This window comes from Cyanistes caeruleus, chromosome 3 (genome assembly GCF_971803275.1).
Source record: "Cyanistes caeruleus chromosome 3, bCyaCae1.hap1.1, whole genome shotgun sequence".
Taxonomy (NCBI): Eukaryota; Metazoa; Chordata; class Aves; order Passeriformes; family Paridae; genus Cyanistes; species Cyanistes caeruleus.
The window spans coordinates 88,886,770-88,958,858 of NC_141703.1; the positions used below are offsets into that span (position 1 = coordinate 88,886,770).

Here is a 72,089-nt window from a genome sequence, read left to right on the forward strand (position 1 = left end):
CATGCTTGGTTTCTGTCAAAAAAATTGAGACCCTGACTCCTGTTGCATGTCTACTCATGCAAAAATCCAAACTGGGGAACTAAATAATTCTGGGTCCTGTGTTTTCCACCACACTGGGCATGGTGGGGAGGTCCTGTAATGCCATAAGAGAAATGTAAGTCTGGAAATATCTGCCTAACATGTCCAAGCTGTCAACTCAGGCTTATAAATAGTAAAAAGTGAAAGAGGCAGAGAGGTGGTACAAGGCATGGCTGCCGTGTGGCCTTAGTTCTTTGGCTTCTCCTTTCTAATATCCGAGCCATATTCACCCTGTGAGTGTCTGAGTGTGCCATGATATCTGATGTGCAGGGATCCTTGGGTGTCCATCTCTTTCAGCTCTAAGCTGGAACTATTCCACATTCACTGGATTGACACCAATGAGATATTCATAAGAAACGCAGTCACAGCCTCATACAAATCCATGTGACCCATGCTCAGGGCATCCCTCAACACTGTTTCAGCAGTGATTTACTTTTCATCTTATACAAGTTGTGAAGAGAAGACAGAACAATAGAAGGGAAATGCAAGGGGAATAATAAATGAAGTGGCTTTTCAGGCTGAATTTAGCTGTGGAACAGAATTGCAGCTGTAAACCTTGGGGAAGTCTATGGGGTCAGTCAGTCCTGGGTGGGCTGTAGGCCTGGGTGGACTCAATGCCCAGTGCTAAGGCTATTTTCCATTTCTAAGCCCAACAGTTCTACAACAGAAGGAGTGACAGCATCCATGAGTTGCCCTTACAAGGCAAGCAGGCAAGCTCAATTTCAATTGAGCTTGAATCCAAACCTAAAAAATTCTCTGTGTTCATCCATCCATAATATCTATGTTTTTTTCTCCCTTCATCTGTTGCCACAATTGTGCCACTGGGGGGTTCCTTAACTCAGTTCTCATCTACTTTTACCCAGAATGCTGGCAGCTGCAATATAATGAGATTATTTATGATTTCTAAATATCATCTTCTAATGTATCTCCCAGGCCAGCAAAGAAACAACCCAGCAAATCTCACTGAACCAGAGCTGCCTGTAGCAATCCCAAAGTGTCCAGCCATCCATTTCCATTTCCTGGTTTCACTGGTTTCTCACTGGACTTTTTCAGATTTCCTTCTGGACTTATTTTAATTTTTATTTTCACAGCAATAATAGAAAGAAAAATGTAATTGGCTGCTGGTGTTCAGTCCTAAAGAGTCATTGCAGATGGAGCTTTTTTCCCAAGAATATTTTGGTAGTGTGCAAAGTAAAATGGGAGCTCTGTCCTCGACATTGTCCTGAGACATGGACAAGGTGTCCTTGACCCAGCAGCTCCTGAGAGAGAGTCTGCAGTGACATGAGTAGAAGCGCTCCCAAAGGTGTCAGGTCTCAGCAGCTGGAATGTCTTCTATTCCTGCATTTCCTTCACTCACTTGGGGCTTTACCTTCTCAGGTATGTACATACTTTAGTGTGAACACATTTCTAATGCAGCAAGTAGAAACTCATCTCCTTCAGTGTGAGAATGAGTTGGCTGCTTTTCAGCAAATTTGTTGGGCATTTATGTCTAAATATAGACTTGCATATTGCAACAAATGCTCAAAATTTTTATTAAATTCTATTTTATGTTGACTAATTTTTAAACACTTTTTTTTTTTTCTCTATATAGTCAGAAAGAAAAATCCCTGTAACCTCCTCTTTGTGACAGTATTTCAAAATTATCTTCAGCTTTCCATGGCCAAAGCAGTAAGAGAATAACCGTGAAATCCCTGTTGCTCACTTGTTGGTCAAGGCATTGTATGCCCATTTTACAGATAATAAACTGAAAAAAGGACTTGCCCTTGGCCATGTGTCCCAACCTCTGCTGCTTTATTGCAAAAGTGCTATCATTGGCAGACGCGATGACAAAGTCCCCCCATCTTTGCCAATTTGGCACTATGTAAAGGTAACGTAGCTGGATTTGTACTTTAATATTTAAGTCAGATGAGGGGAAGAGCGTGCTGTGTGATGGCTGACACCACCCAGCACAGGTGCCAAGTCTGAGCTGCATTTCTCCCATCGCTGCTGCAACACAACCCAAACATGCAGGCTTACTGGGACCAAGCTTGCTATTTTATCACTGACCCATGGCAAGGTGGTGGTGGTGGAAGAATTTCCAGCTGAGGCTGCAGTGCACAGTCAGGAAACCTTCACCAGAGCAGTCCTGCTGCTGGCCAGCAGAAATCTCCTGGACACAACTCCTGGCTCTTTACTAGACTGTGGAGCTGAGAAGTGTACCCTGGAAACCCAGCACTTGTGCTCTGCAGTTTGGGTTTGTTCTCCCTCTGCGTGCAAACAAACACCTCCCCATGCCAGCAGCCACGTGTAGGTGCACAGAGAAAAAGAGGGAGTTGCTCAAACAGTATGGAATGGAGGGCTGGGGAAAAGCATGTTGAAAATGTAAAGGACATTTATGTTAAAGGAAGGTGTGAGAGCTACAGGAAGAGCCAAATTACAAAAAAAAAAGTGAGTACTTCAAGCAGCCAAATTAAACAAGACACAATGGGGGCCAACTTTGCCTCCCAGGCATTTCACAAGCCCACACCCCGGAGTTCAGGGGGTGCTGGGGGGAGAACCACGTGTCCCTCCAGGTCTTATTTAACTTGGCCACATGTAAGGAACTTTAACTCTTTTGTGACTTGCTGATTTCTACAGCACTTGATTATTAGCCTTTTTTTTTTCTTTATTTCTGGGTACTTTTTTATTGGATAAGTTTTAAATCCTTCAGAAAACAAATAAATGTTTTTGGTTTAAAAAAAATGTCATTGGAGGCAAAGCATAAGGTCATTTCAGTCATAGTACCTTGGAAGAAAATAGATACAGTATTTTGGAAAGAATTTGAAATGAAAACACAAAGCCTGATGGGATTTAAATGTAGAAAACCAAAAATTCAGCTTGCCTCCTCTTTTCCCTTCCCCTAGCCATGAGGTCACTATTTCTCATCTCACAGACTATGGCATCTTGCCGGGATCCTGAGGCAGCCACCAGAAAAAATATTCTTGCTCCTGTGAGCACAACACAGGATCAAGCTGGCCAAGTGAAAATACTCAGAATGGCTTATTTGAAGTCCCAAAGAGAAACTTTGTAAAACTGGAAAGAAAAAGACATCCAGAAAAGGCAGGCAACCTCTTTTGTCCCCCAAAAATCTGTTGCCTAAGCATTAGGGATTAGCTGAAAGTGTGTGAAATAGTGGATGTGCACTGAAATTTGGTGTTGCACACAAAAACAGCTTGATTGTAAAGGAACTGGTTGTGTCCATGTGTGCAGGGGGCATACAAAGAATGAGTGTGCATGTCCCTGAGACATGGCAGACCTCAGTCCAAAAAGTTTAACTTTAATCCTGTTTGGAAGCACTTCCCTGTGGCAGGCTGGGCCTCTGAAGGGCAGGGACTGATGCTGCTGACATGCCAGCTCTGCTGCTTCTGGGGTGAATGACTTTTCTCACAGCATGACTCGTTCTGTCTGTGCTCAGACCTGAGGAGGTGCTCCTTCACTCAGCCCTGGCATGGCATGAGCAGGAGCTGAGCTCTGCAACCCATGTAAGCCTCAGCCTCATGAAGAAGTGATCACTCTCTGACACTCTACTGGCCTCATTCAACTACAGGTGTTTACCTTTTTTAAAGGTAATGCCTTTGGGAGTAAACCTGGAGCACGAGGGGAGTTGGGATTGTGAATGTTCTTCTCCCCTTACAGATTTCTCTGCAGCAAGACCCTGCAAACTCAATGGACCTCCTGGCAGTATTGATGGCTCCTACTTGCTCTGCCACAACTCAGAGCTTTAGAATATCTCAGCTTGGAAGAGACCCATAAAGATCATCAGTTCCAAAACCTGCCATCTCTCAGGAATACCTAAAACTAAATGATATTACTGAGAGTATAATCCAGATGCTCTTTCTAGAGGCTTGGTGCTGTGACCACTTCCCTGGGGAGCCTCTTACAGTGACTGACCACCTCTTCCATGAAGAACTTTTTACTTGTGTCCAACCTGCATTTCACCCCATGCAGCGTTATCCCATTCCAATAAGAGTCATGGCTAACATTAAAACTTCTCCATGAAAACATCATGCTGCCGGTCCCTGGTGTTTATTTCAGATTCCAAAAACTGTCCAGCTTTACCTATCATAGTATCTTAGAGTGGTTTGGGTTGGAAGGGACCTTTAAAATTCATCTAGTCCAACCCCCTGTAATAAGCAGGGACATCTTCAGCTAGACCAGGATGCTCAGAAACCTGTCAGACCTGACCTTGAGTATTTTCAGGCATGAGGCATCCACCACTTCTCTCGGCAACCTCTTCTAGTGTTTCATCACCCTCACTGTAAGAAAACCCAAACAACAGATCTGCCATATATCTAGTCCATATCTACCCTCTTTTCATTTAAAACCATTACCCTTTTCATATCACAACTGACCCTACTCAAATGTCTGTCCCCACCTTTCTTGTGGACCCCTAAGCTCTCCCTAGAGCCTTCACTTCTCTACGATCAACAGCTCCAACTCTCTCAACCTTTCCTCACAGGAGAATGGTTCCATGCCCCTGAAAACACAACTCAGCTTCTGGGACAACAGTGGCAAAGTGAATTTAACTCTTACCAAAGTCAGGCACAGAAATTTTCAGTGTAAATTTCTGAGTTATTCTCTTGTTACTTAAATCCAGTGTGGACTTGAGTTGACAATCCTGTACAAAAATGTGTCCTCATGACAATTCTCCAATGCAAGAAAGGAGGAGAACTTAATATAAAGAAAAAATTCTGCCCATTAGAGAGACAGATTTGTTAAATTTTGGATCTGAATTGTCTCCAAGGAAAACTGACAGTGTTAAGGGCATGAAGCCAGTTTGGCAAGATGGGATAGTCCTCTGGAATAGGGGAAATGTGCTCATCAAGAACATTACTAGTATTCTATACCCGTACTATTATGGTCGTCCAATGCCAAAGGCAGCAGCCAGTGTCAAAGCACACGAGGTGCCCAAGGGCATGAGGCAGCAGAGAGGGGCACAGCTCCTGCCTGGGCACCTGCAGAGCTCTGTCTGAACACCACACTCACTTTGCTGCACAGGACAAGACAAGCTCCAGCTGTACCTGAAAAGACTTCCAGCCTACCCTAGAGTTAATCCACATAATTCAGAATAATAAGAATAATTCAGAATAATAATTCAGAATAATGTTGGGGGAAACAACCGAATTTTCCTGTCCAGTCTGAAAGCCTCCACCAACCATTTTCTTCTGACTCCTTGAGTGTTCACTCCTGTGCAATGTGGCTTGAAGCTGTCTCGTATACCCCCTGGACTACACACTGGGACTTCCATCCAGGTCTGCAGTTCTCCAGTTTCTCTGAAAGCCAAATAATTTGGGTTTTATTCTTTTCTCTTCCTCTGTTGCTACTTGTGTCCTGGATCAGATGGAGCTCCTCAGGCTTGTAGTGATGGTTATTCTCCTTACACCACTTGCGGGAATGCAGGGATGAGCGCAGAGTGTCTGGCTCTGACACTGACAGATCTCATACTGCTCCCTGGGAGTTGCTCAAATGCTACAAAGATGAACCATATGGGCAGCCCCAGCACTTGAGGCCATTAATAGGAATTTTTAAGCAACTGTGATTGATGAGGCAGCTCTTGCAAGTCTGAGATCAATGAAAATGCAACTTGATCTTTTGAACCCAACTCCTTAATTTTTTTGTTCCTTTTTCTGCAGAGAATCCCATAAAACCATTTCTGTGCAGACAAAAGCTGTCTGGGACACTTCATGTGGATTTGTCATGCATTTTCCTTTTTCTTCCCCCTCCACCCTGTTTGCAGTTTCATATGCAGTTTGTTTTTGAGTCATTCTCCAAGATTCGTACAGCTCAAGGTCAGATTTTTCTATAATTGTAAATGGGCATTTTCTTGAGGGTGTTTTTTGAGGCTCGTTATTTTTCTTTGTTTTCAATTTAGATAATTTACCCCTCATTATAATCTGAACACCAGGGAGAAAACAGTGGTAAGGAAAAAGAAAACCAAAAGTCATTGAGGAGAGAGGAAAGGCTGAGCAACCATCAGGAGAAAGCAGGGAGCCCAAGCAAAGAACAAGACACCATGTCTAATGAGTCTTGAATTACCCAATATTGATGTTTTTCCCTCAGGATTGGTTGACATAAATTGACAGTAACTAAAACAGCTCCATCTTCCAACATTTGCTATCAGACTATTGACCAACAGAGCAGATTTTCCCAGTAAGTTTGGATTGAGACAATCCTCAGCCAAGATGCCAATAGTCTTCTACCTGGATGCTCATGGAAATGAAAGCCTCTAAGAGGCAGCAGGTCACTTGGAACTAGAAGAGAATAAGCCTTGAAAGGCAGAGGGAAGGAGAAGCTTCTTAAAAATCCAGACAGGGAATTAGGGGGAGCCTGAAGAGTAGGAGCAGAGAGAGAGGGCAACATGGGGAGCTGTATTTAGCTAAGGTCACTGCTTGGAGGCACACAGCAGGGTCCAGAGTGCAGGAGGGAAGAGGCTAAAACCAGTGCAGTGACATGGGTGAGTTTGATGGAGCATAGAGAATCATGATGCAAGAAGAGACTTGTCCAGAATGAGGATGTGAATGGCAAAGAGCTGCAGAGGAGGTGAGGTGTGCACATCATTGAGGAAAATTGTGAGAAAAGTGAGGGAGGAGACTTGGAGGGGTTGGGGCTGCTTCCCTGCTCTTGATCACCATTGTCAAGGAGCAAGGAACTTGACAGAACACGCAATCAACACGGAAAAAGAGTCACTGAGGGCATTGATGGGGTTGGGAGCATCCAGTTCTTCCTCACCTTTCAAAAGTACAAGGAAAATTGAAGATGTTCCCAGAACCCAGCAACACAGCTTGGCCCTAGACAGCTAGTAACAAAAATAACCTGGGAACTTACTAACTATGCGACAAAAATTCCAATACCCTCTATCTCTCTTTTGCTAGGGAAAGAATCAAACCTATCCTCCAAACAACACCTGGGGTTCTTCCTAACATTATCAGGTTTCCAAAACTAATCCCTGCTGTATATCATCCTTGGCAGGCAGAGGGATGGGTGGTTACAGCTGCAGGTTAGGAATGACTGATCCAGCCCCCTCCTCTGGAGCTTACACCCACTACCTGGGAGAAGGATAAGCAAACTGCTAAGGAATGGGAAGTACTTGTGCCCTCTCCAGATCTCAAGCATCCTGATGTGTTCAAGCACTTTTATAGATTCTAGCAGTGGGCACAGATCCATCTGCAGCTGTGTGCAACCCAGAGATTTGTATCTTCAAATGAGCTCTTTGATGGTGTCACAATGTGGGTGACTTCCAGGGTCTTCTAGAGCACCCTTATCTCTGGCTTCCCCTCCATATTTTACAGTGTGGTATCCCCAGAGATGCACTCACACTAGATGAGTTCTTCCATTAAAACCTTAATAGATGCAAAATTCAGTGCTGCCTCAACAGAAACATTACACTCATTTATCTGATGGTAGTGACTCAGACGTGCTTCAAGCTCGGGAGCGTGCCAGTAGCAACGCTACAAACCTGAGTGGTTTGGGCTTCACAGTCTTTTCTTTGTAACTAATCCCTGTGATTAACATTTTCCTTAGAAGCTGTCAGTGGGGCAGCGAGGAACAGCAGCCTGGCAGCATTAGAAACTGGAGCTAGGTCCCCAGAGAGCATATGTAGGCTGACAAGGACAGGGCCAGCTTCTCACACCCACACAGGACTCTGGCCACACAGCTTGGCGTCACATCCAACTCGGAGTGACAGCTTGGAGAAGTGAACGGTGAGCTCAGTTGCCACTTCTTCCTCGGATTCTGCCTGCGATTACTGAGGCTGCCAGAAGGCACAAGAAGGCAGCCAGATGCCCTCCCTGCATGCTGGAAGGGCTGTCCCCTATGAGCACCTAGAGAAGCCCCCGCTTCTCTAGGTCAGCTGCAGCACAGGGCCGAGCTTTACCAGGAGACCCAAAACAGCCGCCCATTGATCTGTCTCACCTGCCCTTGCAGACAGTTCCTCAGCTGGGCACTACCAGGTGAATGTTTCCTTCATTGGAACAGCAACAGTGTCTTACACAGTCTCTGGAACAACTCACATTTACCCTTTCTCCATCAGAAGCATCAGGGAATGTCTAAATGTTTGCTGGGAATTTCCTTTCAGTCTTGCTCCCTCTGAATCCCTGTTTATTTCTTTCATTTCTATCTTTATTCCACTCTTAAAACTTCCTTGAAAATGACACTGACTCTCCTACTTATAGCCACTGCTCTGGAGCTCAGTCAGCCTTGTTGATCCCAGCTGCAAGTGACAACACTTCTCACTCTTTTATATATCAGTTTAACAGCCTGATAACCACTGGGCAGGAGAGGATATTCCTGGCACTCCGAGCATACTGTGCAAAGCTTGTAGTGTGGCACCAGCTCTATTTTGCTGTCTCTGGCTCCTGAGCTGCTGCCTTCTGACTGCTTGAAAATTACTTACGAGGTTCATATGGTCCAAATTAGGTGAATGGCCGAACACTCATGATGCTGTGGGTTACTTAAAGGATTTTAGGCAGAATTTTAATATTTCAATGTATGCCTGCAAACTCCTGAGATTTCTTAGGAAACAAAACACAAGTTTTGCAAACTACAGAAATGTTTTATCAACTGAGGCTCCAAACCCTACGTCCAAACTCATTTAATATCTTTTGTAGCACACTGTGGTCCATACAGATATAAAGCAATGTTTTTACAAAAGCGTTGTTCAGTTCTCAAAGGCATTTCTCCATTTTCATGTGCTAGTTTAAGGCTAGAATTGTTCTTCAGCCAGTGAACATTTTTCACTAGGTGTTCCTTTAAAACACATGCTAAGCATCTAAGACATTGCCATTATCTTGGGTTGCAGAAGATGTTATGTGTACGAAAATATAGATTTTGAGCTCTGCTTAGCAGAGTTATCTCTTTTGCCAGTAGTTCTGTTCCAATCCATCTGAAGAGCTTCTCCCCAGCCACTGTCCCTACTCTTACCCTACCCACATCAGCAGTACTGGTCCTTCCCTCCTGCTCCACCAGCTCTGCTCCTCTTCACCAAAGCAATGCTCAGGCACATTCCAGAGCACATTTGGTGACGTGAGTTGCTGAAGAATGGCAAATGCTGCTCCTGGTGTGCAAACTGCTACTGCACTCAACAACACTTCCTCAGAGCTGCTGCTAAGTGTGTAGCTGAGACTCAAAAAACTTAGGGCAAAAGCCTTGGCTTCTCTAGTCTCCATTACCCTAGATCACTCACCTGTGCATCGTTTTTGGGAGCTGTATTTTTTGTCTTGGAAATCATCCTAGCAACCCAGAGTTTTTGGGGTAAAAAAAAAAATAATTTACTCTTCTCTGGGTCTTCATTCTTTGAGTCCCCAGCACTCCCAAAGGGAATGCCTTTTCAAAATGCCTTTAACACTTGGACTGTCCTTTTCAAATTTTAGCAAAGGCTGGAGGGTTTGCCAGTGGTTTTGCTTTCCCAGCACGAGCCAAACGTGCCTGCCAGATTTCTCAAGAGGGGATGTAAGATTTTCCAATTTCTAAATAGGCCAATGAAGCATTAAAATATCAAAATGTAAAATAAATGTGTTTTATGAAAGGATTCTCTGTTGTCAAGGAAAGAGGACTGGCTAACACCTGAGGGTGCCGGGAACTTCTCTGCTCTGTGACCCGAGGCCTGCGGGAAATGACCTTTACCAGCCTGGAGGCACAGGAATGAGGTGGAGCCAAACTTCCCCTCCACGTGTTGTGGGCAGCTTAATGGAAAAACCTGTAAATATTGCAGAATGTCGCTAAGTGTTACTAGTATCACTGTGCCTTTAGGTAGAGGCATGTGCTGTGCATTTTATCCTCCGTAACTCGCTTTTCGTAACAGTTAACCACTGTCAGAAAAGGAAAGAAAAGTCAGAGGTTTCATGCTTACAGGAAGTATATGGTGTTGATGGATTTGCATAGTATTTAGAGGAGCTAGAGTTACATGGCAGTGACGCAGTTCTACAGCACTTGCTAATTCCCTCTTCTCACTAAATACTTCCTCCTGCCTCCCACCTTTGGCCCTTTGGACCTACCCACCCTGTTATGTCTCTCTCTCTGGGCTGTGTCTGGAGTTACCAAACAGCTGCATCAGGTATGGTCATCCAGATTCTCTGGGTGGGAACCCCAGACATTTGTCTTTTGATATGTCTTTCCATTTTCCTTTCCATATCCACCCTTTGCTATCCATTTTCGCATCTATCTCAGCAACTGCAGCAAACCAGGTCTTAAAATCCCACCTGACTGTCTAGCAAAGCAGAGCACAGTGTTCCCAGGAGAGTTTGTGCAGTGGTGATCTCTACATCAGACATGATTTATATTTGTCATATTTCTATCCAGAGTTCAAGTTTCACACAGATTTTGCCCCATCCTTACACACACGTGGCAGCTTCTTACTCTGCAAAGTGCCTGGCAGAAGCAGTGCAGCTGTTGTACCATCTTCACCTCTGATTCTGGCAAAAGGGCAAAAGCCTCTCATGAACCATCCAACAGTTTTGCAAGGGTGACCCTGGAAAACTCCCTGGAAATGCCCTTTCCTCTTTCCACCTTGAGAGCTGGTTTCAATTGCTCTCCTTTTGTGGCAAATGGGGGTAGAGGTGGTGACATCAAGCCCTTCTTGGCAGCTCCCTTTTCACAAGGAAGCATGCATTCAATTAGAGGATTTTAATTAAAATACTTTTCTGTAGCATCCTGTTTCCAGGCCCTGCTGTAAATTTAACTTGACGTTCTCTCATTTAACAGGTGGGTGAGATTATTGTGAGAGCTGCCAGATGGAAGAAAGCAGAAACAGGGCTGGCTGTTGAGATAGAAGAATGAGGAGAGGAAGAGAGAGAGAGCAAAAGAAAGGAGTGGGACAGAAATCTGCTGCATATCTGTCAATATTTACTATGCAACATGCGATCCTGTTCTGTGATGGTTCTTCACTGCCATATGCGCGTGACTTCTTAAATGCCTTTTGAAGGATAAAAGCAGCAAACGTGGGATCAACACAGTTGCATTTGATTTCCTTTCCTTTTGGATCAGAGAAGTTCAGGAACAACCAATGAATGGCAATTGATGCAATATTCAAAATACCCTCATGGCTATCCCGAAAAAAAGAAAAGAAATCCCACCCTTTGACCTGGCAGCTGAGGAGCAGAGTGAGAGCTTGTGGGGCTGCAGTGGCAGCCCTGGGAGTGGGCAGTTTGCTGGAGGTCCCTTCTGCCGCTGCAGCTGTGTTACCACCAGCTTCCAGATGCAACAGGTTAAAGGATATGGGAGAGGTTGTTTTCAAGAGGTTAAAACTCAGCAGGAGCAAGGATGAGGAATGTGGAAACCTGCCTCAGTTGGGAATCTCAGAGGTAAAAAGGATGGGGATAATGGGTGGCCTGGAAGAAAAATGAAAGGGACCAAAGGAAGAGGAAAAAAAAGGTTAAGACAGTTCTGGAAGGAGGAACCTTAGGGAATGGGAGGGAAGAACCGCTCAGGGATTCTGAGGACAGGGAGAAGACTGAGAAAGCCACAGAGGTAAATGGGGATGAAGCGGAACAAGGACCCTCAAACTCTCATTTTCCTCTTTGAAAGCAACAAAACCTATGGAACCTAAAGACCAAACTTGACGCTAATGTGGATGGGTAAGAGCACTGTTGTCCCTCCATGGTGCTGTGTTGGGCTGTAGTACTCCAACCCACCCACCACACAGCATGTGCTGCCAGGGTTGAGGCCTCCGTGACAATGCAGGGTGGAGGCTGCCTGTGGCAGCCTGTGGTGCCAGCAAAGAGGGTGTTATTTATCCTCAAAAGCCTTGCTCACCGCTGTCAGAAGCCAGAGCACTGCTGCAACTAGTCTTGTGTTTGCATTGGTGGCCTGAAACAGCTGTTTTCAAGGGAGAGTTTTGAAGTAGAAGGCTTAGCAGATAAGGTGCTACTGGGAAAAGTGCCTGGCAAACTCTGTCTTTCCCTTTCCATTTGGTACAGATTGGTTTAGGCTCCAGCTTCAGAGGCCTGGAGCTTTCAAAGCTATTGATTCCTTCTTTAGGTTTGCTGTTCTAACTCCAGAGGCTTGCTGAGTAAATCCGCTGTCTGAATGATTTGGTTGCAGAATGATAAACTCAGAATTGTTCAAGTAAGCACTGAGAGTCCTCATGATTTCCTCACAAAGAATAGAATTTCAGACACAGCTATGGTCATGGCTTTGCCTCCATTTAGCAAACTGAAATATTTCAATATACACCAAAACTGAAACATATGGTTTTAATTCTCCAAATGGGAAAAATCCTGTACAAAACAAGCTCCCAAAAAAGAAAGAGAGAGAGAGAGAGAGAAACCCCCACAGTTTCAGAGGAAGGTTCCTTACCAATGATTGTAGACATTTGTACAAGTTAAAGCTTACATCAGAAAAATATCACACAAAATCAAGTGCTTAGGCCAGAAAACATACTTATATCAGTCCCTTCATAATCACTCTCTAAAAAGGGATGTTAATTTTTTCCAACAGGATTTTCTCTCCATATTATGATACCAGTGGTATTTAATTGCATCAGTATCCTTTAATTCCTTACCAGCCATGTCTCCTATGTGTCTTTGTATAATTTTCCCTGGGATTGATGCCAGGTTAATGTGCCTGTGTTTGCTTGAGCAATCCCATTTATCCCCTTGAACACAGAAACAAGAACAAGCTTTTTTCCCAGTTATCTGGAACTGTCTCAGTCTTCCAGGACCCATGAAATAACAAGAGGAATAACTCAGAACATTCTTCAGCAAGTATTTTTTAAGCTCTTTGGTAAAAAATACCTGGTCTGTGGACCTGAAAATGTTTAATTTTAGTAATTGTTCAGAACCTTCTCAAGTTACTCTTGGGAGTATTTTCACAGATTGACAGGGAAGAAGGGCCCACCAGGCTGTCTGCTGAGACCTCTTGTGAATCACTGACCTGTGGTGCACATGTTATCTACATCATTTCACATTCAGTTCCAAGGCCAAAGCCTGAACAAAGCCAAAGACAGGGCATGGCAGAACCTTCTGACAAGCCCTGTGCCCACACCCCAACAGGAGCAGGGAAGCCTCCCTGAACACAAGTGACAGCCCTGCAAACAAAGTGTGCCCTGTGCTGCAGAGGGTGAAACCACCTCCCTGACTGTGCCAGTGTGAGCTTGGGGGAGCCCCATTTGCACCTCGAGTAAGCCGGGGACTGTGACCCTGGACAAAGGGGCACCGGGATCACCCCCAGGCACCTGCAGCAGAAGTGCTTTGGAGCACAGGCCAGCTCCTACTCAAAGAGCTGCCTTTTATTTTCTGTGGTTTCACAGCCCTCAGGAAAAAGCAGAGCAAGAAGACAAATGTTACTTCTTACCCCAAAAGCTTGAAAGCACACTAGAACATGTCTGGTCAGCAGAACACCAGAGAGAAACACCATTCTGATACCTGCAGGGAACTAGGAAAAATCCAGATGAACTGAATTTGCTTTCAGCTCTTGCTCATTTACAGAGTTACACAGAACTGAGGGTATTTGCAGCTACTGAGGGCAAAGGGAGGTAAGGTTTTTACTGAGAAGTTCAATGCAAGTGACTTTCTCTGAGCCCTTGATTTACAAACAGTGGGCTCTCATTCTGGAAACTAAATGAGCATTTTGGAAGTTTCAAAATTTTCCCATGGCTCTATCCTTTCCTAACCTCCCAAGCAAATGAATCCTCCAAAACTTTCAAATTTTCCCAGATTCACAAGATTTGTGAAGAGTATGATTCAGGAAGTTCAAAAAGCTTTGTTGTTTAATTTAGGTAGCTTCTGTCTCGCACCTTCCTTTGCTACAGACCGCAAACTTTTTACTCCATCCATAATATCATACTTATTTTGTCTGTATAGCAGGAATAAAATGTGCACTGAACACTTCAGACTTTACAGTTTTTCTGTTAAAGAGACCCATATTCAAGCAAGGCTTTGTCGAGGGACTATTAGGTATTAGTTTCTTAATTATCTTTTACTATTCAGTTGCTGTTATTGTCATTGCTATTATTATTATTATTATTATTGTTATTATTGTTATTACTGTTAATACTATTACTGTATTTATTTATTAACATTGTCCTTTAGGTTTCTTATTAACTCTTGTCCAGCACAAGAATTGGTACTGAACTATCTCATCCCGGATGCAGGGCACTGCATGTAAAGAAATTAGCACATATTATTTTTAGACACTCTAAGAAGTTTTGTCATTGGTAACATGAGAAGTCCAGCAAATACTCTCCATGTTCTCCTAGGCCAGATGGCTGTCATTCCCCATCCTTAGTGAAACCAGCTGACCTTTATCCCACACGCATTCAAATTTTGTGACTCTGGAACAGTGACTCTAGAGCACATCACAGCCCCTCTCTGCTGCCATCCCTGCTGGACAAGTTGTGGCTGTGAATTTCAGTGACTCTTCTTGGTTATCATGAGCAGGTAGGATAGAGAAACTTTGGTTCATACACACAGAGGCATCTCAGAGCTTGGACCCCATCAAATGGTTTGGGAAAAGTGCCTCAATGTCTCTGCTCTTGCACTTTGCTGCAGTAGAATGTACAGTGACCTCAGGTCATCCACAGTCACCATGGTCTGACTTGATGCTCACCCATCTCTTTTGAAGACAGAGATCTGTCTGTGGACAAAGCTCAAAGGGAAGATTTCTTGTATCTTTGTAGGTAAAGATGTGAGCTAAAGTTGTGTTTTGAAGTTTTTGTGAATACAAGTTATATTTCTGATGTTGTTGCTGTAGTAACATTACCTACAGGATTAGTTAGTCCAGATGCTGCCGAGTTTTAAACATTTGGACTCTGTTTAGTGCCACAAACCACTGCTCAGACCTCCTCATCTCCCACAGTCTTGTTTTTTTTCTGAGAAAAAAAAAAAGGATAAAGTGATTTAGGAAGAGTTAATACCCCCGAACAGATGCACCAGCAAGAGATGTGACAAAATGTCAACTGGAATGTGCCTGAGGGCTTGGAATTTGGCCATGGAAGCAGCAGATGAGTCCCCAGGATGGCATGTCCCCCAGAGGCCCGGCATGCTTTGGTGACAGCTGTGATTTTTATGACCCGGCTTCGATGACAGTTTGGGAGGGGTCAGCTCTGCTCTTTTCTGACAAGAATTCAGTTTGTCATCAGATTCTAAAATCCCTGTGATTTATGGTATCAGCCACTGCTAGCATTTTGCTGAGATGCAGGTCCTCTCCCCACTCCCTGTAGACTGGGAGGTTAAGGTGCAAACCCTGATGTTCAAATTAAATTAATCCTGAGGAAAAAGGAAGTGGTAGGTCATGAAGTGACAGGAGACACTGAAAAGCCAGCTCCAAAAATCTGGCATTAAGAGCACATCATCTGAAAACAGGCAGCTCTGAGCACCATTCCATTCCATTCCATTCCATTCACCTCCACATTCCACAGCCTGCCAGACACCTTGGTACCACATTGCCTTGTGTTTGCCAGTGACACAGCAGCTTCCCAGAAAGGTGATCTGCTTGGATCAAAAACGATTAGGTGTCAAATGCCTCCAGCCACACAGGGGAAGGGCCATGTCAGCACAGCACTCCTCAGCTTCTCAGCTCCCACTCGCTGTGACCATGGTGTGCATTTCCATGGTCACTTAGCACCCAGCAGGGGACCCACGTGGCAATTGCAGTCAGTCATTAAGGACACAGGTAGTTTCTGTTTTCCTTCTGGGTTTTCTGAACACTACATTTTAAATTTTTTTTTTCTCTTTTTCCCCAGGCCTGGTAAGGACCCAGTAGCACAAACAGCTCTCCTGAAGCCAAGAGGCCAACTCCTACCTCCACCACCATTTCATTCACATCTTAAAGGAAGATGCTAGTGAAAAAGGAGAACAAGGCAGGTCCATTCTGATGACTCTCTCAGCTCCCCCTCAAAGGGAGGCTGCTTCCTCCAAACATCCCTTTCTCACTCTTTGCTTACCTTACAGGTACAGCTGGGCGTCAGCCAGAGGCATTGACTTCTTCCTGCTGGAAAACCCAGTTCCACTGAGGCTTCCTAGCAGCTGGAAGATCCAAAGGGGTGGGATATTCTTTGTGGAAGTGAGCAGAGGAAGCTGAAAGAGACCATTCAAATATCAGAAACAAGAAGGAAGGACTGGCTGTGAAGCAGCCTCCCTGCAAGGGTGAGAAGCCCTGGCCTCAGGCTAATGCAGCTGTGATCACAGAATTATTTTAAAGTCCTAAAATGGGTACAAGGAGACACGGGTACATCCCCACATAAATGAATGATGGTCTGCTCCAGTAATTCTCATGAACTCTGCTATAAATGTGGCTTCATAGCCCTGGGACAGAGGATGGAAACTTCAGGGATTGCTTTTTGTGGAGATGACAGCAAATCATTCTAAAGCACTGGGTACCCTGTAGCCAAAATGCATGTGCTCCTGGGATCAAGAGGCAGGAATTCTCAGCATGGAATCTGACAGTCTTCTAGCAAAATAGATGTATTTTCTACTTGGATGCACCACCATTCTTGCTTGGAATCCTCCTGCTCTTGAGTCCTGCATGTTTTCCTCCCTCTTTCCTCCTTACATTCTGCCACATGGCATTATTAGCAGTCCAATTAGACATTCCTTCCATTTCCAGTTCTTTGCATGTTTTTGAAGGCAGAGTCTTACTAACTTTCCAGTGGTCCATTGGATTATTATGAAAGATGCCATTTTCCACGTAAATTTTGAATGAAGTGAGTAAAAGCTAAAGAAACAAAAATTATGTATTTAACTCTATCAAGCATAACTCAAAGGAATGCCAGGCTCAAAATTCTCATTGAAAGTTATCTGATTGCGGGGTTTTACAGGGTAGATCCAGTCATTTCTACACAACTGACTGAAGGGATTTTACATTAGTATTCCCACAAAATTTGCTTGAGATGTTTGGCAAGTTTCTCTTCACCCAGACAGGGGAGAAAATATAAATATTCCCAAAAGTAAGGGAAGCAATTCAAATCAATCAAGTAATTATTCACCAAAATGAAAGTGCCTGGGAGAATCACAGTGGAGCAATGGCAAGAGGAAATTCAACTCAGATCCTTGCCCACAAAAGATGCAGGGGACACTGAGGGTCCCAAGAGGTCTTCCACAACTCCTGTGGCCTTGCAAAAAAAGATGAACTGTCCCTTGTGTGGAAACATTCCAGTTCCCCTTCTTTCTTATAAAACAGCTACAGTTTTGATCTCTGGAAAAACATTCATCTCAGTAAGAAATGTCAGGCAGAAGTCAATCAGGATGTCTCAATACTTCTAGTGCAGTGGCAAACTGTATTTTGTCATCCATTCAATAGCATGAAAAATACTTTGAAATATCAGACTTTTCTGGTGAATGGGTGCTAAAGATCCCAGCTGTGTTTATTAAGAGAAAGTTTTTTCTCCATTTGCCAACACAGGGCTCTAGTAGTCCTGTTAGAGCACTTTGCACAGCTAGCTCTGTGTGAGAGATGCATATGAATGGCAGTGGAAATCTATTCCAGAGGGACAGTTCTGTTTCCTTTATGGCTATTTTGGTTTATGTTCCAGTTGTCATCCTAACATGCAACTGCCTAATCAGAGAGCAAATGCTCCCTGGAGGATGTTGCATACAGTTTGGGGACAGCACTGAGACAGGATAGGCCAGTGCCACATGACATAGAATAATACATTTTTTATTAATAGTCCTTTTCCCCTGGATTTCAAGCAGCTGAGTTCAGTAGGCACAATTCTCCTGTTTCCTCAGTTAGAAAGACAGCAACGCTGAGGCACAGGCTTTGGGAGTGGTCCAAAAATTGCAGGGAAAATAAATGACCAAGACCAATTAACTGTAATTTCTAACACAATCAGAAAGAGAAAAATACCTTCCGAGGTAGGTTCCGAGGGCCCAAAAGACTCCCAAGCTCTACAGCCATTTGAATAAGGAACCAGAATTTCAGTACCATCTTGGACTCCACAGCACTTCACAGATTTTTTTTTCCTTTGCCTGAGAAATGTTTTCCAGATTTCCTCTCTTTCTGATTCTTGCCAGTGATACAAATACCACAAGAACAGACAATCTCAAAAGTGTTCTGGCAAACAATTCAGGTGCTGGCAAAGACTCCAATGTGCATTGGCTACATTAGGTTTTTATAATGTGTCAGCTAGTCCCTGATAGCTACCATGTGGTGATAACGATCATTCAGTCCAAGCCCTAAACGAGATGGAGCGTGTGTAAAGTGCGAATCCATCTCTGCAACCACGCTCTCATTTCTGCACTTGATATATTTCCTGGGAAAGAAGTCAATCCAGAGTCCTGGGCTGTTACCACTGAGAAAGGACCTGCTCTTCCCAGCCTTATATTTATGGGTTCATCACCACTGTTTGTCGCCACTATGTCTTCACCTTTTCATTTTTCCCAGCTTACTGATGCAGAGGTTGTGGACAGCCTAACACAATTCACATCTCTCTCTAAAGCAGGTAGCGGTCCCAGCAACTGCTTTAGAGAAAATTGATTGTGTCGGAGCGTATGAGCCACTGCCGGGATGATGAACATCCCTGAAGTCAAGGTTTGCACGCAAGTGCCGATATTTTGGCGTTGCACATCAGGCATAATTTAATACTGGGAACCCAGAAGTGTCTGACTGGGCTTCAGAGAGAACCTAACCACTCTGTTCAGCATGTCAAATTAACTACCCAGTAGTGAGCTACCCCAGCTAAATGATCACCAGTTGGCCAGATGCCACACCACAAAGCTCCCCATACAACCGTCTCAAATAATGGAAACTTGTTATTCTGGAGCTGCCCAGTGAATACCCGTTCTGTCAAGGCTGGAGGGAAATATTTGGGGCAGGCAGGCTGAGAAAACAGAGAGGTGTTAGGTGTCAGAATTGATTTAAATGGGCTGCAGCTTTGTACGGGAGCAGTGGAGCTCAGCAGCCAGAGGATGGGAGGTAGTCAGGGTGGGGGGCTCAGGGGCAGAAGAAAATGGGCGAGATACAAGATTCAGATGCTTGAGATGGTCCTTTGGAACCAAAGACATGGTAATGTCTGTTCCCACTTGGCTTCCTAATCTTCACCAGCACTCAGAGGTAGCAATTGCCTGGTGGTGAACCAACAGGGGCCAGCTGACCTGGTGAGTGTGAGAGTGACAAATTCAGCCTCAGCAAATGTTACTGATCCTTACTTGAGTCAGTGTTGAAGTTAACAGTGTTTGGGAGGCCTTTCTGAACAGCTTCTGGGTGCTTTTCTCTGCAAAAAGCTTCTGTGTCCCTAAAACCCCTGCATTGTGCAGCCCAGGAGAACTCCTGAGGCACATCACATCTCCCTTGTTCTAAAGAAATCAGGCTTGGGTAGGGGTTGGTGAACACCAGTTGTCATCTAGACATGCAATCAGGTCATAATCAGAGTGTGCCCGGGAGCTGGAACCCAGAAAGTTGTAAATTGGTAAAGATGGGACCATGACCTGCAATCACAGAATCCTGATAATTGGAAAGTTTCAGTCCAAGCCTCTTATTAAACAGTCATCTGTAAGAACAAATCAGATTGCTCAGGGTTTGCTGCAGCTGTTCTGTGTAACTCCTTCTCTGTTCTTGGGAGAAATCTCTTTCCTGCTCTAGGTTAATGACAAGGAATACCACTCTTCCCCTCTCTTCCAGAAGTCATATGTTTCACTAACCCTACAGGTACAAGTGGCCAAACACTACAAGTGACACCAAGATGCTGCACTAGGAACAACAACAAAAGCTATCCAGGTCCACAAGACACCTAGAGAGATTGGTGTGCACACAAACCCAAGTGTCAACATGCACAATCATGAGCAGAAGTTTACAGGAGTGAAAGGGAACATGAGGAGCTCCTCTGTCCCTCGTGGTGTGTGGTGTGACAAACTGTGCAGTCAGAGAGTACAGATCTTCTCAGAAACAGATGCCTGTCTTGGTTCATGTGGGCATATTCTACATGACTATTTCCTTGCTCATCAGAAGGTACTAGTTCTTCCCATTTATTTTCTGCTCCAATTTTTAACATCCGCAGAATGTCACCTCCCATCTATGATACTTAAACAAATTTGGGACTAGCAGCAGGCACTCTAGGTAACCATTTGTCATAAATGTCTTTCACCCCTCTTCTGAAACTCTTTCAAAATGGTTTCCAAATTTGGCTGTTGCCTACAATAAATTGTTTCTTTTCTACCTTCCAGTGAGCTGTTTTCTTCCTAGTTTTACACTAGTTTTCCTCTCTGTTCCACAGCCTGTTGCTTTAAGTTCTAAGCATTTTCAGGTGGCTTTCTGACTTACTCCATCTCACAGTAAAATATTCTTTACCATATTTTCTTCCTCTTTTTGATATCCAATAGCATTACATACAAGAAATTTTCTAAACCCCATTTTATATCAAGGTAGTGTAAGTCTAGTCATACACTCTGCTACATGAAATACATTGTGCTGTGTATCACTGCTACATGTTTGCATTTACATTATTCTTGTGCTTATAAAGATCAGTTTATCATAATTTATTTTAACTTTCCAAATATGAAGATGCTCTACTCTGTGACAATAACTTTTGTTTTGTCTATTGTACAACAGTCTGATCTGTCACCCCATGAACGGTTGGGCTGTTCTTGTATTTTTTGTTACACCACTCTGATAGCAGTCCTGGTGAGGTTCCTTCCTTTGCAAACACGTCACTCTGCAGGGTCTGTGAGTCTGATTAAGAGTGTCATAACTTACCAGATCTTCTGCTTTGGAGACAGCCATCATTGCAGGCATGATGTGACATCTCTGATTGCTCAAAGAACTTTTCTGAACTTCCGTATAGCACATGTGTGCATCACTACTGGCAACATTTTAACATTTCTGGCAGGCTACTCAGAAAAGGTGCCCACAAATGTTTTGCTATCATCCCTGGCCTCCAGAGAATGTGAATGGTCAACAGACTTGATAAGGCCACAGTATTAAGCAGACATTGCACTGGTGTGTATCATACAATGGGTTTGTATCACACCAGAAGTTTAGAAGTCTAAGAATTTCTATGTATTGCTCCTTCAGCAACTAGAAGTCTACTTTAATAGGCAATTCCAAAGTATTTGGGTAGTTACATATGTTTTTAGCTACTGTTTACATGGCGAGATTGCTTTCCAGTAAAAGCTTTGTTATTTGCTATAAAATCATAGGTGTGGCTGACTATTTGATGAGGTGTTGTGTGCACTGTGTCTGTTTTGGAAAAACAAGAACTCCATTCTAAGGGAAGGCCTGAAGAATTTAGGCAACTATATTAACATCTGCAGCTATACCACAAAAATGCTCTGAAAGGGAAGAAGGTTGTAGGGTTTAATGTGGAAAGACAAAAAAATATTTTGATCATATTTGGTTTTTGAAAGTTCTGGATAAGACTACCATATGACAATTCAACTAAAGCAGAACCAGCAAGAATTCTGCTTGTTTGCAAATGGGTATTTCAGACAGAAGTATCTCAAGGACCCATAAAATTATGCTTGGCTATTGAATGTTAAAATTCTTGCTTTTCTAGTTGCTTCTGGGCGCACACTACAATTTTCATGCCTGACCAAATGGGAATGACACGTGCCCTGCTATCCTTTCTGTAAACAAGCCTGTGAAATGCAATAATGGGAAAAGCTCCTTCCTAGCTTCTACCAGTAGAAAAGGAGTTCATACTAATGCTTTTAAAAGCATTATTTTCCACTATAACTTCACAGAATCACAGAGTATGCTCCTTTGGAAGGGACCCACAAGGATCCTCTAGTCCAGCTCCTGGCCTTGCATCAAACCATCCTCAAGAATCACACCACATGCCTGGGAGTATTGTCCTTTGGCACACCCACTTTTGAATTTCATTTAACTATTCATTTAACTAAGTCTCAGATGGCTTTCTGACCACTACAGATTCATTAAGAACTACATGACAATAAAATCTCCTTAGGCTAATCTTCAAGTTTGAAGCTGACATTCAAATTCAGGGGTGCCCTTTGCTCTTGTTTTCATTTTACCTATTCCATCTCTCCTTTCTGAACTGAACAGATTTAGTTTCTTCACGCATCTGGAAGTCTGTCTTGCTACCAACCATTTTTGTCAGCTGACACAAATCCTTCACCAGGAGTTAACAGGAATTGGTTTTTACCTGGATATTTCCACCCATGTGGTCACAGAGCGGTGTAGTAGTATGCAAATCAAAGCATTCCACCAGATTTGTATTTACCAGCAAATTCTCATATAGTTCATTTGACAGAATTAAACTCAAACATTGGAAAACATTTCAAAAATAGCTTGTGAATTTTCACATGCTCATGGGAGCCATGTGCAAGTGTGGGATACAAATTATTTTGAAATAAATAAAACAAAACACAAAGTGACATAAAATTCAAAGACAGTAAGCTCATGTGCAGACAGGCAGCATAGACTATGTATTTGTGAACTTTTTACTGGCTTTCATTAAGGGCCTGGCTGTATCTCTGCCTGCAAAATCAAATTATCGAAATGGGAGAGAGTAAATCTCTGCCCAGCAATCCCGTGCCTGCAGAACAACAGGTGCAAGTTTCATGGGCAGGTCAAGGTCACTTTCAAAATGTGGCCTTTCATGTAAGGCTATCAGCCAAAGATAATATTTTTCTTCCTAAGAGCTCGTAACAACACAGCCTCCCATCAGAAATGGAATCACCTTGCCTTTGCCAGCACAAGTCCTTTCTGTTTCATGAATCTACCAAACACCTGGTCCAAGAGCCTTCAACAGTTTTGCTCTAGATGAGGAGACAGCTTCACACACAAAAAAACAATTGCTCACTTGTCTTTTCCTGTAGTCTACCTGACTGTTTCTTTTTGGCCTTTTAGTGGCTATCACCAGGATGAGCAAGGTGGCTTACAGATGACACAATGAATTTTCACCTCCCTACTCTACAGCTTTCCAGAGAACATCATATATATATATATATATATATATATATATATATATACATATATATATATGCATACATATATATATATATACATACATATATATACACATATGTATATATTTAGTATAGGTCCAACAAAGATATTTTCCATGCTGATGTTCTATGAGGAACAAATAAACTCTTTCCAGTCTTTCAACCTGACCATTATCCCTTCTCAACTCATACTGGCCTTTCCTTCCTCCAGATTTTCCAGGCTTTTTTCCTAAAAACAGAGCTACATCAAAAAGCCTCTTTTCTCCTAAAGAAGGTAGAAATTGTCTGGCAATGTTATCGCACTGCAGCTGCTCTCTCAAGGAAGGCATTCTCACAGCTTCCTCTCCAACTAACCTGAGCAGAGCCTTTGCCTGCCTGCCAGGAGGCTCTCAGTAGGCAAACTGAACAGCTGATTTCAGAGACATGAGATTTCTATGTGACCTTGTACAACACAGGAATTTTCCCAGCTTAGCAGTTTCCCCAGAGGTGTAATTCCAAAACACTCCCTGAAATAGTCCCACTACAGCTGCTCTGAGAGCACTTCCCAGCCCCCACCATGGATTTTCTTCTTGGGATTCACAGTGGCGCTACCCCAAACTCTGCCATCATATGCACTTTTCTTTTGTTGCTCTATTCATGTTTGGATGTACTCCAATATATGTTCAATATATGTTCAACTGTTTTCAGCCTAACAAGTAACCCATTTTTCTTTGCATCCATCACAAACTTTCATCTTTATTTGCTAGGCCAGAAATCTTGTGCAATTTGCTACCTTAATTAGAAATGCTCTTTATACTTACTTTGAGACTATCAGGGAAAATACTCAACAGTGATATACCAAACTCCAACCTCTGCTGGACCACATTAGAAAAACACACACCTTTACTGATGATTCCCCACTAGTAAATACTAGTAAATATTATAAATAGTAAATAGTAAATAGTGAAGTTTTCAGTCTGTTCACTCATTTATGATTTCTTTAATATGTGGAACAGTGCATTGGCAGGTTACTAGTTTTTAATCAGAATTCAAAATATTTTTAAGTCACATTTGGAAGGAATTGAACTCTACCTTAACAGAATTAGCATTGTCAGCTAGGAACACAATCTTTTCAATGAACTAAGTTAATTTATTTTAGTAGAATCCCTTTTTCCATGCAACCTCACTGACTAACGCTCACTGAATTCCTGTACTTTAACTGGTTTTTGATTGTGTCCCACTGCTATTTTTTCCCAGCATCAATATCACCCTAACTGACCTATAACTTCCCCTGTTATACCATTTATCTCTTTAAAATGTCAGCAGACTAGCTTCTTAATATTTCATTGGAATCCTTCCAATTCTTCAAAACTTGAGAAATTAAATCCGGTATTCAGAAAGCTTCCTGATTCACTTAAAAAAAAAAAAAAAACTTGACTGAAAAGTAGTCAGATAATTTAATTTTAAGATATTTAAACTTTCATCGTTTAAATATGTTTGACTAAGCTACCATCAGACTGTGCCCTATATACCAGTACATTACACCAATGCAATAGATCTTTTTTTGGGCTACTTTCCAAGTTTCATTCTCTAGGAACTTCACAGGCTCTTGGCTTCCTTTCAGAGGAAGATATTGTTTTTAGTTTTTGGATGTCTTCACATTATGGTGCCTGGTATGATTGTTATGACCACTTTGATTCTTCTCATGATGGTCGGTTTTGTGCACAAACCACAGCCCAAACATTCTCCAAGAAAATTCCACATCCTGAGAGGCATGGCTTCAGCAGCACATCAGGGTGTGACCTATGTCTCATCTAACCAAAGGTAATTTTATTTTAATTTCTGTGCTTTAATTTTATTTATGTTTTGCTTACAGTCAGGTGACAGAATGTGGGCTTTTGGCATTAGCAAGCACAAATAGTGAGCAAGTCAATCTGCATTGGATATCTTAGATCCATCAGAACAACTTGGACAACTGAAATCTTTCTTATTTTGCATGAAATCCAGGATGTGTATGTCTATCTTCTGTATGTGCTACTGCATGTGTGTGTGCATCTACATAAACTATATATGACATCAATATATTATGCCTGTATTATCAACATGGCAAACTCAGTTTTCTGATTTTCCTTCACCTTTTCCTTACTTTTTTCCGGTACTAAGACATTCTTCATAAGCCTAGGATACCAATTCTGCACACCTAAAAATAATGATAATTACCTTCCTTTAAGTTAAACCACCTGTTTTAAGCAGGAAGGTGGTGCTCACCAGGCACGGCACTAACTCGTGCTCTCCAGCCCCTCTTGTGCTCTCCAGGCCTCTTCCCTTCTCCCTGCAGTGGTCAGTGCCCTGTAACAGGACTCTGCTGAAGCCATGCAGCACTTCCCCTGCTCCCCAGCTGCGTTATGTACATGCTCTGCTGGCTCAGCTAATCCCTGTCTTTCTCAAGAACGGAGGTCACCTCCTGGGAGAGGACTGGAGGGGGATTCTGAGGAGGAGGAGATGCCAAACAGAGCAGCACACGGAGCCAGTTGGTGCGAGTTCATGAACAAACTGTGGCACATAAAAAAGGATCTCTCTAGAAGTTGTCCTTCTTTTGACATAGCCAAATCTATAAAACACAAGATTACTACTAAAATGCAAAATCTGGACCTATTTCATTCCAGGACCGCTACAGGCTGTTAGCAAGCTGAGAATAAGAATGGAGTTTTCCCTGTGCTCATTTCTAATTCCGGAACTGGTGATCTTCCCTATTTGTTTCAGAATTACGTGGTAAAAAGCGGAAAGAACTGGTGTCCCCTTAGTCTAGAATACACACCTGATTTACTGGGTCTCTGTGCTGTCATGGTCTGTGATCCTCTTCTTTAGTGACAGTGTTTTTGGGATATGTACAGGGTAGTTTTCTAATATATCCCACTGCCATGCTTTGGACATCAATGTCAATGCCAGAAAAGCCTTTTAAGTAAACACAGACACAAACCAGCAAAGGCTTTGAGATGGAAGACAAAGAATTGGGTGAGAGGGTCTGTGTGGCATGCACATCTGAGGTGCTCTGGATACATCACCAGAGAAAGAGCGAATGGAACCGAATTCTTGAATCTCATGTTCTCATGACCTAGAAGAGTCAAAAAGAAGGGGAAGACAGCTGGCATTTTTTGTGAAGGTCAGAAGTAACAAGTGTTAGGACTCTGTCTCTGGGCCAGCAGAAGGCAGCACCCAGAGCTCACACTAATTTTGATACAGCAAACCTCATCACTTCTGCTGGCAAAACAAGTCTCCTATGAGGTCTTCTAAACATAGGCCTCCTGCCTCACAGCAGTCCTCAGGGAGACCTTAAAGAGGCATTAGATCTGACACAATTCTCAGTTACATGTAGGTAACTTATCCAGCTAGGATAGTTCCCTCAAGGACAGAGAGAACAAGGTATTCTCAGACTGGGATGTCAACACTTTGCTCTGGAAAGGGCAGTCAGGTGTTGTGCATAATCCTACACCTGGTGCTGTCTGAAGCCTGGATCTCCATATTTCAGTGACACAACCCTCCTATCCCTTCACAGCCTAATGAAAAATGGCCACGTAAATGGAAAGTCCCTTAATCCTAAACCCAGACAAAAACACTGTTCTGGTTTTCCACTGTGATTCAAGACCTGCAAACACTCTCCATACCTCTTATATCCCAAGTGGTACTTGCAGTGATGACTGCTCTTGCCTTTCCTCTCTTGGAGTGCCAGCCTTGGCAGAAGCCATCCTGAAAATCTTACCTTAACTCTGCTGTATCATTTCTAATAAAAGAAAAGGTCTTAGCTATGGTGTCCTGTCTGAAGGCCATGTAATTGCAATCTGGATTCCTGTAATTTTATTCAAAGTCAACTAGAGTCAAAATCCTTTGTGCTGTGTCCAGGCTTTATGCTGCTCACTCCTGACACTCGGCTCATAACAAACTGTGTGATCCATCATCACCTGAGCACCCGTCCCACAACAATCTCTGCCTTCTTTCAGCATCACTCCAAAATATGTCACATTTCTGTGCCTAAGTATATTCAATCCAGAGCTGTAATGTAAATATTTTCCAAGCTTTATGTCCTGTGTTGTGTGCTCATGTAATTAAAGACATTACCAGAACACAACTAGCAGGCACAGACTCACTAAGCCAATTTTGACCCTGAATTTCCCAATATTTTGCAATTAATGTCTTACCTTTCATGGTTCATAATTATTTTTTAGTGTTAGAAACATCATTTACAATTTATCTGTTTCTGCCCTCTGGTTCCTCTGATCTACCTTTTCTCATGCCCATGCGGAGATGCAGAAGTTTCAAGCTTTATTTGAAACTCAACAGATTCCACTCATACTCCTGACCCAAGTGAAATAATTCTACCTGGGTGGCAGGTCACTGATGCTTTGCTACATCAAAAACTACAGTGCATGCTCCTGAGTAACAGAGAGGGAAAAGTCCCTAAAACCTCGAAGGGAGAACTTATTTGTTAGAGGAGTTGTCAAAATTTATATGTTTTGTTCTACAGAAAGTTCTGATATCAACATTTATTTTGGATGCACATCTGGAAGAAATGTTGAAACAGTAATGTTTTCACTAAAAGCAAATGTGTCCTTTCTCAGAAAAAGTTTAGCTTCAGCCTGGTTTGATATAACAGTGGGTCCCTTGGAACTGCTGTGGTGCCTCATGAGGGTGATACATCATGTTGCTCGGTCGATGAAGTTCCCAGCCAGCGTCCTGTGATGTTTTGTGGCCATCTGACTCTCAGAGTACATTGCAAAAATTTAATGAGAGAGACGATTATGATGCATTATGGGAGTATGATGGCTATAAATTAAAATGTCCACAAGGCACATAGTAACTCTTGTGGACATAAATTAAAGCTGAACTGCCCCTTCATGAAATGTTTTAATTTGGTTTGACAAACCAAAGTATTTCAATTTAGATTGAGCTAATTCAAAACAAAGCATTTTATTTTTCCCAGTGGGGAGTAAAAATCTCCAGCAAAAGTGCCATAGGGAGATTCAGAGCTCTTGAAGACTAAATTTCCATTCAGAAAAATATATTCATGGGAAATATCTGACCCCCTATAATACATACTCCATATCCATGTTTATAAAAATATATAGACAAATATATTGCAACAAGCAAAGATATATAAGGCAGGATGGTTAAATATAGCTTAATATGCTTAATATACACTTGGTGATATTTAAATTACAGTTAGTTGTGTAATATCCAATACAAGTTGGACAGAGGAAGTCACAGAGCATTTATTTCTAATGCCTGTATGGATAATTCTGTAAGTTGCAAGCTCAGCTCACTAGAAGCTCCTTTTTTTTAGTTTCTTGAGAGAGAGCTGAGAAGGAAAGGTGATACATTTCATCTCAGTCTTGATCTCAGGCAGGCCTTCTATTGCCTCATGACAATCCTGTAATACTCAAGCAAGTGGGAAACATCTCATTATATCCAGTTTTCTGCATATCACAGTTTTCTGTCTTCCCATTTTAAAAGAGGGAATCTGCTTCCCTGAGACAGAACTCCAGTGCTGCATTGTGGCAGAAATGTAATGTTTATGTATTGCTGACAGAGGCCTATGTACACCTTCTGTATTACCACTGTTCACAGGGAAATATTCCACTTATTTTGGGCCCTCAGAAAAAATATTTTATACTTTTTCTCAAAAGGATTTTTGTTTCCCAGAAACCAAAGTTCTGTTTAGTCCCTCAAAAAGAATCCTATCCCCAGGAACATGTGCCATCAGAGGTGGAAAGGTGCAAACAGCATCAAATCCAAACACCTCATTGTTTTTAATGAGATTTCACCATGGCAAAAAGTATGAAATTACACTCCTGTTATTCTTATTTCAGAAACATGAGTCATTCTAGACCGTTTCAGACACAAAATAATGGCAAAGCAACATTAGAAATTGCTGGTGAGCATTCTCACAGTGGCACAGTTTGTCACTCACAGCTGCAACGGGGTTTCTGTCAGAAACACAGGGCTAACCTAGCCCATGACTCTGGAGAGCCCACAGCCACATCAGCTCAGCCAGCTGCTCCCTGAAGTAAGCAGGAATCCTGTAGGAGGGGATATTTCTGGGATGTAGCTGAGCCACAGGGATTGCAGCAGCAAAGGCTGTGCAGACTGACGCGGGGAGAGCCACGTCCAGCGCTCGCGTCTGCTCTCTGATCCCACCTGTCTGTGAGGCCACATGCCTGTGTTGTAACAGCTTGTGACTGTGACCTGCTTCTTGACAAAAATCTGCACTCCTCATTTTCCATTCCTCATTTTCCATTCCTCATTTTCCATTCCTCACTGAGCTGTAGAGTCTGACTTGCTTCCCTGCCTCAGCCATTTGCCTGGAGTTATCCATCCTTGTGACCTTTCCAGAGACTCTGCTTTCCAGGATGTGTGCCCACCTCTCCACCCTGGAGAGAGCTTTCTGTTCTGTCCCACTAGATGCATGTTCTGGCGTTTGTACTTATTCAAGCTGAGTTTTGCTCAAAGGGTTCTGTTCAGGTGATCAAGCTTGAATAAGCAATCTGAACGAGTGTCCCCCTGTCCCCATCCTTCTCCACACCTCCAGATTTGTCTCCCCTACACGCTTCACCAGCTGTGAGTTTGTACTTCTCAGAGCCCACTGAGAAACACACTTGTCCCCATTTGCTATGACTGTGTGTCTGGAACTTCCACTCAAAATTATCACCGTACATTATGAGCTGAATGTAAACAGAATAACAGCTGACAAAAGAAGCTGGAAAACTTTGCCTGTGGAAGAGGGATAGCAGAATATGTTGTATAGTAAAACACTGGGCGAAAACACTCCAGGAGATACGGATAAAGCTTCAGTCAAGCTGCTATGTACTGTCCTACTATTGTGTACCTTTCAGAGAGACAGCAGCTTCCAGGGAGAGACAAGGCTGTGCAATGCAGGTTGCCTTTTCTCCATGTCCTGAGCCCTTGCTACATGACAGCCTCACCATCTGTAGCTGTAATTTTGAGCTATAAATAGCATGAAACATTTTTTCCTTCCTCTGTGCCCGCTATGCCACTCACGCCACCGATGTCCTGCAACAGACCCATCCAGTCCTTATCCCATTTACCCTTCTCCTTCCCTATATTTGTGCCAGACTTATTTTGAGCCTATTTATGTGAGCCATTAATCATAGCATGGTTAGTCATATCAAAATAAAAAGAATTTCAGGTCTGTGGATGTGACAAATCATTTCCAGCTACTGAACAACTTGGCAAGAGATTTTTTTTTTCTTTGGTTGAAAATATTCAAGACACGACTGGGAGGGGTTTTTTATCTGTGTGTTTTTATAAAAAGAACATGTAAATGTGTCAGAGGGGATGAGATGGGAAACAGCCAACTCTTGAGCAGTTGCTAAAAGATGACACTTTGTAAACTATGTTGATAACCCTCTGTGGGAGGAATAGCAAAAACGATTAGTCCTGCTATATAATATGAGAAGTCTTATTTTTAGAGTTATGAAATGAGCCTGCAGGAACTTCTTGTCCATAACTTCTTGTGCAGAAGTATGATGCCTTGCCTCCATGAGAAGGTGAGAGGCTTGACAGGGAATAGGGTCACCCACAGTTTCCTGTGAGTTAGCTTTGCCCAGTCCATACAAAATGCTTGCTGACTTCTAGGAAGGACAAAACTCAGGCTTGTAATTGCTGGGATCTAAACGAAAATGAAGAAGTAAATAATTCTGACATCTGGAAAAGAACCCAAACAATGAGTTGTTCCAGATCAGTTTGCTGCTGACCCCTTGAGTAATACAGAGAAAGTCTTTGAACCATTTTGTACTTCACCTCTATTCTGGAAAATGGCAGTAATAGGAGCATTTGGGACACAGATGGCTTTTCCACTTTGTCCATGTTTTTTGCTTTTAACAAATTTTGTAGGTTTTGCACTAAAACCTGTTAAAATTGCCCAAAAAAAGACAGAGATTGTAGATGAAATTGCTGGTAACAACATGCTAGTCATTCACCCCAGCATGTGGGTGGTTCAAAACAAAATCAAAATTCTCAGACATGTGAGCCCAAGTCTTCTCCTGTAAACATTAATACCTTAGCTGCCAAGTTCTTGGCTGTACTAGGTCAGTCCAGCCTCATTCTAGTGTGGAAAAGACTCTTCTTCTTTCAGATAAAGAGTTTTTTCATTAAAAGTAACTCTAGCCCTGCAAAAAATACTAGTTTCCTGATAAGAAGATATTCAATTCAAATAGTCTTTCCAATTCCAGATGACATTTTGCAGCTTTCACTTTGGGCCAGTCTCATCTGGTCGCTGAGCTTTTTGATGATGCTTCAGTTGAAGTGCATGGGAAATATACTGTAAACTCTTTGCTGTCAGTGTCATTTGAGTACTGCACTTATCTCAGACAGCCTAAGTCTTGTGGGATGCCCCTTGTTTCTAATGCACAACACAAGAATAAATCAGTAAAAACAAAACTGAACAGTGAAAGACACATGCTGAGAGCCACATGGGACCACTGTTGTGGATGCCACTTCCACTGGGTGAAAAGTCAGAGACAGCACAGCTGAACAGAGAAACATGGTGAGAAAATCTTTGTATGGCATCAAAGAAAGACACCTAAAAATAGCCCAAATCTTCTTTCTCTACTTGTTTAAATAAATCATCTTTCTAAGGAGAACTGACACTTTGCAACCTCACAGCCATATTTATAGGAGGTGGCAATAAGTTTCAAGAATGGTCTAAGCTGGGAGGGAAGTAATTGATCTGGAGGGCCACAACAGATTGGTGATGACTGATTTAAACTGCAACATGGTTATCTGAAATTAAATAGCAGGGAATTTATAAAAATGTCAGTTGAGAAAGAGAAAAGGCTTTGAGGAGGTGTGAAGGATTCAGAGAGCTTTAGATGCATCAAGTCAAGGCTTGTGATCGCTTCTGACATAAGGCTTCTCCAGCATTGTTTGCAGCCCTGACAGATACCGAGGATGTGTCCAGGCTTCCCTCAGTGATGCTTTAGCTCTGCCTCCCTGCACAAGGGGATGCAGTCTTAAAACACCATGGAAAACCAGCCTGTGACATCCAAGCATTTGAGGATCTGTCCTTTTCCTACCCAGGGTAAGACTTCTGAGCCACCAGTGTTGGTGTGGTCCAGATCATTGTCAGCCACGGGAAGAGTTGGGCAAATGTCCCAGGTGCAGCCAGCCAGTGTCCCAGCTGTATGGACAAGAAAAGCAAGAGATCTGTTGTTACCTTCAGGAGGCTCCATCTCATGTCCACCCTGTACAGATCCATACAGATCTGGGCTGGGATCCTAACTCTGCAGCAAAACCACTTCAGTGAATCTGATGCAAAGCTGTCCTGCATGACACATCTCCATTGGGGGTCCCATTCCTGGAGCTCCAGTAGCTCCAAACACTTTCCATCATAACAGCTCCCATGTTTCCACTACAGCTCGAAAGAAAAATGAAGGAAAGCTCACCTATACCCAGCTGAGCCCACAAGAAGTTTTGAATATAAGTGAAATCTAAATGTGCTGTCACATGAAGCACTGCTCTAAGCCACATACATCTGTCCCCTTTCTGTATTTTAAGGTCCCCCCTAGGCCAGCAGACCGTGTTGTGTTTCAAGAGCTGCCATTCATGGTCAGGCATTCACTGTCCAAGGAAGGTACTGAAGAACCCAACATTCCCAATGACCAAGACAGTTTTCTTGTGTGATGGGAATCATTTATACAAGCCTGTATCTAAGATGGGGAGGATTCTAGAGAAAAAATTTACTTTAGCTGTTAAAAATATTCAGCTTTATTGGAAATTTTTATCAGAGTAATATTTTAAAGCCTCTAAAGTCATTCCTCCTGGAGATTTTCGACAGTGGGAATTTGATTCCATGTACTTTCATGCTTTAAACACTGAAGGGAGAAGAAAATCATCAGCGATCAGGACATATTGAAACAGGCATAAGAAAATATGTGCACCTCTCCTCTTCATTTCCTTATAGTACTGTGCAAATGCTGCCTCCTAGAGACTCTCAGCCTCTCCCAAGTTTCATGGCTGTCTCTGTTTGTGAAATTGAACTGCTGCTGCAGCTGCTACCTCCTCCTTCTTCATTTTCACTTCCAGTTTGGGCTCAGTGGTGGGTTAACAGCAGGGAATAGCAGCGTTCATCATCACAGCCATAAAAACTTTTAAAGAGATGCAAGAATGCCATACCTCAGACACTCCAATTCTCCTCCTGCTAACGAGCCTGCCAAACAGAAGGGCCAGGTTGCCTTGTGAAGAAGAATAGAGGGATGCAGCAGGTCATCTGATATCAGTGGCTAAGGTGACATTTCTGTTTGCACAGCCTCAGAAGATCTTTGCCAGGTACACTGCATTTAGGGGTTTCCTGCAACGTAGTGGTGGGAAGACGACAGGCTAGAGGAGGTGGATCCACCTGCTTCTTTGGACCCTACAGAAGGACAGTGGAGAGACCCACTTATGGAAAATAGAAGCAAACTGCTGAAGACTTCTGCTACTATTAGTTGTGTTTGGAGACACAGCCCAAGCTCATGCACAGCAGATGGGTGTCCAGCTGCCACTTGGACTTGTAAGCACCCACTCTGTTGCGGCAAGCACAGGCCATGATTACTGCTAACCGTACCATGAAGTGGTTGCAAATGGAATTAAAACATGTCATATGCGTAGCCACTACTGTCATTGCTATGGCTTTTGGGGAAGAGAGTGGAGAAAAGGCCAAGTGCAGCACAAGAGAACCCCTGAGAGACACAAAAGCTCAGGCATTTGTAACTCCCAGCTGGGAAGTTGAGTTGTTGAAAGGAGACTGTGGTTTTAAGGAAGCTCACTGGATAAATCTGACAGAGTGATAAAAACAGTTTGTGTTTTTGCTCCATCTCCAGCAGCACCCATGTTATTCCCAGCATGGTCATGACTTGGGTCTCAGCCTCCATCTGCCTGCTTAGGGGAGATCATTTAATTGTGTCAGCTGTCACAGATGTGCAGAGCACTGCTAACCTGCTGCAGCATTTCATGACATTCAACGTTTCATGGCATCAGCCAAACTCAGCAACATTCCTTTACCTGCACTTATCTGACTGACAGCCTCAGCCCTGCCTTCCACATCAAATCCCTTTAAAGACCTATAAAACACCCAGTGACGTTGCCTGAGGCTAACCTCAAAGGCAGCTGGACCAAACTGTTAGAGTATTATTCATCATGTCTAATTTCAGGTGTCTGCAAGGAAGCATTTTATGACTCAGTGGGTTGCTCTGGGTCCTCTCGAAGGTCACAAAGGGAAATAAATACTTTTAGGATCTGATCTGTTTCATTGTTTTAGACATTTACCTAACCATGAGGTAACTAGCACTGTGTAAAGGGAGGCTGCACATCCAGACATCCAATTCAAAGGAAGATGTCCACATGTGGTCAGTTGCATCCCGCCTGCTGTGACTAAAGGGAGAGAGTGCATCATACTTGCTCACATTCAAAATTTATACCATCCAAAGCCTTCTGCCAAAACCAGCAAGCCTCTTCTTTCACATGAAGAGACAGTTCTCAGAGTTTTGTGGTTCTCCTTTACTCCTTGAAACCTGAAGAAATCAGAAACTGTAAGTGCAAGGAAGTCTGGAGTACACCATCAAACTTATCGCACAAGGCCATTTTCAGTACATGAAAGCCCAACTTCCACTCACAGCTTCTGGCTGATGGTTCCAGGCCCTTAATTCACTCACTAGCTAAAAACTTTGTAAAAGTTCCATATAAAAACAATGGATAGAATAAGGGAAAAGGAAAAAAAGGCAGGCTTTGCTCAGAGAAACAGTTTTAATTGTTCTTGCTAAAGCACAGTCAAATGCTTTGCCAAAGCAAGGCAGAATAAGCCTACAGCTAGTGTTTAAAATACCCCAACTGACTAAGCAGTACTTGACCCAGCAGGACTGCAGCTTGAGGTTACTGGCAGCTCATAGCCTAGAAAATATTTAGGTGTAAATATGAAGATAAATAACTTATTTTCGTTACAAAGAGCAAAAGTGATTTTTGTGAATTAGTTGAATTTACCAAAATTCTTTCATTTCATACAGTATGAAGTGATATATGTAACAACAACACATAGTATTTCTAGCACATTTCTGCTGTGAATTTGCCTAGAAGGTTTCCTAGAAGGAAAAGCAAGGAAAATATATCCATATTGAATTTGACAGGCAGGGATTTTTCCATGCTCCATGACTCCAATTATTTCACTTGCATTTGAGCAGAATGAAAAAGCTGCAGAAGGCTTAAAATTGACTAAAAATGCATGTCTTCCAACAGTTTTGTGGAGTGTCTCTAGGCACTAATACATCTGAGCTTCACTTTAGTGTTTCACTGGGGGATTTTGATGGTAACATGTAATTGTTGGTTCATTCTGGCTTGTGGCACGAGATCATTGTGGTCCACCCTGATCTAACTAATAGTGCCTTCTCCACATTCTGATTTTTTGCTGTTGCAGTTCTTACACTACTGGTTGCTAAACACGTGGTATCTGCCGTATTTTAAGCCCTGCAGAGAATCATAGGATATCTTGAGTTGGAAGAAACCCATAAGGATCAACTCCATAAGTGCAACACCATACGGACCATTAATTTATATAACGGGCTTGATTCTGTGCCATCTCTCATCTGGAAGTGATGCAGTCCCTTTGCAGTGGAACAGACCTGTAAATGACAGGAGTGCCTGGGCTGGCTCCCTGGAGAGTGCACACCACTCCCTCACGTGCACACACACATGGTTTGCACTATGGAAAGAGGAGGTGAGCAGCCCACATATGCTGCACACTGGCTGTCGATCATATGGGAAACAGCATTGCACGGGACAGTAATTTAGAGCGGAGTTTAAGCTTTTGGGGATGGTGCTGATGTGACACTGCACTGGGTGGAGATTTGTAATCAGCAGAGCAGCACCAGGCTGCACAAGACGCCCTGAGGAATAACTGTGCCCTGTTCCTGCTCTGCTCCAACCCAGCGATGCAGCACTGGCATGGACCTCTGCTTACTGCAGAGGTGCTGAGCACAGAGTTCCAGGGCTACCACGCCCTCCTTCAGCCTGACAGGGGGGACTTCATGCACCACTGAGTCAGCCACTCACTCTGGCCTTTAGCTTAGGGCCCACAAAATTAAAAGTCTCTCCACTGTGTTGACAGCTGGAATCATTTTGGTTGTGACTAGCCTCTGGCATCTCACTGCTTTTCTGACTATTCTAACTAGAGGACACTAAACCAAACTCAGCTGAGTGCTTCAGACTACAAACAGCTTTGTGAAACCAGAGTGCCCCTGACACACAGCCCTGGGTGACTGCCATCATTCGTTCTCAAAAGCCGGCTTCAAACAGCACCATCCATGTTTGATACTCCCTTTCCAAACATCAGGATTTATTCTTGGGAGCACACAATACCCTGGGTCTGTATTAAAGAGCTCATTGTCTGAGTTCACAGGACTTAATAAATATATCCCAATCTTCAGCTTGCCATTTGAAAGGAAATATTGTCAATTACATAGATAAAACTAGGAAAAAATTGCCTCACACTTCATCTGCCTATGATTAACAAACTACACCCTGTACTGAGCTGGAGAAAGGGCACCATCCAGCCTGGCTGTTTTGGGAGCTCCTGCAAGGGACATGTGTCCTGGAACTTCTGCATAGCACTTGGCAGTGCACACCATTGCTCCGAGTGCTCCTCTGTGTGGGGACAAGTGGCACAGCCACCCCTCCCACACCTGCATGGATCCATGTGGAGCTTCATGCTGAAGCTCTTTCCGCATCTTGTGCCTCCATGGGAAGCCAGTGTGGGAGGTGCTGGTGCTCTGCAGTCCAACACGCCTGCTGTCTGCAGAGAGCTCTACCCAGCATTTATTTCCTGAACTACCTCTGGCATTATTCAGCTAGATCCCTGCCTGGTGGAGACAAGTCTGTGGACATGAGGGAAAGGGCTGAAAATCAATTGCAGTAAAGTTTTCTGGTGAGAGGAGTGCCAGAGGCAAAAAAGGGAAAACACACCAGAGACATAGGGTGCCGGGAGAACATCATGCTTTGCTGAAAGAAAACTAAGCCAGTTTCAGGGTTTCAGCTCTAATTTTTTTAAAATTCTGTAACACCATTGAAAAAGGCACACTGTGAGAACTGCAGCCTGCTACTGTGTCTCTGCAGCACTGTCTGCCTCCAAGATCAAATAGGCAAAAACAGCTTACGAGGGAAGGGAAGGGAAGGGAAGGGAAGGGAAGGGAAGGGAAGGGAAGGGAAGGGAAGGGAAGGGAAGGGAAGGGAAGGGAAGGGAAGGGAAGGGAAGGGAAGGGAAGGGAAGGGAAGGGAAGGGAAGGGAAGGGAAGGGAAGGGAAGGGAAGGGAAGGGAAGGGAAGGGAAGGGAAGGGAAGGGAAGGGAAGGGAAGGGAAGGGAAGGGAAGGGAAGGGAAGGGAAGGGAAGGGAAGGGAAGGGAAGGGAAGGGAAGGGAAGGGAAGGGAAGGGAAGGGAAGGGAAGGGAAGGGAAGGGAAGGGAAGGGAAGGGAAGGGAAGGGAAGGGAAGGGAAGGGAAGGGAAGGGAAGGGAAGGGAAGGGAAGGGAAGGGAAGGGAAGGGAAGGGAAGGGAAGGGAAGGGAAGGGAAGGGAAGGGAAGGGAAGGGAAGGGAAGGGAAGGGAAGGGAAGGGAAGGGAAGGGAAGGGAAGGGAAGGGAAGGGAAGGGAAGGGAAGGGAAGGGAAGGGAAGGGAAGGGAAGGGAAGGGAAGGGAAGGGAAGGGAAGGGAAGGGAAGGGAAGGGAAGGGAAGGGAGGGAGGGAGGGAGGGAGGGAGGGAGGGAGGAAGGGAGGAAGGAAGGAAGGAAGGAAGGAAGGAAGGAAGGAAGGAAGGAAGGAAGGAAGGAAGGAAGGAAGGAAGGAAGGAAGGAAGGAAGGAAGGAAGGAAGGAAGGAAGGAAGGAAGGAAGGAAGGAAGGAAGGAAGGAAGGCTGAACAGAAAAAAGGTGAAAGATTACTAAATTAAAAAATAAGGAGGAAAGCCTGTGAGCATGGTTACAGAAGTATAGGCAACCTTACTCTTTGTGCAGAGTTCTGAATAAATGGGTAAATCTGATTAAAAGCCTTAAAATCTGATTAAAAGGGAGAGAGACTACCCTCTTCAGAAGAAAAAGAAAGAAAAAGAATAAGAAGTTTTCCTTCCTCATTGGCAATGTTATTCTGATTCTACTTTTCCTCGACTATTCCAAAAACTTGCTTTATGGTCATTGTTTCTATTAATTTGTATTCCTTTGCGTAGAAAACCAAGAGAACAACTTCACCATAGAGACAAGGGGACAACTCTTGGCCACCTGGAAATTTTGCCGTCTCTAGTGGAGAAGGTTTAAATAGTGAGAGAAGCTTTACAGCACAACACAGGCTCCAAACAAGACACTCCATCTTGGGGAGATGACATTTGCCAAGTTCTAGGCTTGTTATTGATGTCCTATCAGACACAACCACACCAGATGATCCTGGCAGGAATGGTAACATGCAGCACAGAAGGTGCAAACAGTTATTTTAACTCGCTGCAGGAACACACATGCACTCACACACTACACATTTTGAGGATGTTATCCTGCGGAAGGGACACGTATCAGCTAAAGATAGGCATAAAGCATTTGGAGCTTTCTCAACACATGCCTGCCCCAGTCATTCTTATACACAAACAAGCTACTTCATGAAAACAAAGGTCTGAAGCTCAGATGAGTATTTATTGACCACATGCCTAATTAAAATGTTGGTTTTGCTGCTGAAGCAACAGACTTATGAAAAGAGTAGAAGGAGTAAAATTCCAGAACTTTTGAACTGAAGGATTAGAAAAGCAAAGACTCATGAAATCACAGTAGCTCTGAGTAAATGAGAATTCTAATTCTTGCCACTGAAAAAGTATATATAACATCAACTGTAGTAACAAGTTAAAGCAAACAAAACCTTTCCAAAACCACCCTGACCCCTATAGAGTGCTGGAATACTTGGGTATATATTCTCAAGGAATAGTTTTTATCAGACAGTAGCTGCATTACATTTTCTCAAATAAATAAATAAACCACATGTCTTTCTATTGCTACGTGAAAACAAAGTTACGTAAAAGCCGGTTATTTGCAGCATAACCTTTCTGAAGAAGCCTCAGCTGATGTCAGGTAGCTATTTGTCACTCGAATCTAATACTTTCCACCTTGTGCCAAGTCATTTTCATGGGATCTGCAGGGTGTGATGCGGATCAGAAATACCTTTGCCATCCGTCACTGCTGAGAATCACTGGAGCTGGATCCATCTGCCTGTGTTTACCAGGCAACCAGAGTCGCGTTGCTAATGCGAAGGTCGCCCCATGTGAACCCATCAATCAGCAGGCTGGTGGTTTCAGCCCTCTGACCAATATCAGAAATAAATTCAAGGGAACAGATTTTAACCCCTGTCTGCTTCTAAAGGGCTACATCTCTCCTTCATGGCAGCAATCTTCAAGTCACATCCAAACTGATGTTCTGTGTGGAGCTTTAATGCCATATATATGATACACCTGTGACCTGCCCACTCAAAACTGCAATTTACCTGCTGAATACAGTTCAAGATAGAGAGCAAAGCTAAATGAACTGTGACTGCTGGATTTAAATGCCAAGAAAACTCCTACATTTTATGTTCTAAACTGATCACCAGCTTTGCTAATACAGTTTAAACAATTAAACTCAAAACCTGATGTTTTGAGTTTACATGTAATGGAAAGTAGCTTTCAGTTTTATATAAGGAGTGTTTCCTGTATTTGTTTATTCCTAATTTGATTTTCTGGGGATGTCTATGTCAAGATTACAAATTTAGTCAGCTGCTCAGTCATGCTTTAAGTTGATGTGCTATGTGCCATTCTCCTCTGTAGAGATCCATGCCTTCATTCTCTTTTTTGTGACTGAAGCTAGTCAAACTAATAAATTCAAAAAACTATTTCTATCTCTAAATTGTCTGCAGGCAGATTGGGATTTCCACTTATTTTGTTCTTGTCTGAAATTGTTCAATGGATTATTTGTCCAGGCATACCTCAGACCATAAACTCCTCGTCACTGACCTGCAGTGACTGATCCAACCATCTCATGTTCCCACTACTGGACCTGGGAGAGTTGTGTGACTGTGGGTGGGTTGGAGCCCTTGACAGAGAAGGAAAGGGTTTGAAAAAGGTATGTGCTACTAAGATACACAACTGCAAACCTGAAGACACTTATCTTAGAGCCTGTGGAAAATAAACATAGCTAAAAAAAGACAAGATCTTCATGTACCAATGAAGTGTATTCACCTCTGGGCAATAGTTCATAATAACAGCTTAAATTTCCCAGCTAGCTGATGTGAAAAATATAAACTGAAACTGCAGGAGTTAATTTAGACTGGAGGCAGTCTACCTCCACTAGGTGAGCCCTGGCCTTAATGCTGACTTCATAAAATTTTAACCCTATTAAAATGTCCTGTATCATTCAGTTAAACAGTTGAGACTACCTATATTACAGCTAGAGCTAATAAAAGCTGGTCTTTTAAGAAGTTCAAACCTGTTGTGTTCCCAGTCAATTCATAGGGAGACAGTTAACTACAAAATAATGCACAGCCTTTCCCTATGTGTCCTAGATTATTTCAGTATTTGCTTTCTATTTATTTGTTTTTTGGTAAAACTGTTTTAAAGAATTTTCTCTTAAGATTTATAAAAAAAAAAATGGAGAAATCAATTGAAAGTCACTTTGTTTTGAGAAAAACAACACTGTCTTTAGGTGGTGGCAATTTTGTGAAAACTTGTGAGAAATAAGTGCTGTACAGCATGGTTTTTGTAGTGTCTGTCATTCATGCTCAAGACCATTAACTTACATCACTTCTCTCCTGTATCGTTCCTCTAAAGCATTGCAATGGGAAGTGATTTTGGCTTCTTAGCTGTTTTGTTGCTCCCACAAAATCCAGTGACAAGTCATCAGAATGCCTGTGATGAGATGGAGGTCTCAGCAGCTTTCTGCAGCGGCAGGGATGACAGTGTGAGGTGCTAATACAAGTCAGTGATTAATGGGATATAAGAAACCAGATAGATTAGAATGGATTAGGCATGCATATGCTTCATTTAAATTTAAACCTTCACCAGAAAAAAAAAAAAAAATCCTGTGGTTTTTTGCCTTGCCAGACACACTCTCTGGCTTTCTAGTGTCAGGGAGCTTTATCTACAGGCTGACAAAGTAGAGTCTCTAGAACTGAATTCTTTCTGTCTACTACCTGTTTTGTACTTGTCATGGCAGCAGCAAAAACAGATAAAGGAACCAGCAGCAGGTTCCAGGGTGGATCTATTGCATGTTACACTGGTGTAGGCAAAGGTGAGATTTAAATCAACCAGCCCACATAAGCAGTCACTCCTGATCCAATATTAACCAGCTGAGAATCATCCACGCTGCTGCAGCAGCAGTAGCTCAGTGCCATACTATGAAAATCAATGAAAATTCAAGCTGTATCACAGATGTACTCACTGTGCCTCATTTTTACACAACTGAAATGGGGCTGCAATGCTTTGCAGTTTGTAGGAACCTGTGGTTAGGACTGTAGTAATATGTGGCTCTGTGTTATCATGCATTGGGAGATCAAGTGATCTCCTCCTTATAGACTCTTACAAAATTTTTCTTTTCCTGCAGAACCCCTAAGACAGCCCTTTTTTGAGCTAGAATTTCCTGTTCTCCTCTAGTTCATACACCAACCTAAACAAAGCTAGGTCCATGGAAACACAGCTTAAGCCACCTCTTCGTTCCTGAAACAAAATGCTGAGTATCTTCCTATTATTTCTGTGGACATTTTGATTTGAAATACCCTGGAGTTTTATTTTTTAAAAAGTCTCAAGCATTTTCTTTTTTTTGTGCCAAATCATGTTCTCCCTTTCCCTCTCAGTGCGTGAAAACCAAGTGGTTTTAATGGAATTGCTGAGATAAGGAATATGGAGGATCAGCTCCTCCCATGAGCAAGAGAAGTGTGCTTTGGCCTTTAGATATTTTTCCCTTATCTGCTTCAAGGTCCTGGCAAGCCTCTGCTGAAAGCACACTCTAATCTGGCATTGCTTGATTCCAGGAAAATGCTGAGCGACCTACTCTGAGAAACCTGTCTCAGTCAGAGATAAAAGCACATCAATAAGCACCTTGGCTGGGTATCCTACCATGGCTAATACAAAGGAGTTCATGGATGTGCACTGGGATGACTGCTGGAGATGTGGTTCCAGTGTCACGATGCCCTTTGCAGCCCGGAGGGAAGAGGGAAGTAAAGGGAAGAGAGCGCAATAGGAACATTTAGAAGTGAATTAGTTAAAAAGTTCCTCTCCATGTGAACCTGTCAATCTTCAGTGGAGGATTATGCCCACTGGGTGAGTAAGCCCAGGCGTGCACACACACACACACACACAAACACACACACACAGACTTGCACATAGTATCACTAAGACCTTGTGGTTAATTATAGCTCTGAATCTGACAGAGAAAAATTAGAGGGGAGAGGGACAGCTGCGGGATCCTGGGGTGTAGGGTCTGATTTCCAAAGTAATCTGCAGCCCACCAAGGATCTTCACTTTGGAAAAATAAAGTTCAGCCATTTCTAGTCCCTGCCTGCTGCTTTTCCATTGCCTCATGCGTGCTGTGAGCCTCTGAGCTCCTAGCAGAGTCCCCATGGCAGCAGCCTGGCCCATGCTAAGCAAGGATGGTTTGTGCCAGTGAAAAATGTATATAAGCTGGGTCTCCTCAGACCTCCTTCTCTTTTTACCCTGCTTTTTTTTTCCCCCTAGCTGGTTGCAGGAGATGAGTCTGTGAGACTATGCTAGTTTCTTTCTTTCCTAGGTCTCTCCTAAACCTGGAACTAAAATAAGGTGGTAAGTTTTAACCTTTTCTGATCACATGTCATTTGACTCCTCTGGTGCCCAGAGCCAGAAACAATCCAGCTGATCCCACATTTTAAGGATAAGGATAATTCAAGGTCTGTGTATCACAGCTGTTTTCCTTTGGAAAATGGGAGACTTCAGGGGGTCTTGCTGCTTGTCTTGAACCTGCTCACATGTAATGAACTCACATTAAAAAAAAAAAAGCAAAACCAACACAAAACAAACAAACAAAAAAAAACCTTCCCCCCCCCCCCCCAAAAAAATAGGAAGACCCCATAAGGTGGTTGCAATATGAGCCCAAAGGGTGAGTTTACAGATTACATAAAATGGGGATCACTGTGTTTAAGGTTTGTACCTCTGGTCTGGGTTGCAGTGCTTTGAGAGTCATTTTATTATACACAGGCAAACAACCCCTCAGAGTTACTAAAGTACAGTTAGGAGCTGGGATCAGGTCTCCACTACAGGGTCAACAGCACTGTTGGATGTGATCATAGATTTTAAAGCATCTTGGAAGGACAAAGAAACTCCAATGGAAATATTAGTGATGTGCCAATCTTGAAGAGTGTATGTGGCAGGGAATTATAGGCTGCTTAACTTGACAACAACCTGAGGCAAAATCATGTACTGGCTGATCAGAAGATGGAAAATCCTACACCACTTAAATATCTTCTTTAAGTTAGGAATTTCTCATAGCAGATCCTTTTTTAGTATTACCATTGTTTACCAGTATTCTCCAAGGAAGATTAATTTAAAACATCCATACCAGCTTAATGTGTTGTTGTACTTCCAGATGCACATTAAATACGAGTCATCTTCAACATAAGAATGAAGTGCAAACCTCACACAAATGGAGACCCCAGACTCTACCAGACTTCATTAGAAGTTAAGCACAATGCAAAGTGCTGTGTATCTTTTGAAATCTGTAGAAAATTATTTTTAAATTTTGTAATTGTGTTTATCCAAATCGTGATTTCCCCATTCACATCCACTCGTTCAAAATACACTACAACTTCCCTGACTTCCTTTAGGTAACAGATTCGGTCAGGCATAGAATCACAGAATTCTTCAGGTTGAGAAAGACCTTTAAGATAATCAAGTCCAACCTTGATCCATAAACCTGACACTGCCAAATCTACCACTAAACAATGACCAGAAGTGCCACATCTATACACCTTTAAAGTTTTTACAGGGATAGTGACTCAGCCACCTGCTGGCCAAGGAGACAGATATCTCTAGGACACAGCTGAAGCAGCTGAACACATCATTATCAATTCTGTTTCCTTCAATTAAAATTTCAGCAGAGCTCAGCTGGCCTAACACTAACTGGATCTAACTCGATGCAAAGTTAAACAGGCACATTAGTCAAAATTACCTTTGCCAGTTACTTAAGCCATACTAGTCTGAATTTGTCCTCACAAAAAGACCCAAAGACTTGGTTATCCAGCTCTCTGGAGTAGATAATGAACAGCAGCATGGGTACAAACATAGATCAGATTGCTCAAAACCTCATCCAGCTGTGTTTTGAAAATCTCCAAGGGCAGAGATCTTAGAAAAGCCTAAAATGACATTTTTTCCTTCACAAATACCCATTCCCCCTTGGACAGAACATTTCCCCTTTGCTGGGCTCCTAAGAATAAAATCCTCTGTATCCATGTACTGATTTATAGCCTCTTCTGCATTCTGCTGGCTTTGCAAAACACTCCCTTTCCTGTTAACCCATGCATGGGGGCATGCCCCAGGGGGCACAGACACAATAACCTAACATCACCACCCACATGGGCTTTGCAGGTCCCACTTGAAGCAAACACTCACTCCAGGTCAAAAGTTTTTCTTGCAGCTGGTAATAGCAGGATGAGAAGCCTTGCTCCAGTTTGGAGCACTCAGCCAGGTGTTGGTGGGCAGCACACGTCACCGACCCATACAGCTACGACTGCAGCGCAGTCACCGTGACAGCCAGCCAGTGAGGTGGTTTCACCTCCCAGGAATGCTCTGGGAGTGCCAGATAGAGGCTCTAGTGAAAGGCTCCACTGAGCCTGAATCTCCACTAACTTTACCCCTTTGTGCTTTGGACAGAGAAACTGCTGAAGGTGTAAGGACAGCCTGAGCAGAGCAGGGAATCTGGTGCTGTAGGGCTGCTTTGAGCACTGCTGAGTTTCCCACAGGGACAGAGGGTTACCAGAAAGGCAGGCCTGTGGTGTGTCCCAGGGCGAGTCAGGGCTGTGCACCACTGCATTGCTACACTGCACTGAGACATTGCTTTGGAGGCCTGAGCTAGCAGTCAATACCGAGACTAGGTCCAGGGCGCTGACAGACTCTGCAGCCAAAAACTCCTAAAGTACTTGCTGTTTTCTCCATCAGGGCAGAAATTGCTCCCTGTTTAACTGTTTACACCAAAGCCTAGAAAGAATGTAGTCTGAGAAATTACTGAGTGTTACAATGCTGTAGTTATCCCACAGTTCATCTGCTCTCATTTCTGCTTGCCTTTGTTCCCTTGTCTTCCCCTCAACCCCTTCATTCTCCTGGTTTACCCACCATCCATTCATTTTCTCTGCTTGGTGGGGGTTTTCTCCTATACCTCCTTTTTACTCTCTCTCTGAACCACTTCTCCTCCCCTCCCCCTGCCCTACATTTTCTGGCAGAGGTTTGGTCTCTGAGTTCAGTGTTATTCTTCCCTGGAGAAATGACTTAATGCCTTGGCTCTAATGAGCAGTTTGCTAACTGTGAGCCCTTGCTGCTGCTTGGTCTATATGGAGATGTGCATGCCAGTAATTGGGAACCCCATTTTTCTTCTGCTTTGCTTTTCTTTTCCCCCACTCCCTTCTTTTTCCCCAGCCTCACTTAGCTGTGTGATGGCTGAAGAGAGCAAAGAGTCAGACAGCTGGGCAAGGCCATTTGTGTTAGATCGTTGCTGTTCACGAGCTCAGGAGAATGAGCTCAACAGCTCAGGGAGCACAGACTGCAGCACAAACAAGGCTCACGAGGGTACATAAGGTTTTTACCCCATGGGGATTCATTGCCACTTATTTTGAGAGCAGCTTGAGAAGACCATGGGTTCTGGATGCTCTGCAGTGTGGACACTGCTCTGGGCTGCCATCTGCAGAGGCATGTGTCAGCTGAGCCCTGCTTTCCCAGAGCTGTGCTTTGCTGAAGGCAGTCCGTTCACCAACAACTTTCCAATGTTCCCAGCTCTGACCAATTCCCCTCTACCTCATAAACACAGGATTTCTCCAAGTTTTAAAGGCCCTCGGGTACCCTAACTTGATCTGTTCCATTCAACCACTTCCTGTAAACAGACATTTATGGTAATTTTAGAGTCCACCAGGGCCCCTTTTATATTCAAAGTGAACCTTTGCTCCCAAACGTCTAGTCTTTGACCTCCTCTCTCCCCAGCTTTCATGGTCAAACTCTGCTGTGATTCCCACTCCACTCTTTGCCTCTGAAGTGCCTGGCCCAGACTCTCTGATTCTTTCTTGTGGTCTTTGCAGCTGCTGAACACCCTGCTTGCAAGGCATGGGAAGACACCAGCAGCGGCAGTCAGCAGCACTTCCTGGAGCAAAGCACCCCACCAGCAAGAGACCAAGCCTCAGTGCACTGCAGCTCCCCATAAAACAAGAGGCTGAGAGCACAGGAGGAGCCCTGGCTGCAGCTGACAGAAGGTGTCAGACTTTAAAAGTCACTTTAGTGCCTGAAAAAGCTCAAGAACGCAAAGTTTTCTGATGGAAGTGACACTATGTGCTTCTAAAGTATACCAAGCCACAGAGTTAGCCATATCCTAGGGGTGTCACATTTCTCTTGGGTGGCCCTTTCTAAATCACCTAGTGGCTGCTATCCTGCAATGAAGGGCTACCTCCTGACTACTTTCTTGTTATCCACCAGGACCTAATCCTTGGTGAAACTGCACGTACACCACCCACGTGGTTGGCTGCTATGGCAGTGCCAGTAGCTATCCACAAAATCTAGCAAGCCTTTGTGCACGGCTATGTGCCGTGCCATGGTTGCATCCAAGTCCCTGATTCATTGTCTAGCCTCGGAACCACATGCAAGAACTTCAGTCTGAGTGCATTCCCAAAACTTACACGACTGTGACCAGCATTTTTTCAGTGTGCAGCCTGGGTTCTGTGTCTTGAAAGCACAGTTTTTCCTTGTGTCATTCAATTCCACATCCTGCCTTCCAAGCCATAAGCTGATAACAAGGCCTAATGCTCATTGTCAACAGAATGGATAATTTAAAACTTTGTGATTTGACCTATTGGGTAAGCTGCCTAGCAGTGGTCAGTTATGGCTACAAAGTCTCTTGCACTCTAACTTGACTCTGTAAATTGAACCAGGAGGTCAGTGGTGTTGATCTCAGGAGACAGTCAGCCCTGTTCTTCCAGTGATTTTACATCTGAGGACTACTGCTGCTGCTGCTGTTTCCTGGTGCTCAATATCTCAGTCTCTTTGGGAAGTGGATAAGGTGACTTCTGTCCTCCCAAACACGGCCCATCACAGGTAATGCCCTCATATCATCATGGATCAGTTCATCAGTTTCAAGAAGTGGAGGCAATTTCCAACACCCTTTTATCTTTCTTTTCCCCTGCCCTTTGATTTTTTTTTCTTTCCACTTTGGCAGGTCATTAATATCTCTGATATCAGTTTCTAATTGTTTGGACCATTCTTGGCTTTCGTTTTCTACTCAGCAAAGCCCCAGAGAGTGACAAGCCATGTCGACAATCTGCAATTTAACAGAGCTAAACAGGGATCAGAGTCTGACTAAGCATTCTTCTTCAGATATTTTTACACCATTTCTCACCCATCTGATATATTTGGAATAATAGCAATTAGTAGTCCAAATTCACCCTGCAAATGCTTGAACTTGTGACCAGAGTTTGACATTAATTTATCAGACCTCACTGCACCAGTAATACCATGTAAAAGAAAATTAGATTCAACAGCTGCTTAAATTGCAATGGCATAAACTGAGGATATATGGTATTGTTTAGAATAAGAGTGCAGAACAAGTACACAGTGTTTTTGCAGATAGCACAAATAAACATGTGCTCACTTTTCCCAGTGGAACAATTATTCTTTTGCTGGGGGAAATGTTTCCCTGCTCTTTTGCACTTTTTAACAGGATGGATTTTTTTTTTCTGTAGTACATTAGAACTCAACACCCTCACACCTTTAAACAAAATTTCATCTTGTAAAGAGATCTTACCTCAAACTGAGGTAGGGGATGTTCTGACCATTCTCACCTAGTAGTTTGAAGAATATCTCCAGCTGTAGCTGTTAAAGAGTCCATATTTCGTCTGAGAGTTACCATGGTTTAGATTTTATTTTATTTTATCTCAAATATCATCCATGCCATCTAGTTCTGAGCTCTCCTCCATTGTTCCTTTATTTAATGATCTGAAACACTTCTGAAACCACCAAATCTTTCCCAGTTTTGTCTTCAAATCGTACTTAAAAGAGAAAAGCATGTATGTATTGAACAGCATGAGAGTTACCAGGTCCCTTTTGGCAATGTTAGGAAGGTTTTATGGTCAGTTCAGCTAACACTGGCCTCCCATAAATAAAGAAGTGAAATTTTACACCTGTGGACTGGGGCCAAAGCTGCCTTCTCTATTTGAACATGCTGACGCTCTGTTTTTGTTGGTGTGTGTGACATACAAGCCCCTGGTTTCCAACTCTGACCACACTGGTATAGGAAAGGTTCACTGACACCCTCCTCAGAGGCATCTGTGGACAACTTGCTTTTGCATCTACTGTTCCAGCCTCCCAGGGCTTTAGGCTCTGCCATTAACTCCTTCAGCCTCCAAGTTGGAAGTTTGCACTCTGTGTCTTCCTCCGTGCTTCTCTCTCAGGGGTCACTTCTTGCATCTCTTTCTGAGCCTCATGAGCCCATCAGCCTTTACTTTCTCTGAGTCTTCTTCTGTTGCAGGCATTTTTGATCTGTCACACTCAGTGCCTGAGAGCTACTGGAGCTACTTCATGTAAATGAGGGAGTTGCAAACTTTCCTATGCAATACTTTCCAGTACTACACTGGTCCAAGGAAACTCTCTGTGGCTTCCTCGTCCCTCGGGGCAGGAAAACTGGTGGTTTTCTGACCACCCTGAGACCTGTCATCACATCTTGCTGCTTTAAGACCTCTCCTCACTTCTTTTTTACACTTCAAAAATTTATATTTGCAATTTTTTCCCAGTTTTACTCCAGCAATATGGCTCTTAAGATGCCTGAGAACTTCATAGTGCTCTTCTGCTGCTTTTCCCCAGATCAAAATGATGTGCAGGACCAATTACCTCTGTACTATCCCAAATTCACTTCACGAAAGACCTGGAATACTAAACTCAGCCCACATCACAGACCACAGAAATTGTGTCTGCTGAAGACTGTGTTGAATGTACACAAATACGTGCTTTGTGTTTTGAGGTGCTCGTGCCAGAACCCTGCTGTGGCATCTGGCATAGAAAATACTTGGCATCACCTTTATCCCTCAATATTTTTCTCCTTTCAGGTATCGGAAAACTTGCCTTTTTACATTTTCAGTGCTTTTGAGGAACCACAGTTCCAAAGAAGTACTAACAAGTTCACTTGTCACCCCCAATACAATTCTCAGCATGACTAGCACGTCCAAGAACTATTCTAAGTCTCTCTTTTAAGGCAGAATGAGTTTTCCCATTACAGTGATTCCTGTAGCACTGGATACTTGCAGCCCTATTCTTTACTGTGCTGACAGCTTCCCTATCATCTTGAAGATGTTCTCAAACTCTTCCTCAGGGTTTTGCTCTCCTCTCCCTCCAACAGAGTCAGCTTTCTGAGAAGACTGAAGGTTCAATCCATCTTGAATTCAATAAAAGCTGCTCTTACCCATTGCACTTTTCAAGACTTCAGATTTGTAACATAAAAACATAGTTCATATATATACTTTTCAGTGGAGGTAAAATGACTACATTTCAAGTATCACCTATGTGGGGGGAATCTTTAACAGTCAGTGTCCAGTACAAAACATGTCTTATTTATTGGATGGAAAGTCCATTCTTCTTGAGGGACTGCAAGAGCAGCCACTGTTCCTATGAAAGTGCAATCTCTGTGGCACTACTGTTAGCTTGTCCTCAGTGCTGTGCATGCTCTGTTGGAATGTGCAACCTTTAGCATATGGTAGGAGATGTCCTTTGAGTATTTTTGCCTCAAAAAATATCGCAGTCTGCCCTTTGATGTGCTGGTTTTACTTGACTCTGGCTGAACAGTGCACACCTTTCTGCTTCCATTCATTTTTCCCCCCAGTGTAGCTGAAGTCTCTGCCATGTCTGAAAACTATTTGCTTCGCTGTCTCACTTTCAGTAGCTTTTGCTCACTCACTTAACAAGGGTATTTCCAATCTCTCAATGGTTGTCTGAACTTTTTACAACTAGGAAGGATAGCAAAGCAATTTCAAGGCAGAGACACAAATGCTTCTAGAAAACACTTTGGAACTAATTTCATGATATGTTGATCTTCCCTGGACTTGGTAATTTATCTCTGGGGAGCTCCAGACTGAGCTATGCATAGTCCTTTGTGCAGTGTTCATTGTATTTCCTTATTTCCTGTCATTTTCTGTAACTGAAATCCATTACAGTCTTAATTATATTAGCCACTGTTAAGCATATCAAACCATGGAACTTGGTTCTTTTCCTTAATAATTCGGAAAATTTAATTTAGATTTTAACATGACAACATCAGCTACAGGATTAGTAACTGTGATTCAGTAATTTAGATAAAAGCTGCTACAGAGCTATTGCTCATTTAGGCTGTCCTTGAAGAATAATGAGAAACTTATTTTGTTCACATCGTAGATTATTTGCAATCTGCTTGAACTTTATAGTGGTTAGTCACTGACCTCAACCATATCATGCTGGATCTGCTTCATGACTACATCGAGACATGAAAGTTTTAAAGATGCTATAAAACAACAAGAAAAAATTGCCCCAAAACCAGGAATAATAGATTTGTTTAAGCATTTCATAATTTGTAAGAAGTGAGCATTTACTTGAGTGTCTAGAAATTATTATTGTGTACAAATCCATGTGAATCAGCAGAAACCATAATCATAACTTAAACTGAACTGAGTCCTGTCTTTAGATTTTCTCATAGGATTTTTCAGTGATCTGCTTATTTCTAATTATTTTCCAATCATTACCAGGTAGAAAATGTATGGGTAAAGGTCTCTGATGTCATTTGTTCTCAGCAGTGTTTTGTATTGCAATGTCACAGACATTTGTGCTCCTTCACGGGGGAGTACTCATGTCTGAGCAGATCTAAGTAAAACTTTATGGTGCCTGGAACAGCTCAAAGAAACATTTGGGACTCCTCTAATTCCTGTAAACTCAGGCATGAAATCCCAGCTTTTGAGGACCAATGGAGAAATTGAATTACCTTTGATTGTCCCTCTCAGACTGCCCAGCCTAATGTAGGATGGCTGGAGTATTCCTGCCTTATGTCCTGGTGGCTTAGAGCATTCTCCAGTATATCATGTCTGCAGTCTGGGCACAGCTTCTTCTCCAATCTACCAGCAGATTTCATCACATTTCACATTGAGACAATGGGAAACCTTTTCCAAACTTTTTTTATAAACCATGGCTCTCAATTTCCCCAGTATTCCTGGAGCACCTGAGCAGGATTATAGTCTTAAAATGGGTACAGGCTTGTAGTGACTGCAAGTAGCAGCATGACAGAAAGAACTGTAAAATAATTTCCACTGTAATGCTCTTCTAGCATACATATAAATATCTGAGATTTTCATTCAGTGGGCCAGAGCACATCTGTATTCAGTGGGATTCACACTGAAAGTTTTTAAAGTTTTCTTGTAGCATTTTTGGAAGAAATGGAAGCATGTCCTCTCTATGGTGCTGGAGAGATTAACTTGGAAATCAGCCTTAATCTTGGAAATGGCATAACAATGAGTCTACTAATGAGGATTATGAGTTCTTCTAACTTTTAGGGAAATGACAAGATTATTTCTGTTTGAAAATGTACCTGTGCTTGAGTGCATAGGAATCAAGTGGAGCTATGAACTCCTAGGACTGTGCATCTTTGTTCAGCTACATTTAAACACCAGGTACATTTGGAAACAGTGCTACAGCTGTGATCTAAAATTGCATCCACAAAACCAGAACTCTATTTCATAATATTATTAATATCATGCTTTTAAATCCTTATTAAAAATGTCCAAGTACTGAAAGTCCAGGACACAAAACTGGGAGCTGCTTGTGCAATATTAATGTGTGATTGCAAATTCATTTTACCACGTGGCACCTACATCCATCAACTTCCAGAAAGCCCCAAGGCCCCACATCAGGAGGTGTCCAGGGTAAGCCATGAGGAGAACTTTATGTTCACAACATCTGCACAGGAGCTGAGAAGCATGAAGTAAAAGAAGGAGAGAAATATAATAATAAATCCTTTATAACATTGTGGATGTTCGTAAATTACAAGAAATAATGTAGGAATTTTTTAAAAAAGGAGAACAATTCTGGATTGTATACCAGATTGGGATGACCAGGCTCACAATTTGCCATTTGAGCTGTGGACTTATATCCCCACTTGTTCCTCTGTTTCCCCCATTCCCCTCCACAGCCTATGTCCTGCTCTATTCTTTCTGCACTGCAGGGCTGAGCCCATGTGCACACCAAGGGCCACCTCCAGCCTGTGATGCTGAACAGCTGCCTAGTGCCTGTTGTACCCTGTGACTGGGGATGCAAGAAAAGAAGCTGAAAGAAGGTGAGAGAAGAGAAAGTGGGGGGGGGGGGGGGGGGAAATGGGGAAAGCTCTGCCCCAGTCAATCTGCAACACTGGCATGGCCAGGGCAATGCCCAGAAAACACTGGGTATTCAGGAGACAAAGCTGCAATGTCTGCAAAAACTTCTCTTCTGGAAGCACAGATATACTAATTTAGAGGCTAGCACATTGGTCAGAGTTAGAAAAATTTGCACAGGGACACAGAAAAAAAGCTCATATCATATACAAAGACACCCAGCCCCATGCCGAATTTCACATCCTTATTTCAAAATTCAGACTTTCTTAATGAAATGTCTCTTCCTCTAACCTCACGTTTGGAAACTGTTGTTTCAGTTTAGCTGAAAGAGTTGAACCATTCTCCCAAAGCTGTCATTAGGTAGACATTTGGTATGAAAATCTTCCATCTGTACTGTTTGTATTCAGAAGAGCATTTAATGGAGAAGTAAAAGAGTATAGCTTTGGAAAGGGTGAGATGTGCCATACCCTGAGCTGTGAAAATTATTCAAGGAGCTCCACAAGACTTCATGGAATAATTTACAAAGCAGAGGGGGGAATGATTCTGAAAGCATAAACTTACTTGGTCAGGACTATAAAGAGAACTAACAAAAGAGCTTTGAACAGAACTGCTGAGAATAGTTTCCCAAGCTTTTTTTTTCCCCAACTCTTGATACTAAAGCCTTCTCATCTTGTCTCCTTTCTTGGCCTCTAATGCACATTAGCATTGACAGTGGTACATCTTTAGTGTGATTATTATGATTCCTGCATCTTGTGTTTGCACTTCTAGAGGAGGGGGATTTCTGCTCAATGCAGGGAATTTAATACTGCAGTGGGGTATCCTCAGGTCCACCTGCATCCATCAGCTGTCCAGTTCTCCTCTGGGGACTCCATACAAATTCCTCCCTTCTGTAATTCTTCCCTCCCTTGTCCTGCTATGCCTGCAGCCACTGGGCAGACGTAGCTCCATCCTTTTATTTGAGTCAGAGATGATGGCACTCACAGGTCCCTCCCAAATCCATGTGTTGGTTCAGGGGTGGCAGCAGAGAAGAGTGATGCATTATGCAAAGAGAGCAAAGAAAGGGCAAGCTGCCCTTCCCCAGCAAGAAAACCACAGAGCAGTTTCCTCAAGCACAGCTAAAATTCCAATGGCCATATCACCAGAAGAGTAGCTCTGGCAGGAGCTAAAAAGAGGAATTGTAAGAGATTGCTAACGCTGCCTTGGTGAGCAGAGGACGGGAACCACAAGGGGTGAGCAATTGTGTGGTCCTGAGAGCATGTCTTAATTTACCTCACCAGTGAGAGTCTTCTCTCTTTAAGAGAAAAGAAAAGCCACCAAGAATTCCTAGATTATAGGATCTGCACCTTCTGCTTTGTGAGCTGAAAGCGTCCTGGGGAGTTTTCTCATCCAGCTTGGGGCTGGGACAGGTGAAGGTTGCCTCATGGAGGAATGATGGAAAGTACACTACCATCATTATCATCAGAAAGAGTCTTCTCTTCCACAACTTCTGGCTCTTCCTAGGCTATGAAATAATATTATTTAAAGAAAGAAAAACCATGTAGCACAAAACATTTATCCAAACTGACTTTCCAGTCACAAAAAGGTCAACACAAGCCAACTGGCATGGCCACTGTGTAGCTCACTATCACCCTAATAATCTACTCCTCTTGGTCAATTTGCTCAAGTGATCTAATTGTCCCATTTGAAAAAGGCAATTCAGGGAATGCCTTTCCCTGTGTAGTTATTTATAAAACGTCAACCCAAGCTCAACACTTAATGAACCTCAACCTGCAATGAGTTAAGGAAGGGTGATTTAATCTTGCCCCAACCTTCTTTCCCTATCCATGCCCACTGGACGTTAGGAGTTTGTTTATACTACTTGTGCTTTTTCTCTCTGAAGCTGAAACTCTTCTAAATGTGTCAGAAGCATGGGAAAACACAAAAGGAATTTATCTGGCCTGCAAAAAGTGCTAAGCTTAACACAATGGTATCTAATAACAGCCATGCCAGTGTGACTGGCAGCTGGCCAGTATCCATACTGACTCCAGTGCTAAGCACAGCAACACATGCTGGGGCCTCTCTCCTTGGCTAAGCCTGGAGGCTTTTGCCTCACACCCAGCCCACATTGCACTTGGCATGAATGAGTGGGGAGACACTGTGAGGTCTGGACATAATGGGATCTCCGTATGCAGGCCTCTCTTTCTCCAGAGTGACCCCCTCCCCCTCCACCATTCTTCTTCTCTGCAGATTTAATTTTCTGTAAAGTTCACACTTTCCATCTCAACAGCCAGGATATACAAACATGAGCTCAGCTTCCACTCTTGACCAAAGCAGAAAGGAGATCTTCTGTTATTGTTGTCATTGCAGAGGAAAGATTCTCAGCTGGGGAGGTGTCAGACCAGGGGGCACAGGCATTAATTACTCCTGTGCACTGCTGTCTCCGAGCTGAGCAGACTGCCTGGACATGGGAAACAGGAGGATGTTAGGGGAGCAGCCAGAAGATGAGGGCAATCTGCTCCAGTTTGAGAAAAGTCAGGAATTGTTATTCAGTATCTCCCCAGCTTCAGGCAGACCAACACCACTCACCTGTCCAAAGGTCAGACCCACCACCCTGCAAAGCCCTTGGCATTCTCTCATTTCCTGCTCCTGGAGGATGGAAGAGGAAAACTTTTCCTCCTGTCCTCTGGATTCTTTCCAGTCAATGAACCGCTGCACACTACATGCAGTGCAGCAACAGTGGAAAAATACCACTGGTGTTTGGAAAGGAGCTAAATACTCCCTCACTTTTGCCAGCACCAGTGGAGAAAAGATGGGCTGGAGCTGCAAAACTCATGACCCAATCCTCTCAAGTGCACCAGCAAACAAGAGACATCCCTCCCCACAGTAAGGGGTGCTCCTGTTGTTTGCTCAGTCGGGAACACTCCATAAGCAGACAAAGTGGGGATCTCCCCAGGCTGCTGAGGCTGGTTTAGCAACATAAGGATCCGGCTTGAGGCAGGGAGACTTCAAGGAACCAGTTTCAAATCCCAGCAGAAGCCATTAAGCGGTTTATCCCCGGACAGATAAAACGCCTATCAGGTGGTTACTGCACTCAGATTTTTTTTCAATGAGACTTCAGAGACTGAGCTCATTGCTGGGTTTAGTGGAAAGTAAAGCCCTCATGATGCCAGTGGTAAGAGCAGAAGTTTTCCTCAGTTTCTCTGGTTTAAGTTCTTTTCCAGGCTCCCTTCTGTGCAGGTCTGTGCTACCCTGCACAGGCCTTTTTTTTTATGGCAGCTTAGTCCACAAAATATTTCCATACATATGCTGTGCTCTCTGCCATGGTCCTCTGAGAGAAACCCACTCCAGAAATATACAACATATTTATAATCAGATCAAACAGAGCAGGTGTTGTTTTAAGACTGAGAAAGATCAACAGAGAAAAGGCGTTCTGAAAAAAAAAAAACCAAATTTCTTTCTCTCCAGATCAAAGGACCAGAAATGTATACTTTTTTTTACTGCTGAAAAATATACTTCTGTCAAAAATGTCTCTGTCTGAGAGCAAACTTCATTTTCAGATATATCTTTAATGTACAACTTCCTGGATTTACTCAGTCTGGCAATTTTTGCTGCCTATTTTTGTTTGGTTTCTGTTGTCATTTAATTCTAAGGCATTAGGTAGTTAGCCTGTGACTTCCTCCTTACTTTTTCTTTCCTAATTTTCTCCTTTCCTCCCCACCCAGAAAGAATTTTTCATAGATCAGAAACCTGAGAAAGTCGAGTATTTTGACATATTTGTTTCTCCTCCCGGAAGACAGATGCAAGAAAAAAAAAACCGTTTCTTTTTGCTTTTACTTTTGACAAAACCAAAATCATAAGAAAAATTGCTCTGGTGCTTTCTTGCATTTTTCGAGTATGTGTGTTTCTCATTTTACCTATTTTTTTCCTCTTTTCTTTCTGCATTGGGAAAAGGAGAAAATGAGCAAGGATCAAAAGCTAAAATGTGTTTCTCTATAAATTTAAATGAAAATTTCAACATAAAGTGAAATAAAGTAAACAATTTTGGTTTGATGAGAATTTTTCTTCAGAAGAAGTTGTATGGGAGCATTGAATAATTTTTGAGCAGATTTTTACTATATAAAGTGGCTTTTTGAGCTAATGTTCCAGAGAAGTACAGCTGGCAACAGGCAGTCTCCAGGACACATTTCACCCACACATCTACAGTAGGAACATACTTTATGAGAGCAATTACCAGACATATAACTCTAACATGAAATCACTGCAAATCACAGCACAGCCATTAATTTATGCCAATCAATAATAAGTAACTGTTTAAAGCTCAGCAGGAATTTACCTCAAATAGGAGAGACAGTGTGAGGAAGGAGTACTTTTATTCAAGGAGAGATGACAGATTTACTCATCATATTTTCTGAGTGCAAACAGGATGGCAAGATTACAGCTCCTCACATTTAAAGGACTGTAATAAAGACTGAAACACTGTCTATAGGAAGGAGATGAAATATTATCAGTAGGTCTTAATAAGGTTGCTCTGAAAAAGAACAGATGGTTTTACACAACTGGACTTGCAGCAAAGATCAGCAAAAGCTGAAAAAAATAATTTTGGCTAGAATTTGTGTAACTTTCCAAATTAATTCACTGTGGCCATGCTTATACTGCTTCTTCATTCATTTCCCATGAACATCAGAGTGATCAAATTTTACCCACACAAATTCCTGCAGAAAGCACATTTTCGATTTGCTTCCTCACATACTCAGCAGTGATGTATTTTAAAGTTGTCTCCAGAGTTTACAGTCTGATACGAAGCTGGCCATGACTTAAGAAAAGCAGACAAAAGCTTCCAAAGCCCATTACCAGAGCTGTGGTGTTGCAGCTTTTCAGCTTATAGGATCTTATGTTACGTCTTGAAATAAGGATCCACAACAATTTTTACACTGTGTGACTGATCACAGAGAAGTAAGAGAAACCCTGCACTTGTCTGCTAAATTTCACATGAAGAAATGTTTGCTAGAGAATCGTGCTTTAGGTATCGTCTGGCTCACTGAGAAGGGTTTTTTGTTTTGTTTAGCTGTTTTAAGATATTGCTCAGCAGACTAATCCGAATTCTCTGCTGTCTCTTGCCAAGCTGTGGTAGCTTGTTCAAGCCCTTCTGTTGATGAAGGCATGCTAATTAGCACAACGTACAGCAAAGTGTAGCATAAACTATGAAACCAAGCATAGCTAATTAACAATATGTCAACTGCAAAGTAATCCATAAGAATACAATTCCTTAGAGAGAGTGACAGAGAGACAGTGAGAGACTGAGAAAAGAACAGAATAAATTTCAGTGAGGTGTGCCTTGCAAGGAGACTGCAGTTGTTGAAGAAATGACCAAGAGATGGAGCAAGAAGCAGGGATAAGTCACCAACTAAGGTCTCATCTATAGCTTTATGAGAAAAATCTCATTTGCATGACCTAACCTGGCCAGTCTTCAGGGTGAATCACCTTTCTTTATATATATAACAGGGGCCAGGAGGTTTTCCTGGCATTTGAGACAGAGACAGCAGCCACCATTTTTCATTCCAGAGGAACTGCAGAACAAAGCTGTTCCAGAAGTTTTGCTGATTTGGCAGAGAGATGGGGGGAAGGGAGGGAGAAGAGCAGATGTTAATATTACTGTTGTGAAACTTTCATCTGTGCAATCAACCATGTATTGAGGATAAGGCACCAGTGAGTAAGAGAGCTGAGGAGAGATGCTATCAGCTGATAAAGAGCCCTCTAGTATATCCTCGTCCTGTCTGGAGTGAGAAATGGAGAATGAAACCTTCATCCCTCTCAGAAGACACTGACACATTTCCCCAGAATGAGCCACTGCTGTCACTCCAAGGGTGATGCAGGCTTCCCAACACAATGAAAATCATGTGATGAAACAAGAGCCACCGAACTAACTTGTCTGGAATGCTGAGCCTGACCCCAAGGGCTCTTTGTGAACATCACTGGCACATCAGCACCAGGGAGCTGCTGGTAACAGCTTTGAACCCTGGAGTGCTGCCCTGATCCAATCTTCTCTTGCTCTTGTCCTCTCTTTCTCCCTCCCCTTCCCTTTAGGGGAAAGGTGGTGGTTGGGTAAACATCCCCCCCACCACCTGAAGAAAACAAGACAGACAGATTTTTCTTCCATCTGCCCTCTGGAGACACGTAACCAACACTTTCAATGTTGTAATGTGCCAGAAACATGTCAAATGTAGTGTTTGAGCATGGTGCAGCCTCGCATGCTGTGGCTGAGCTAAACTTGGCAAATGTCACACTGGTTTGACACTGGGGGCTGGTTCTTAGCCCTGTGGTCAGCTGCACTGAGCTCCTGTGGTCCCTCAGCATAGGGCAATCCCTTGGGCACCATCACTGATCCTGATACATTCAAGCCCCGTCCAAACTAACCTAAAATTAGGCTGGAGCTAGTGCTGCTGAAACAATGGTCCCCCCTCAGAGCACACAGAGCCCAGAAGTGCCCTTCTTTCTGGCTGTTCCAAGAGGTGCAGCATGGGGCTCTGATGCAGATCAGCACTGCTGTCATGACTGAACATCTCCAGGTCTCCACCCTGTCACAGGGCAGAAGCCATTTGTCTCTATCATTAGCCTCCATTTTCCTCATCCACCTGCAGAGCACCAGGTGTCCTGTAAAGGTTAACATCAGCCCAATAAATCCATGCCTTCATTTCAATGATCCTCCCACATGGCCCTCCACCTCTGAAGGTGCTAAACACTTCAGTAGTGAGGAAGTCATTCAGTTATGTATCTTGGATCTCAAAAGAAAACCCCACATTTAGATATCCTTTCTAAATGGAAAAAGACCCCAGTTCTGCCAAAATCACTATGTCTTACACTTTTACTTTCTATGAGAGGTGCCAGAGGGTAAAGAAGGGGAGTAGCCATAGAGTTATAGAATGGTTTGGGTTGGAAGGGACCCCAAAGATCCTCTAGTTCCAACCTCCCACAACATTGGCAGGGACACCTAAAACTAGACTAGGTTGGTCAAAGCACTTTGATACACCCAATGCAGCAAGAACAAAAGCCATCCTCCCCCCTGCCCTCCCAAGCCCCTGCCCCCATCTCTGCTCAGACACTTCTTCTTCTGCCTATTCTGTCTCCAAATCTCAAAAGGATTTTTTGTCTCCCACCAGCACGTGGCTCAGCAACAGACAATGATGGAGCAGCTTTGTGCCCTTGCTTTTGTGGTGTGCCTTCAGGACAGGACTACACACCTCGACCTGTTTCACACAGACCTGTGGGACCATATGCTGCAGCCACAGCTTCCATCCACCGTGACCCTAGGGCGGATTTCAGACCATAATCTGGGGGTGAAAAGACATACATTCCAGCAAGCATTCCAGATCTCACAGAGCTGAGTTCACTGGGAAAAAATCTTGGACCAAGCCAGCATTAAAGGGATCACTTCAAAAAAGAAGGAAAATACAGGCTTAGTATCAGGAAATATTTGTTAGCAGGGAGCTTTGTTCAAGTGCACAGCTTTCTCCCAAAGGAAGAGATGGAGCTTCCATCACTGCAGTCAGTTAATACTAAACCTGACAAAGCTCTGAAGAATAATTCACTTGTACTAGCTGGAGGGATGTATGGGATAGGATAAGAAGTCTTTTTTCCACTTCTAAATTTCAATTACTCCTCTTTAACCTTCTTTTCCTGTATGCTTGCTCTCCTCAGCTGCTTATTGCAGGAATGGATTTCAGTTAAATGAACACAGAGGAGTGCAAGAGGCATAGAGCTGAGTCTGAATTTCTGTGTGGGCCTGAGTCCAGGAAGAAAACAGCTTCCCAAGGCTGGATAATTAAATTCTAATTTAATTATCGGCTTAGTATCAAACACTTAAATACAACAGCTATCTGTGCATATTGCAGCCTGCTATTTTCAGGGACTATCTGCTTTAAAACTGCACCTCTAATGCTGTTAGCAGATGGATGTGTGTTATTGCAGTATAGGGAACTGGAAATTCTCCATATACCAAGCTATAAATATTTCTTTGACATTTATTATCCTCACTTGAGTTCAGGTGCTAAAATACTTGGACCAAAGTCATGTTTGTAGCAGAAAAAGTCAGTCTTGGATCTTACCTTGTTGCTGGCTAAATTATTAAGAACAGACAAAGACAGCAAGGAAAGGGAGTTCCTCACTTAGCAGAGGTCATGCAACCTTTGATTCAAATTAGCTGGAGTTTCGACTCGTTTAATGACACTGCTTCCCGAGCACTCCTGCTCAGACAACATAACAGATCACTTCAGGGGGGCTTTTCTCATTCATTGTGTCTCTCTCTCCCCCTCTTTTTTTGTCTTCCTTAGTGTGTGTGCACTAGGATTGCCTTTGCGGTCATGAATCTGAATCCCAGTTTTGCCAGCTGCATTGGATTGTAAACTCCAAGTCATATGAATCTCAATTTTGATTGCCCTAAGGGAAGTGTTGGATTATGTAAACCAGGAGATAATAGCCCTTATAAAATCCCTCCAATAAAATAAAATCAAGGTGTATGTGTCATGGTGGATTAACAGACTTGCCTTTTCCCTTTTTTTTTTTTCCTTTTTCAGGCTTCTGGTTGCAGTTGACTAGAAACACATACTACCACAGGGGGATGGAGAACATACCTTCATTTGTGAATCACACAGCAATGTGTGATAGCACTTAGGATGCTATGTCAGTTCCCTTTGGTGAAGATTAAACTGGAAAGAAATGGCAAATTGTCTGTGTGACAGCACTCAGAAACTGCTGAGGTAGCAAAGAGTGGCTATTTGAAACAGGGTGTGAATGTTTTGGTGTGCAGCCAAACTGAGTGGCCTGGCTTGGCATTTGTCTGGGACAAAATAATGGCAGTCTGGCCATTCCCAACATGCTGCTCCCTACCACCTGTGGCACATCTATGGATGGCTGTGACCTTTCTGCTGAGGTGTTTCTTTTTTATGGTAGAAAATGGAGAATTTATGCTATGGAGAATCATCTCTCACAACCAAACGTTTTTCACCAGAAAACTCCAACTTGGAGAAAATCCTTGATTTTTGTTTGAAAAATCCAGGACCTTCTGGTTAAGCTCTTCTTCAACCCCCAGATAATTAGAGACTGTGGGACCTAGATCACCAGTATTTACCAAATTACCCCTGTGGCCCATATGATCTGTATTGCCTGTGGTACCCCAGTATGAGAAGGAGAAGTTCCTCTCTCCAAGAGGATCATGATGGATTTTATAAAGTGAGTCACAGATGGGTTTTTTTTTTAATGGCTACCAGAGACCAAACAGCAGCATTAGGGAGGGTATATCAAGCAGCCTAAAGAGCTGGAGTGGTGATCCCCAAAAACTGGATGCCTGATCAACAGGTGCCTCTGCAGCCTCAGGTCCAGGCTGCAGTGCTGACACCCCAATCTGAGGAAAGTCCAAGTCTGCCAGTCCTGGGCCATGGGCTGCAGACGACAGCTGTGAGGAGGTGAAGCTCCATGGTAACCTGCAAGGGCAGGTCAATATTTAACTGAAAGAAAATGACACATTTTTATTAATTAAAAAGGAAAAAAAAGTGGCAGGACATTTTGTCCCACACAATAGCTCAGCTTCTCAGATCCTGTGGGTATTTTTTCTACCTCTTTTGGGGCTGGAAGATAGATGTCAACATCCACAGCAACAGTTCTGTCTGTCCATTCTATGGGTTACTTTCAAAACGCTTCTGCCAATACTGAATCATCCAGACAGAATGGTTCAATCAGTGGTCAGGCTGCCTCTGCCCCATCTCACAGACAAGACAAAAAAATGGCAAGAATGGCACCACTGGCATCACAAATAAAATCTGAAGAACTAAATAACTCTGCCTCCTGCCACTGCCCAGCACTGGAAGCTCAGGTGTTGGTGACAGAGCTACCAAATTTGGCCCTCCTCAGGGACATGGTTGTGCTGCAAGAATGGGACAGGAACATGTTGGCATAGGAGGAACACAGACAGGGTTAAGTGTCCCTAAAGGACAAATCCAGATGTCAGTGCTTTAAAGTGAGACCATGTTTATAAATCTGGTATAAAATAAAAAATTATTTCGAGGGGGGTTGATAATACTTCTAGCACAAAGAGGTTGTTGAATCTAGTTAGCAAAGGAAAAGTAAGATCAAGACCAAAATAATCAAATAAGAAATGCCACTGTAAAGCCCTGCAAATAATTAACCTTGGCAAGAAAATACCTTAGGATATGGTAAATTCTGCATGACCTGAGTCTTAAAAATCAAGAGTAGCCTGCTTTTTTGGGGTTTTTTTGTGAGATGTTTTGTTCAGCTACAAGAAGTAGTTGAAGTTAAGGCAAGATTTACTTGGTGACACTATTTGGCATGTGTTATGTGGGAGGCCAGGCCAGAAAAGATGATCATTGAAGTCCTTTCTGGCTTTGCAATCCATTCAATTACTAACCTGAGAACAGAGACCTTGAGCTTGACCACACTGCTAGTGGGTGAAGCAACTCCTCAAGGTGTGGACAGACCCCCCAAGAGCAGTGATCATCCTGTTCTACAGGGCTCATTTATTCACCCATAAGGAATGCATGTTGCACTTTGCAGTCAGAGCATCTTTACTGGTGTTGAGGGGTGAGGCAGTTCTGTAGGTTAAAAACTCGTGTTTGCACACTCACATGTTGTTTATGGCTACTGACATGTCAGCATTCATTCTGAGTGGTGCTTTCTCAGCTCTAGGAATAGTTTGATGATTTCTTTTGCCAGACTCCTGCTGGCCATCTAAACTTCATAGATAAAGGCTGGAAGCTGTCTTGTGGGACATATTGCTTGAGAAAACGGGACACCCTTAGAAAAAGTTGGAAAGAGTCTTGACTTTTTGATCCCTGGCAAAGGTGGACCCTTTCTACTAAAACTTCACCATGAAACTTCAGAGAAATATCCATCATTAGCTGCTCATTCTTCTCTTTAGAGTCCCCAGTTCCTATTTTGAACTCATGCCAATCTTCCTGAGAGACCACTTGTCCTGTAAGAATCTCTGATTCTCTCAAATTGGGTCCTTCCCAATTTGGAGTATGTGCTCCCATCTCCCTTGTTCCTGACTAGTCATCTCCAACCCCACCCTGGGCTGCATCCAAAGCAGCCAGCAGAGCAAGGGAGGTGATTCTGCCCCTCTGCTCTGCTCTGCTCTGATCTGCTGTGCTGTGCTGTGCTGTGCTCTGCTCTGCTCTGCTCTGATCTGCTGTGCTGTGCTGTGCTGTGCTCTGCTCTGCTCTGCTCTGCTCTGCTCTGCTCTGCTCTGATCTGATCTGCTGTGCTGTGCTGTGCTGTGCTCTGCTCTGCTCTGCTCTGCTCTGCTCTGCTCTGCTCTGCTCTGTGAGACCCAGCCTGGAACACTGCATCCAGCTCTGGGGCCCACAGCACCGGAAGGACATCAATCTGTTGGAGTGAGTCTGGTTGAGGGCACCAAGATGATCAAAGGGATGGAGCACCTCTCCTATGAGGAAAGGCTGAGAAAATTTGGTTTGTTCCGCCTGGAAAGGAAAAGGTTTTGAGGTGACTTAATTGTGGCCTTCCAGTGCCTGAAGGGAGCCTACAAGAAAGAGAGATTTTTCACAAGAGCATGTTGTGATAGGACCAAGGGGAATGGATCTAAACTAGAAGAGATTAAGTTTAGACTAGCTATTAGGAAAAAATCCTATACTGTGGGGGTGGTGGAATAGGTTTCCCAGAGAAGCTGTGGCTGCCCAGTCCCTGGAGGTGTTCAGGGCCAGGCTGGATGGAGCTCTGAACACCCTGATCTAGTTGCACAAAAAGGGAAGGTGTCCCTGCCCATGGCAGGGCAGTTGGAAATAGATGACCTTTTAAGTCCTTTCCAACCCAAAAAATTCTATGATTCTATGCTCTAAGACTCCATGATTCCTTAAAATGCTTGCTCCCAACCCCATCCCCTCATCACTGCAGCTCAGGGGATGCAGGAGGGAGAGAACCTTTTCTACAGGACCATCAGGAAAAACAGAAGAACTTATTCCAAACATGGGTCCCAAACTTCCTTTGTGGTCAGCAAGTTGCCTTTCACTTACAAGTAGTTGGAGCTCAGTTCTCAACACAGACCACATGTGAAGGTACATCAATCTTGGTCCGATACTGGTGCTAGAACTTTAACAGTATCTGTTGCTATCCTGGGAGGGAAGTGTTTTATTTCTCTTGACATTCCTCCAAATTGAAAAAGGCTATAATCCTAAAGCAGAAGGAGTTTAGGTCTGGGGTTAGATGAATAGCTGGAGAATGATGCAAAATTATTTTACTGGTCCAATAAGTTTCTTTTGAAAGAAAAATGTCTTCATTATTCCCACAGTTGTCTCCATCACCTTCTAACTACATCTACTGTCTGAACAGGAGCTCCTGGCAGTTCACAGAAGGGTCAGATGAAGGAAGGAAATGGGCAGTGATTAGGTCAACAAAGGCTCCAGTTTATTAACAGCTACAGGTGACCAAAAGAATAGCAGAGAGTGAAGCAGTCTTTATCATGCAAGTAACCAAGACATTTTCACTTGATTGACATCAGATTGCACTGTCAAGACATGAACACAGCCTGAAGTCTACTGTGATTCCACGGCATGTATAAGGACTGGTAAGAAAGCAAAGCAATGAGGTACAGAGAAATGAAATTAAGGAGGCTAAGAATGGTGTGCTCTTCTATTTCTGACCTCTGTAAATTTGAGACTTTTTATTAAAAAATACATTACTTTTTTTTGCGTTAAGCTAACCATATTAAAAATGTGGAAACTCTCACTGAGAGCATCCTTTTGAAACCTGTGAAATCTGCTCTCTGGGCATAATGCTGTCCAACTATATCAGGGCTGTTTCTTTCTGAACATATTCAGCTGGCTGTGTAAAGTGTGGGGCTTTAAAATCCCTCCTATGGGGAGATCTGCAGCTACACAGCCTCCCTGTGCCTACAGGGAACTACTGGGGGAAAGTATCCGAGAAACCATGTGCACAATCCAAACGATTCAGCACTGACCTTCTAGTGTAGTGTTTATTAGCTCTTAACTATTAGCATTTGCTCAGTGTGCTTCATTGGGTGAGACTGACATAATTCAAGAGCGTGGTGTGGCATCTGGATGATGTTATCACACATACTCTTGCGTGCGCAATCACATTCATCCACAGCTGCGTGTGTGTGTGTGTGCACACGTAGAGATATACAAGCACAGCTCAAAACGGGCAGCCCTGGGAGGCTTTTCTTTTTCTAACATTGTGGGTGACAAACTGGACAGGAGGAGTGGAATCAAAGCCTTTCTCTCCTCTCTTCTTGGAAAGGGCAACTTGCAGCACTAGCCACAGAAAGCTACAGGAGTACACAAGAAATACAGAAGGAAAAAATTTTGTGGAGCTGGAGGGTGTCAACTGGAGGGTGTGTTTCTGGTCAGGCTTCAAAGGCAGCAGCCTCTGACTTTCCACACTGAGATGGAAGAAGCCCTTTTATGCTGGTTTCTGCTGGACAGTGAACTGACTAGTGATTTACTCCTGGGCATGACCACATGTCTCCAGGTACAGCCCTTTGTCCCTTCATATAGGGCACCACAAACTGAGATGATAATCTGCTAATTGCCTTTTCTGACATTTCACTTGCCTTGAAAGGCTAATGTTACATGGGAATATTGCAGCCAGAGCCAGAAAGAACACCTACATTAAATGTTGCTCTGATCTTTCTATGACACCTTTCTTCTCTCTCTCTTAATGAACTGTGCTGAACCTGGGTCACTGTTGGAGTTGGTGGAACAGATTTCTGCCCCCCAAGCTATTCAGGTTCATTTGTCCCAGGAAAGTGACTAGGCAGAAAAATACTGTTTCATCCCTGGTGTGAATTTATGAGGGGATTTTCACCAAGAATTTGATGCTTCAGAACTTAGAAATCAGCAGTGGTGGAAGCTCAGATGGAGGGGTAGATACAGGCCTGGAGTGGGAGAGAGAGGTTGAGAGAGGATACTAGAGACAGAAGGGGAGGCTGGGGCTGAAGGAAGCAGCTGTTGAATGGAAACTGAGATGAGGAGGTGGAGATAAGGAGTTGAAAGTAGGGGAGGATGGGAACAGGACAAGGCCAGGCTGGAGCATCATGAAAAACCTGGAAGGGGAAAAGAAAACAAGTGCTTGCCATGCTTTGACCCAGGAAAATGTTGTTCCCTGTGGAGACACAGGCACTGCTGTACGTGGAGTCCTGGGCCCTGCCAACCTCCCAGCTGCTCTGGAAGGGGCTGGGTGGACACCTCGGTGCCACTGTCCTTGAGGTGGGAGTAGGAGACCCTGGCACCTCAGGGCAAGGCAGGGGGATCCTGAGAACTCAGGGACCCAAATTTCTCAGGTGAGGTCCAGCCAGGATTCCTGGGTCATCTGCTGTTAGAAAATTGGTGCAGCCCTCCTGGGCCTGTTTGCCTCCTTGTCTCTCGGTCCATATATAAAAATGACCACTTTTGGGGCCATTTTTGTGCTGCTCCCTCAAGAGGAGGAGGCAGGGAGAGCTATGGAGATGTGTGTGCCTTTCTGAGGAAAAACCACCACCACTGACTCCAGCATGTATTGGTATTACTCAACCATTTTTTCATTGCTATGAAAATCCTGAAAAATCTAAATGCTTCATTCAAACCCTTTGAAAAGGAAAGATTTTGATTTTCTTCATGTGGATTTACATCTGTTCTAGTTTGAATCAGAATTATTAATATGTCACATGAAAAACAAAAACCAGAATGAAACCACTTTGCTCGACCCCCGTGACTCTTTTACGTTTCTGAGAGCCACGAGCAAAGGAAGCAGTCATCCTGCTAGTCCATGTGAGAGTAGTTATTGCCTCCCATAAAGAAATTCCCAAGTTGTTTTTATTTAAAGTTTGGTCTTTAAAAAACTGAGGAAAAAAAATTTGAGAAATTTCCTCGAAAATTACATTAAAAGATCATTTAGGTTGTAAAACCAAACACTTAATATTTAGGAGGGACCAAAATTAAGATACCCACGAAATTTAAGTTCAGTCCTCTTGTATACACGTGCTATAAAATGAATCAGGAACACAACCATTTTTCTCTCCAGGATCCCCACCTCATGCAATATGCAAATGGATGGTGCCTTGGCCATGACAGGGGGTTGAACCATGAAAAAAGCTGTTTTCTACCAGATTTTGCACAACTGCTGAAGAAGACAGAACCTTCAAAGTAAGTTTGACTCTCAGTGAAAAAAGTAGAGAGGCTGGAGAGGTAGAGAGGATTGTTCTATGGGTTAGACAATTGAAAGCCATTCTGAGTGAGCTGGAGCCCAGCCTTGCTTTTGCCTCAGAGCCTCAGAGCCTCAGAGCAGTGCCTGTCAAATCACTCCAGCTGGGATTTTGGGTGGTGGTTGGCAGTGTGCACTGCTCCCTGCTCTGTGTGCCAAGGATGAGAGGCCAAGCCCACAGCTCAGAGCTGAGCTCTGGGTCACTGGAGCTCTCCTCTGAAGGTGAGGGTGTGCCATCAGAGCAGTCACTTATTTATCTGGTTATTTATTTAACATTAGGCTTTCAGACTGGTCCCTTGCATGTGTCAGGAAGCGTGTTGCACAAAAAGCCTCCGTATGGTCTGACAGCTTTGCCTTCGGACCCAGGGCTGAGGAGAGATTGGTAACACAGGGCCAGGGAGTGCACACTGAACAGGGAGGAGGATTTAAAAAACACTGAAAAGCTTGTTAGCAACTGAACACCATGCTCTCAGTGAGGGGCATCTCTGCAAAGATGATGATGTGATCTCACAATAAAAGACTGCAGCACCTTAATTGAGGAATTTCTTAACTTTTGATGCCAGACTCTGCAATTTTAGTATTTTTATGATCAATTTAACTTATGGTGGCAAATCAGGGTAGCTCATTTCTAAAGCATGTTAAGAATGTCCACATGTTCAGCTGAATCAGTGACAAATCGTATGGCTTTTTGTATGGAGAGACCCTTGGATTAAATTCCCTATGGCCGTCAGTTTTGTTGAGTTGCAAAATAGTCACGTAAGGGTTTATAACAGTCTAGATTCATAATTGTTTTAAACCAGTTTATTCTAAGCTGGTACAAACTTCTCACAAACATGTGAGATGTGAGAAAATCTCTGTGGAGATTTTGTGGGAGATTTCCAAAGGCACAGATAGAAGTTCAAGCATTTAACTGTGTGAGCAAGCAGCACACAAGGTTCATAGACAGGCTGACCTTTTCTCGCTTCTTCTGCTCACAGCAGATCCATCTGTAATTGCTCAGCTGTTCTCAAACTGTATTAGATCTACTTGTTTCATCACATTATCTTCAGAATGAAAGCATTTGGGGAGCCATTTATTAACACAAAATTGCCTCTACTGTAGAAAAGTTTCACCTTAGACACATTTCTCAAACATGAAGGAATCTCTGCCATCATGAACCTATTTTAGCTGTCTCTTCTCTAATTGCTGCTCTGTATATCTTCCTTTTCCTCTCTTTCATTTCCCTAATGTTCTCTTTGTTTTTAATTGGTGACGCCAGCCCAGCCATCTGGAAAGAGAAGCAAGAGGGAGAATTTACAGAGGAACAAAATTTGGGTGCTTCTTCCCATGCAGTTCTCACCTCAGTAGGACTCAGCTTGCAGAGGGACATCTGAGGCACAGAGGAGGCCAGCACAGCCGAGTAGTGGCACATCACCTGGCTTCCAGATGCCCACTCCCAGCCACACAGCAGACAGCAGTGGGTGCCTCAGTTCATGTCTTTGGAAATTAATTTCCTATTACTTCCAGAATTATTTATTTCCCAGTTTAGGCATATGCACAGTGCATGCCCAAACACGCATGGGTGCGCGCACACACACACACACACACACACACACACACACACACATACACACAGACACACACACAGTAACTCACTTTCCTTTGCCAGTTTAATGATGCCCAAAGAGTTTCCTTACTGTATGTTGTCATTCCCTAGTGCTGGCATTACCAGATCTTGCCTCTGACATGGGGCTTTCCTTATCATGGTTTCAATCCCTATGTTCCTTATTGCCCAGGACACTGCTAGTCCTGGGTTTTCCCACCTCTCTTCATTGTCTACTAAGAACACCCATGCAGCCTCTTCTGCTCTCCTGTCACTGCTCCAGGCTGAAACTGCCCAGCCAGTGCACTGCAGGTGACTGACACCTGCCAGTCCCACTGGGGTTTTGGCAGCTGATGGCACTCTGGGGTTTTGGAGGGGTGGCTGCTCCATACTCATTTCCATTTACCTTTGAGCATAAGTGGAAGTGAACCTGCATTCCTCAATTCACAATGAACCCCGGGCTGAGCATGGGGGTGCACAGGGCAGAGCACTCCAGCTGGAAAAAATGAGTTGCAACCACACTTCTTAATGCAAAAGCTTCCAAATCCAGGTATGACTGAAGGTCTGGCATTACAATGGGATGAGTTTTAGCGGGTTGAGCTCAGGGGTTTGGTCTGCCACTATGCAGTCCCACGTGCCATCTTTTCAGGTACATTTATGGTGCAGTGGATTACAAGGAGGGAGGCTGTATCTGCGAAAATATTCACAGGCAATACTCTCCAAGGAGAAAAAAACAATTTATAATTGCTAAATTATGTGTTCTTCAAAGGCAACAATATTCTCTGCAGCTAGGAAAAAGACTCAGCCGTGCTGTGGACAGTGTACTCAGTATCCAGACATAAGGATGAAATTTGCTAATGACAGGAAAATGGCTCTCCTGAGGCCACAGTCCCCTTTTTGTATTGCACCGTGGGGGATGATTTCATTTCAGTGCATGACAGGTCCCACAAAGGGAATGATGCTATTAACTTCTGAACCAAAATTAATATAATCATATAAATAAAACACACAGTTTCCTGCCTGCACAGTGCATAAAGCTGAAAATTAAAAAAGTCTCACTCATTCTTTATTTTACATTTAAAAGACCCTGCAACCTACATGCTTTCTTCTTCCATCTTCTCTCATTATACCCATCTCTGCACACAGAGTCACACAGAGTCAGAGTTTAGAAACTTAGAGCTATGTTTCTTATAGCTAAACGTAAGTAGCCCTCGCATAGAGTTAGAGTAGTGATGAATCCAGGCAAATTAAACAAATTGAATTACTTTTCAACCTTTTAAATGGCTTCCTGAATTGATTATACTGATGTAAGCTTTGAGTGTAGAGGTGGTCCATGTACCAGCATTTCACTTGCTCTTCCCAGGCCAGAAGAGCAGAGCAGCCTCTCAGTCTTAAGCAGATTTGCCTGCAGATAAAGAGAGTTCTTCCAGAGTCCTTATTCCCATTACAGAGTAAATAAAAAAATTAACATCAAGCAACCACTTCAGAGAAAATCTGATGTCTTCATGTCTCCAAAGTTGCCTTTGGAGATGCATGTTCAAAACGTCTACTTCTCACACTGGTTTCAAATATTCACCAGTTATTTTTGTCTCACTTAGTCTGTTTCTTTAAAAAAATATACCCAAATTGCATACATCCTGGCTGTACAATTCACTTTAAATATTTGAGTTTTCTGCGTAAATCTTTACTGACATATCCTGGGAAAAAAGCATTAACTCATTTACTAGTGGCATTCTTCAAGCTGTGCAACCTATTCGCCTTTCAGCTGGGCACATAAGTTTGTTATCTGAAGGCAAAAAAGTTTTTATTTTCTGATTAAAGGACACTGGCACCTTGCACTTCCTTGAGCTCTGGGGAAAACAACACAGAGGAACTAATTCCCATTTGTGTGGTATCATATGGCTCTGGTACTGCATCCGGGGCCTTAACATGTTACACTTGGATGTTTCCCTTCCAAACTATCCTCCTGCAGTCAGATGAAAACATTTGGACAATTTAAAGGTTCCTGGGAAACCCTCTTCAAAATAAACAGATAATGCAGAGAATTGAATTTGTGGTCATCTGAAAATTGGCCAGATTGAAATCTGTTAATCTTTTGGAAGGTGCATGGAGAATTCTGAAGAACTAATGGCATCAGACTGCACTGAAAAGCTTTCCTTCAAGCATTGACTCAGGGAGATCTCAGGGACCTATTGTCACTGTTCAGATGCCAAAATTAGGAAAGCAGAACTTCCAGACAAGTGTTTCTGGTCTCTTTGAGGCTATTGATATTTATCTTTTGAAGTCCTTTCTTTCAATTTGCTGCAATTAGTGCACAAACAGAGATGCTGCTTTACATTGTAAGTGACATCACGAGTGCACAGTACCCATCTGGTTGGTGTGGAGTAGTTCTGTGAAGAATTCAGAGTCTAACTTTCAAGTGTATTTTCTGGTAGGATTAACAGCAACTATGAAAAAAAAACTTTTAACTTCTCTCTGTGGAAGTTTATGGGTTTTGTTTTATTCTAGTAATGTAGTTCTGATTTACCGTGGAATGAGCAGAGAATCTGTACACTGTTCCTAATTAAAGCCAAGAAGAAGGATCTTGCAAAGTGCTTGCTCTACTTTCCTCTGGCAGATGTGCCAGTCTGAATGCCTTAGGTGCAACCCTCAGTGTTGCTAGCAGGAAATACACTTGGAATAGCAGAGGGGATAATTTTCCTTTCTGGATCAGGAAATAGTCATGGGTCACTGCTGAGAAGGTATAATAAGCCATTTTGGAGTCATTG

At 43.2% G+C, this 72,089-nt stretch overlaps 1 long non-coding RNA gene across 1 annotated transcript; it reads right to left on the reverse strand.

Annotated features, from left to right (window-relative positions):
* Nucleotides 1-12,270: 12,270 nt before the first annotated feature.
* On the reverse strand, nt 12,271-39,390 carry LOC147654323 (uncharacterized). The gene is made up of 3 exons (XR_015284966.1): nt 39,137-39,390; nt 15,974-16,106; nt 12,271-14,899 (listed from the first exon to the last, which is right to left on the reverse strand). It is a non-coding gene; the product is annotated as an uncharacterized LOC147654323 (long non-coding RNA).
* Between the last annotated feature and the right edge of the window lie 32,699 nt (nt 39,391-72,089).